General features: G+C 38.3%; 4 protein-coding genes across 5 annotated transcripts in view; 3 read left to right on the top strand and 1 right to left on the bottom strand.

Annotated features, from left to right (window-relative positions):
- LOC140761790 (DNA-directed RNA polymerases II and IV subunit 5A-like) overlaps nt 1–1,615 on the top strand; it is a 5,170-nt gene extending 3,555 nt beyond the window's left edge. The window contains exon 4 of the mRNA XM_073099287.1: nt 1,371–1,615. Within this exon, the coding sequence (XP_072955388.1) occupies nt 1,371–1,496 (126 nt within the window). The 3' untranslated portion in view covers nt 1,497–1,615. The remainder of the gene's footprint in view (nt 1–1,370) is intronic.
- A 9,434-nt stretch (nt 1,616–11,049) lies between these two features.
- Nucleotides 11,050–14,235, bottom strand: LOC140760762 (pentatricopeptide repeat-containing protein At4g39530). Its single transcript, XM_073097763.1, has one exon. It carries the CDS (start codon nt 13,962–13,964, stop codon nt 11,484–11,486), a length of 2,481 nt encoding a protein of 826 aa, XP_072953864.1. The 5' UTR covers nt 13,965–14,235; the 3' UTR covers nt 11,050–11,483.
- Nucleotides 14,236–24,260: 10,025 nt separating this feature from the next.
- LOC140761382 (endo-1,4-beta-xylanase 5-like) lies at nt 24,261–27,181 on the top strand. The gene is made up of 8 exons (XM_073098680.1): nt 24,261–24,445; nt 24,542–24,573; nt 24,718–24,868; nt 25,245–25,417; nt 25,523–25,624; nt 25,750–25,896; nt 26,034–26,672; nt 26,758–27,181. The coding sequence occupies exons 1-8, from the start codon at nt 24,361–24,363 to the stop codon at nt 27,091–27,093; spliced, it is 1,665 nt and encodes a 554-aa protein (XP_072954781.1). The 5' UTR covers nt 24,261–24,360; the 3' UTR covers nt 27,094–27,181.
- A 16,049-nt stretch (nt 27,182–43,230) lies between these two features.
- On the top strand, nt 43,231–69,863 carry LOC140760983 (calmodulin-lysine N-methyltransferase). Of its 2 annotated transcripts, none has more exons than XM_073098123.1 (7): nt 43,231–43,725; nt 46,585–46,792; nt 54,611–54,690; nt 55,867–55,927; nt 65,332–65,410; nt 66,785–66,909; nt 69,370–69,863. In XM_073098123.1, exons 1-7 carry the CDS (start codon nt 43,626–43,628, stop codon nt 69,662–69,664), a joined length of 948 nt encoding a protein of 315 aa, XP_072954224.1. In that variant the 5' UTR covers nt 43,231–43,625; the 3' UTR covers nt 69,665–69,863. The 2 variants fall into 2 exon arrangements, with proteins under 2 accessions (XP_072954224.1, XP_072954223.1); XM_073098122.1 differs by having other exon boundaries at nt 43,243–43,725; nt 65,332–65,447; nt 66,777–66,909.
- The last annotated feature ends 2,226 nt before the right edge of the window (nt 69,864–72,089 follow it).

The following is a 72,089-nucleotide window of genomic DNA, read 5'->3' as shown; positions in this document are numbered from 1 at the left end:
TTAATGGCTTGACTTGTCTTTGACAGTGACAAAATTTTGACCTGACATGCTAATGATACGGGTTGGATCAAACCAAGCTGCCTTTATTTGCTGCTTATTTCTTATTGCATTATAATCCTTTGCTTTAGTAATGTTTGCTTTTTTTGAGTGCTTGTGAGTCCAATCCGGACTAGCTAGCTAAATCGGCTCAATGTAGCCATCTATATAAGATTATGGTGCACACTGTATTGAATTTATGGAATGAATTGATCCTTTTCTACCCTTGCTCTCTCTTTTCTTCTCCTTTCTCGTTCTCTTTATCCACGACTGTAGCCACCCACAACTACGCCGCCTCTAACCTCCATTGATCGGCCAACTACCCTAGTTCTTTGGAGGTAGCCTACTCCTCCCCTTTCTTCCTTTCCTTCAACCGACGTTCTAAACCATCTCCACCTTCTCTAACATTCTATTACTACCATCTCTGTTGGTGCCACCTCATCACCGTCGGCCCATCACCTCCATTTGACACTTAGGAGTCCATGTCTCTACCCACTAAGTCTCCACAACCAGCTCAAGTCCTTCATCCTGTAGGTTCATCTTCTCCAACATTCGGCCACTTTTTGGTTGATATTTGAAGATCTAACTGGTCAAACCTTATGAACTTAGATTCGTTGGATTCTCTTTAAGAGCAATAATATATTCAAATTTTAAAAGGTTCCAATGGGTATATCTTCCCAAATCGCTCTCACAAGGTCTGCACTAAAATTTGTCAAGAGACCGATGCAGATTGGATTAAGCTGCTTCCCATCTGATAGACCGGTGCTCGTATTAGCCAAAATAACAATTTCCCATGACCTTTAAATGGATTTGGGTTATGGATTTGTTTCTTAAATGTGTTGACTGGCTTAATGAATTATTAGGTTGACTGACCTAATAAATTATTAGGTGTGTGATGTTTGTATTTGTGAACTTTGGATTTATTAAACTTAATCTGATTCTCCAAGTTGACATATTTTAGGTGTATTAGTCAGATATTTGAAGTATTCACTTAGCCAATTTAAAACTAATCATGCTATATAGGCAAGTAATGTGGCTAGGTAGGTCAGACGTATTGTATAACCTGTGTTGTTTGTAAATAAACAGATTGTGTTTGTTTTTTTCAGAGATAAGAAACTAACCTGTTCATTTGTCGGGTCTGGTTTGTATAGGTGTCTTACGGTGTTAGGTCTGATATTTTATAGTTAACCCAACGGAATTGATACCTAGCCACGTTAGTACAATATCTTATATGCTTTTGTTGTAAATTATTCAAGTTGTTTTCTCGAAGCATGTCTGAAGAAACATCATGACATTTAATCTTAGCTTTTGTTTCCTGACTGGTTGTACTCCAGCTTCCTCGAATTCAGGTGACAGACCCTGTAGCTAGATACTACGGCCTAAAGCGTGGACAGGTTGTAAAGATCATCCGACCCAGTGAGACTGCAGGCCGATATGTAACTTACAGATATGTTGTCTGATTATGCCAGTTTTGGGCCTGAGTCTTTTAGTAGCTAAAATCAAGCAGAACAATCTGTAGCTATATGTCACTGCTCTTGAAGATTAATGGGTATGCTCTACTTTCTGAGTTCTTACTGGAGACGCCTAATCACTAATCCTGTTCTTTAGTATTTTTACCCTGCTTGATGTCAATAGGTATCTAACCTGGTAGAGCAGTGGAAAATGAAAAAAAGAAGAAGAGTATGAACAAGATATTGAATTGGCCTTGTGATTCTTGTACCAAATTTGCTCATTATGGATTGAGCCTGAATACATTACAGGTTCAATAACTCTACTTGTTACAGTGCTATTATATCTGAGTTATCCTTTTGCTTTCAGAAAAGAAATGGGTTGGGATAATATGAAATAAAGATATAAAAACTATCTACCTTTTCCATCCATTGGAATTAAATTCTTCCACTTTGCTTTAGAATTTAAGAACTTGTAAATTATTAGCTGGACAATAGGATCAACTTTGCTTGCATAGAGATGGGCCAAGTTCTAGTTATTGTAAACGCTTACATGCAGGCCACCTATAGTTACTGTACACTCAAATGTAACCTCTTATTTAGCAAGAATTGTAACCCATTTATGCTACTGACTGGGCTTTCTCTCTTCCTCTTCCCTTTTGAATATGTATTTTTCTAGCTATCTGATCGGAAATAGCCCATCTTATCTTGGTAACAGTTCTCTATTTGAACCCTCTCTCAATTCTTGCCCTTGCAAATCTGCTTCTTGCTATACTTGTAGATCTGAGGTAGTGAAAAGTACTCACTTATAAGCAGCTTAAAATTTGGTCATACGAAGACAGGAGGTGGACACTGATTAAAGAGAAATTTTGTTGGTCCATTTGCAATAAAATGCTCAATACCAATAGCTCCCAATAAAGTTCAATTACACTATTTCCAACAAAGTAGCTAAATGTAAACATTTATAACAACAGTATATACTAATTAACCCTTCTTTTAAATGGAAAAAATCCCACCAGTTTAGAACTAAGATAGCTATCCAAAATGTCACCAGAATGAAATTCTAAAAAGATACCTACCAACTATCAATTCTATGTATCACAAGCATTTAAATCCTTAAGATAAGAAAGTGAATTAACATTTAGTTTACAAATAGTTTTCCCAGTGATCAAACCAATTAAATTAGTCATCCAACTAGATAACAAAAGCAGATATCCTAACCTCGTAGATCTTCTAAATTCTAAATGATCTTATCCGTCTATTCTCTAATCAACTATGGCTATGGCTAACTATCAGTGGACTAAATTTGCAATAGATTAGCACATTACATGTCCTTCCATAGCATGATAAGCATCATCTATTAAGAATACAAGACTCAAGCTAGTAAAATCACCTTATTAAAAGACTGTCAATTAAGGACAGATCTTGGAACTCCATTATTTTCAAAATCATCAATTTCTCTGTAAGCAACCCTTAAACCCTACTAGTTAACCAGGTATGCCAAAATCCAAATCAAATTCTTTCAATTTTTAGTCAGCATATTATATTCTACAAACCTACTTATCCCCACACAAATCTACCAACCATCTTCTATCTGAAATTGTAATCAACTAAGTAATTTGTTCTACCTGATCTCTAAGTCTAAAAATTTCGTCCTTGGATTTGATTTAAGCAAATTTCGGACTTATCATCTTTGGATCTGATTTGAAACACTTTTTGCTAACATGGAATTTTCATTTGACTTGGAGGATTTTATTTGGATCGACTTACTGGTAAGTTCTTAGTGATTCTAAAGCCAATAATATTTTTTTTTTGAGTTCAAATTCCAAATTTTATTCAAATAACTTCGGTATTATAGCAGTTTTGTGCACATCTTCCAGGTTGATGCAGATTTGATGGTACCTCACTCTTAAGTCAAGTTTGCTAAAGCAAGCTGACCTTGTAAGTTCGTCCAGCAACTCTTCGATCACCAGTATTAGGTACCGGTCATTTGCAATAGTAGAGCTTGGTCCCCTGCACATGGAAGTCCCAAAAGTAGTTGCAACATCAGCCCTTGTCGCGGTTGGTTTCCATCCAACAGCACTCTTCGACCAATCCTTCGAAATGTAAGTGTGAGATTTGAAAAATCAAATGTCATGGGCCCCAAGCTTTGAAGCTATTAGGTCCCCAAGACAATGTCGAAACCTCGCAAGGCCAACGGATAAAAATCTAATGTGAAAGTTTGGCTTTGCACCTTCAATTCCACACCTCCATAAATAAAATATGCCTGCAATGTGGTACCATCTCCAATCGTCACATTGAACCCATCCGTGGGTTCCAACTTGAGCCCAATCTTCCTAAGAAGCCTCTTATCAATGAAGTTGTGGGTGAACCCGGTGTCGATCAAGATTCTCACTATAGTATTCTTGGCTACACTATTCACCCGCAAAGTCTTTAAAACGGCTGTCCCTAAATATGCGTGAAGGGAGATTTCGGCTATCATGTCTTCCACAGGCTGCTCCTCAGCTACTCCTCCTTGCTATCCAACCACACCTTCATCTTCAGCGGCAATCTCATCCTCTACCTCCTCCAATCCGTCTATTAGCATCACCGATCCCATTGGTTTAGCGCAGCGATGTCCAGGTACAAACTTCTCATCACAACGAAAGCATAGTTCTTTGGCTCTTCGTTCCTCTAGTTGAGCAGGTGTGAGTGCTCGTCTCGGACCTTTAGGTGCGTACTTCACATCTTGGGAGGGCTTTAGGGGTGCTCGATGAGGCACCATTGCAATAACAGTTCTTAGTACACCGGTAATATTTCCTACCGCTATGGTTGGTTGAACTGGATTACGGCTTCCTTGGCTCATCCAGTTCTATTTGAGGTGTAACTTCATGGCTCGATGTTTGTCTTCCATGAGTACTGTATTTTCAAAAGCCTTGTTTAAGGTTCTAGGCCTTAAAGCCCTCACATCGGCTTGTATATCTCCCCGTAGCCCAGAGATGAAGGTGCTGCGAAGTTGTTTGACCTGTCCATGGAGATTGACATCGGCTATTTATCCTCTCAAATTCTTCTTGGTATGCCCCAACCTTGGTCCTTTGCACCATCTTTGAGAGGAGAGCATCGAAGTCTTCATACCCTGATGCTCCAAATCGCTGCATGATATCGGCGCAAAAGTTGACCTAAGTCTCAATCATCTCATGGGCATTGGCTGCTTGAAACCAATGAAGCGCCACATCTTCAAGGTGGAAGCTCACAAGCATCACCTTATATTCTTCCGTTGTACCCTAGTATGCGAAGAATTATTCTGCCTTATACAACCAATCGATCGGATCACCATCTTTAAACTTAAGAAATTTGAGATGTACGATTTGCCCATGGATACCGTTGTTTCGATCCGGATCATATCCCAGTCCTTGTCTAACCGAAGAAGGGTGCACCATGAATGGTTGATGATCCCTTCTTCGATTTTGGTTAACTCGACGTGGTTCTGGTTCGTATTACCCTGCCCACGGATCTAGATCTCCAAGACAATCTCCATAGTGGTTCACTCGTCGGATGAGCTCACCTACGACTGGGCCTAGTGAAACCATCCTTGCTTATCTCTGCCCATAGGGTGGTGGCAACAGAGGCTCTTGTTAGTGCAAATTCTGAACCGGTGGCGATGGGTTCATGGGGGTGGGTCGATAGTACATTTCTGTTCGCAATGGCTTCCCTTGTAGCTAGTAATTCCTACATCATCTTCATCATTATCTGGTTGTTGATGGCTATTTGTTCGGAAAGAGACCCAAACATGGTTTGAACGTTCGGCTCTTCCGTATTCAGGTTTGGTCGGGCGGTTCCGCAGGTGGAAGTCCCCACAATCGTATCCCCTTTTATTGGGAAAATATCTTCTTCCTCATCTCGCCATGCAGCCATGGCTCTGGTTATCTTCATAGGAAGCATGTGTCTAAGAAACGATGGCTCTAATACCACTCTCGGTAAGATCTCCCCTTAGGCTAAGGCTTGATCTATCCCGATTTTTAGATCTGGACAAGATTTAACACAGAACTTTGAGAATAGATCTTGAAATATGTAACCATCAGATCGATGTGAAATTTTGATATGTTGTAGCCCCAGAAAAGAGCTTTCCCATAAATCTAGTTTCAGGCAAATCGAATGATGGGATCTCAAGATATCGTCCGATTAGTAGACAAATATTAGGGAGTCCGTCTTTGGATCCATGGATGGAGGCACGAGATCCTAGGTGATGATGGATGGTGGTGGACTGGCGGCACCGGTGAATACGTGGAGGTGGAAGGGTTATGGGTGATGGTAGGGTTAGGACAAAGTGATAGATAGATTGAAAGAAGGGGGGGTGGGCCTAAGGGACTAGGGTGAGTGGCCGGTTGAGAGGGGTTAGAAGCGGCGTCGTCGAGGAACGAGAGAACGAGAGAGAAGAAGATGAAGGAGACAAAGACAAAACTCAATTTATTCAATAATGGTTCCATGGTTGCCATTCATATCTTTAGAGGCTAACCAAACAATTCAAAATAGTAATTATTAACCCTAAAACAGTAGATTTTTGTCGATCGCGTTCGAATGCACAATTCGCGTTCTCTGTATGTGTGAACGTGATGCAGACGTTCACAACCATGTTCGAACATGACGTTTGAACGCACATTTTGCACTCTCTGTATTTGTGAACCTGATGTAGACGTTCGCAAGCGCGTTTGAACGCACTCCACTCGCGTTCAAACACGACATACAGAAAATTTATTTTTCTATAAATTAAACACTAAAACAAGGATAATAGACACCCCTAAAGTGTATCCATGCTCGAGATAACATCGGTGAAGTCCGAATCGTATCAGGTTGCCCACAAAACTTTGTCATCACCATGGTAGAGATCTCCATAGACGCCACAAAATGCCCATTCGTCTTCGAGATCAAGTTCATGTATAGTCGCAATGATGTAGCTACTGTTGGTTTTGATCACCTTCACCTAGAGTGTATCGTCCTAGAGTAACTATAGACCTCTAGTGAAGCCAACAGTTCAACAATAAAACTATCCTTGAGAGGAAGAGAGAGAATGATTCTTTCGACCTTTACCTTTCCATATTTTGCTTCGGAAAGGAAGGCCAAGGATGAGCAGGCGCTGTAGAGGAGGTTTGTGAGGTTGCGAACTATCGAGACCCCTCAGCCGCCCTGATAGTTCCATGCCAATGCCCTCATTGGCGGCGTCATGACGAGTAGCTACTCATCGCGGGTTTTGAGATTGGTGCTTTATTTTGGACATTCTTTTGGCATGGCTTTAGTGATCTAATAGAGCTCTCGAGGTATGGATAAGGAGATATCTTTCTTTGCAATAGAGAAGAGGGGTTGGTGAGCTTTCTTTTTGTTTGGTGAGGCAGGATGGGTCACCACATGAGTAGAGGAGGAGTTGGGGCTGCGTCCTTTGCATGGACACTTGCATAGGGTTGAACAGGTGGCGTGTCAGCGTTTTGATGGGCTATAGGGCCAATAACAATCATCAATCCGTGTGTGCATCTTTGTCCTTGCCTTTCTTGTCATCAATAGTTGGTTTGTGTGTGCCTATCGCCTTCATTCCCCAGCTACCGTCAAAATGCACCGGGATGGAGAACAAACTACTCTCTTCATTAATGCGAACAGCTAACTTGAGTGGTGAGGTCGCCTTGTTGAGGCAAATATTGCCTTCAAGCAGGGATACCCCCACTAGGCCCTCAACAGGTGTATGTGGAGGAGTTGCAGGACTGACACCTTCCCTCACTAGTATTAGAGGGGATGACACGTCTTCTAACCTAGCAAGTCTTGTACCTTCAACACCATCGTTTCCCCTTCTAGGCTTAGGCAACTGTGACATTTGGCCGTGCAACCTCATGTTTGGCATGCCGGAGTTGGAATCTTCAAGGAAATGCCTAAGAGGAGGCTTGTTCCCTTCTCCCCCTTTGTAGGGGGATTCAGATTGAGTCGCCACCGCATTAAGACTAACAAACTTTGGTTTGAGGAGGCTAAGCAGCTGGGACCTTATATGGGGCGGGAACTCTGCTTTTGATTTCTCCTCAAGGGCTCCTTCTACATGCACTCAGTGAGCTCATGGCCGATTCATCCACAGAAGAAACAGTGTTAAGGAATCCTTTCGTATCTCAGTGTGACTTCTGCAGCGGAGCTGTTTAGAAGAGTGATGGAGATTAAGGGGGTCAGGGTCTAGTGATATCTACAAAGATTCTCATTCTAATGAAATAGGTCAATTTGCAACTATTGACTGTGTCCAAGGTGACCGGAGTCCCAACTCTTTCTACAAGGGTTATTTCAGTTCTCATCAACATGTATTCCAGAGGAAGCCCATGGAACTACACTTAGAACTCGTAGTGGGAGAAGGTCCATAGCTCGGTTGGGAGATTGGGCTGAAAAGGAGCAATAAAGAAGAGATCTCTGTTGAAAGACCAAGGTGAGCCTAAAAAAACCTTCCATGTGTCTATTTCTAGCTCAAAGGCTAGAAGGTAAACTCCTTTGTTAGCTTCTACGAAGTCAAGTTCACCTTCCAAGTTCCAAGCTCTAGTGAGGGTAGTTTTGAGGTCAATAGAGTTGAAACTTCTATTAGTGATGAGCTTGCCAGTGAGGTAAAGACTTGGTTTACGTTAGGAAACCATGCATTCTTTCACCATTGGGATCACCACCTCTATTTTCCCCTCGGAGAGAAGTTCTGAGAACTTCCAAAGAAACTCCTCGTCCAAAGAAGCCATCGTCAGTGAAGGAAAAGAAACTCTTTGATGGTTAGAGAGTAGGAGTGTAGGGCAACAAATACTAAGGTAGAGGAGAGCAGACCTGACGGCGAGAAAGCTTAAGGGAAGAATGGAGGTTGGCAACATATGAAAATTGATCAACCAACATTGTTTTTCTCTTTTCTCCCTTTCTTTTGGCATTCCATGTTTACCCTTTCTATTTTCTGAAAAAACGTCCATAGACATGGTATTATCAATAAGAAACTAGAATACATAGGAGGATCAGTCCAACTTTTACAAATATCATTTTAATTAGCTAAACTAGAAAAACCATAAGCTAAGGTGTTATTACACCTACTCATGGTACAATCTATCCCTCTATTTGGACAATGGGCCAGTCCAAATAGTCTTGTTTTAGTTTTTTTTTTCTTTAGTTTGACCTTATTAAATTGAAATTGAGACATTAAAATTTAATTTTTAGAAAATAATAATGTATTTGTTTATAATATTAGGAGGACAGGAACTATAGTAACTGTAAATAACATTGCATTTAGATTAATTATTCCTATAACTCTTGTGGGTTTATTCTTAATAGTTATTTTACTAACAAATAATTGAACATTTCTAAACTTGTGTGTTAGTTCTACAATATAATTTATTATTTAGTTTCTAAGTTATGTTTCTTTTACTTATATTGCAATTATATTCGTCATATTGATAGATCTGTTGCCATACATGGAGGATCTCGTGTTATAGGAGGAACATTTGTAGCAGTTAGATACACTTCAAATAAGTGACTGTTTTGTAATCTAAGGGTAGAGTAGCATATTGGGATGATGCATTTTGACATTGTAATAATATTATGATATTTATCTTCATGATTTTATTATTGGCATTTATATGCTATAAATTCATAATAATTAAATACATGCTTTATACATCATGCACTTTTAGTATGTTGATTATATCATATATGTTGTTAGATATTGTACCACATGCATGTATCCCCAATTAGTTAGATTCCATCTCGGTAGTACCATTTTACTCAGTTACCTAGGTTAGAGACAAAATTTATATCTATCCAAGCTTGAAATCTTTATAGATAAATCATTCAAAATGTATGTTGAGAGTAGGCATGAGTACTATCAAGTATGAAGGTCAACACTTGATGATCATAAAAATTAATGATTGTGAGGTAGTGTTCGTACTAGCAGTACTATTATGAACAAGATCTGGATCGATTTGTACGTCAAAAAATTATAAATATTTAGGTGGTGGTAGTTTCGTGAGTTAGGATACTAATAGCTTTGGTTTCACCTAAATTGGAGGTCAGAATAAATGGATATAAAAAAAAAGTGGAACAAGGTTAGAATAGAGCAGAAAGGTAAATATCCAATGTCGTGGCAATCGTCCAAGGGTGGTGGACGACCAAAGGTGGTAGTGGACATTCGTAAGGTAAAGTGGCCGCTAGAGGAAGATGGTGACTAAAATTTGAAAGATCAGAAGATTTTTACGATTATGATCTACTCCTAAAAATATAAACACGATCTAACAGTTATATGAAAAAATAAAGACGAAAAAAATAATTTAACTAAGTTCAAATTTATTTCATGATAATTATCAACACATATTCACTCCTATTTATAGGAGTAAAAATTCTAATATATCAATCCATATTCAATTTATCTACTTTATTTGAAATTTAAAGCAATAAGATAAATCTAACTTACTAATTCAATTTGACTCACCATGCTTCTAACCATCTTATCTTCAATGTATCCATGGTGGTTTTCATACCTTCCGTCACTCTTGAAATGCATGTCCTCGATTTTTATATAGATCTCGTTTGCCACGTGGAGAAGGGAATCCATAGTGGGATCTACTCTAGGGCCCACTTGTTTGAGCCATAGTTGTGCCCTAGTAATGGTTGGCTCAGACCAAATCTTAGTCATAGGTGGTTCGAGCCGAGGTCTTAGCGCATGCAATTTAGGGCATGGCATGGGTGCGAAAGGTCCAAGGAAGTGACCGGTCATGATGGTTTGGGCTGATGATACCTAGATCGCCACTAATGGAAAGCTAGGGGTTTCCACTATAGCTTCCACCACCGGTGGGGAAGACGACGTCACGACCGTTGCTGGGGGCTACTTCAGTGTTGCTACGATGGAGGGCTCAGTTTACAAGGATAGGGGGTGCTCTACTACGACCGGAGGAGGGATGGTTGTCGCTATTTGGATGATCTCCACGTTTTCACCATTATTATGCTTGAAAGTGGAGGTGGTGGTTGTTCTGTGGCGGCCAACGGCGGTGGTACTCGATGGCGGCTAGTATGACCTCTGTCAAGGCCTGAATTGAGTCCTTGAGGGAGGTTTGCATCTCCTTCAAGCTCTCGATGGACTCTATCACTACCTTCGCCCATGTGGGTGGCTTACGTTAGCAATTGCTAGTTGTGACATGGAGATGAATTCCTGATCCTCCATGATTGATCTTTCTTCGTTCGTCTTGGATCGCGTGATAACTATTGTCTAAAAAACGTCTGCTCTGATACAAATGTTATGAACTTGATCTGAACTGTTATTAAATTAAATAAATGAAATTGTCACAAAGATTTATTAAATTGGAAACGAATACAATAACACGAAACAAAAGAGCTTGTGCATTAGTGTGTTTTTCTAGAGTAAACAGACTCAGCAGCTCTAACTACGAAACAAGTATTCCAATTGTATGCTAATCAGAAAGAAGTATTCTACAACTTATTCCACTCAAACTGAATCATATAGTTAATTTGTTTTGGAATTAGAGGCAAAAATCAAACAGCTTAAATTTGCTCAAGGGTTGCATGAAATAGATTTATAACCAGGGAAAAATTTTGGACTTATCAACGGATGGTAAATATTTCTCTAACTTACATGACATTGTTTCAATGGAAGAATGCATCATATAGTCAAACCAATACAGTTCAGGAATAAGGTCCATAGTGTTGCAATTGTTGCCGCTTTCAATGGTTGTATATATTTGTTATCATCACCATACAAGAGATTAAAGAGAGTGGATTAGACATAAAACAGCTAAAGGCTCACATGATTGTCTCTGCTCAGATGGTTAGGATACTCGAATCAAGTTATGTAGAGCAGAATTACTAGCAAAGCTTCTCGAATTGCACAATCCGTTAGGGTTCCCTGTGAACTTCAAGGTCTCTGCTCTGTAATAGATTTGCATTTGCTTGAAAAATGACCCCTCTTCCAGAAAAATATGGGCACAGACATGCAATAATTTCAAATTATCGCAAATTGACTTCCTACTAACAACAATAATCATTCCCATCAAATAATGAACGTTCCAACATGTTGCCATAACCAACACCTTTTAGTAGTTCTGTCAATCCATCCAACACTGAATAGATCAACTCTGCCTGTTGATGCTCTTTTCCTCTTGCAATGAATACATGGACCTCCTTCATCACTTCAATCCAACTATAACCTGGCTCCTTAACTGCTCCAATTGAATCCATTTCCTCTCGCACCTTCTCCACATCAACCCACATCCCCTTGGAAGCAAGCATATTTGACAAGAGGACATGAGGGCCACTATCTGTGGGATCCATCAAAAGTGCCATTTTAGCTGCATATCTTCCTATTTCAATGTTGCCGAACACTCGACATGCATTGAGTAAGCTCCTCCACACAACTGCAGCTGGTTCAATTGGCATGTGTTCGATAAATTCTTTTGCCTCCTGCAGTTTCCCTGAACGACCAAAAAGACTAACTACGGAAGCATAATGTTCCATTCCTGGCTCAATGCTGTAATTTTCTTTCATCGAATTAAAATAATGTAATCCTTCATCAAGAAGCCCTACATGGGCACATGCTGATAGTACACCAACAAATGTAACATAGTTTGGTTCTACTTGCTTGTCTGTCATCATCTTGAAAACTTTGAGAGCTTCTTCTGCATAACCATGTTGCGCATACCTTGAAATCATGGAGTTCCAACACACAACGTCCTTCCCACAAGTCGACTCAAAGAGGACCCAAGCTTCTCTGATGCAACCACACTTTGCATACATGTCTATAAGAGCATTTGAAACATGAGGATCAAAGTCTACACCTGCTTTTATGATCTGGTTGTGAAACTGTAAGCCATGAAATATGCTTGCAAGATAACTAGCTACAGTAACAAGAGCAACAAATGTGAACTCATTAGGTACCATTGGAGAAACCTGCAATTGGTGGAAGAGTCTTATGGCCTCTTCACCTTGCTCATTTTGGGCGTACCCAAAAATCATTGCATTCCACACCACGAGATCTCTGTCTTCCATCTCATCAAAGACAGCTCTTGCATTTTCAGCAAGTGAACACTTTGAATAGACATCAACCAAAGCACTACCAGCATAAAGATCCAACGATATCCCTGCTCTAATGATAATACCGTGAATCTGCTTGCTCAAATCCACAGCCAATAGTGATGCTGATGCCCCAAGAAGGCTAACAAACGTCAAAAGGCTTGGACATAACGAGTGAGACCGCATTTTATTGAATAGATTGAACGCTTTTGTGAGCTCCCCGTGGCTTGCATATCCTTCAATCATGGCATTGTAAGAGATCACATTATCTTCTGACAAGACATCAAATACATCTCTTGCCTCGTCTAAAGAACTACATTTTGCATACATATCAATGAGGCCATTCTTTACATATTCATCAGACTCGATATTAGCTTTAATGGCATAACCATGTATCTGCCTCCCTTTCCACAAATCCATCAACGAGCCACACGAGCTCAGGATACTCGTACAAGCAAAACCATCGGGCTGCCACCCTGACTGACTCATTTCCAAAAATAAGACCATTGCTTCACTGTCATAGGAATTTTGCATGTAGCCTGCTATCATTGTGGTCCATGAGACAAGGTTCCTAGCAAACATCCAGTCGAATAACTTTCGTGCAGTATCCAATCTAGAGCACTTGGAGTATAAATCTATCAACACATTGTTCACAGAAATATCCATTTCTGTGGCACTTCTATATGCATAACCATGGATTTGCCTCCCTCCCTCTAGAAAATCAATTGCAGAGCAGGCACTAATGGCACTTGAAAGAACAAATCTATCAGGTCGAACCCCCTCATCCCTCATCAAGTTAAATAACTGCAATGATAGGTCGCTCTTCCCAATTTGTGAATAACCCGTAATTACTGCAGTCCAAGTCACAGAGTTCCTAATGGGGAGTGCATCAAATATCAAAGTAGCCTCGTCCATACATCCAATCTTTGCATATAAATTAATCAAAGAAGTACCAACATAGACATCGATATCAAAACCCAACTTGATGGTAAGATTATGAACTTGGATGGCAGGGCGAACAGCCTTTGACTGGACACATGCTCGCAGGACACTGGAGAGAATGAATTCATTCGGCATATCCAAAGAGACCATTCGGAAGCATGAAAAGAGGGAGAGGGCCTCTTCCTCTCGACCGTGCTGTGCATACATGGAGATCATTGACGACCAAGAGATCAAATTCCTGCGAGGCATTCTGTCGAACAGTTGGCGTGCAGAACGAAGTCTGCCGGATTTGGAATAGCCATTTAAGAAAAGGTTGCTCAAGAAGAGATCGGAGTAGAGGCCGGAAACGATGGATTGGGCGTGGATGGGTCGGAGATGGAGGTGGTGCGTTTGATCTGTGATGCATGACTGCAAGAGATGGGTTAGGGCTTGGGCTTTAAAGTGGGTGCTATGCTGAGAAGGAGATGGGAAAGCGCATGCGAAGGATTTAAATTTCATGCAGGCGGAACGGCTAGCTAGCTGAAGGATTTCCACAGCAATTGCTAGATTTGACGGGAGCTAGGGTTTCAAGATTAGGACTTGGTTTCGAAGTGAAGAGATGTAGCGGCATATCTCGTCTTCAATGTCTTTGATCTTTTACAACAAGGTCGTCATTATCGCCCCAGCTCTGGTGGTGGTCTTCGGCCCCCGCCTTCTCGATGTTCCCCTCCCGACGAAGGATAAGAGGAAATTACGAAAGTGTCACGGTGTACTGTGGGCCTTCATTAGGCTCTTTGGGCTGAAAACTGGCCACATACGTACGAAGCTTTTAGACCCCATTGTTGGATCCTATATAGTAGGGCTGTCAAATTAACAACTAACTTGGGCTCAATGTGAGCTGAGCTTGAGTTGAGTTGAGTAGATCATAAGCCGAAGTTTATTTCTCTTTTATATTTGATTTCATCTATAAAGCAAATTCAAGAATATATGCCTACTTACGAAATCATTTCCAAAAATCATTTACCTATCTACCAAATAGGAAACGATTCATACAACCCCTTTTAAATATCCATCCCCCTCACATGGTGCATTTCTATCTACCTGTGTGCAACTCAATTCAATCCATATTCTTCGACTGTGTTTTTCATGATTCGATTCCAAAAGGAGATTGCCAAGTAAGTGTATTTATGAATTCTTACAATCTAGGGTGTAGATGATCCGAGTATTGTCTTCCTAAACCTCACCAAAAACAACGATGAAGAATCTTCTCTCCTTGAGAGTGATGGGAAGAGCACCACCGGCCCCGGAAGGAGGAGAAGATGTCTCTCTTCGGAGAGCTTTATCATCTAAGTCGACTAAGGATAGACAACCAACGAGGCGATCCTAGGTAGATGTGGCAATAGGTCATCAAACACTCCCTTGGCACACAAGGGCACATACCAAAAGCAATAGACCCGAAGGTGTTGCAGGCATGTCGAGATAGGTGGAGACTTACCATGTTCAGGCGTTTTCTTGGCAAGGGCTTTCCCTTGACTAGGCTAATGTTCGTTCTAGCACAACTATAGAACGGGATTTCACGGGTTCTCCGTCTCAGACATGGAAGAAGGTTTCTACGTGTTCCAATTTGAAAGAGAGGCTGATCTTCAATACGTGTTGGCTAATGGTCCATGGACGGTCCAAGGGATGGTTCTCAATCTAATACCATGGCGAAACAACTTCCGACCAACAAAGGATGCCTTCGCTACCTCACCTGTTTGGATCTAGTTGCACAACCTACCAAAAGAGTACTAGAAGCTCGAGGCCCTCATCGCAATGGCTACTTACTTTGGAAAACCTTTGAGGGTGTGAATGAGACTACGCTAGACCATATGTGTAATAACTCAAATCTAAAAATAAAATAATAATAATAATAAATAACTATTAGTGATAATAAAATAATTACCATAATAATATATGATAATAAAATAATTACAATAATAATATGTGAAATAAATTAAAATTAAAATTTAAAAAAAATTAATTAATGAAGTGTGCATGGTCGGCCTCATGCCATGCATTGCCTGGCGTGCTGAGGGCTCCACGCGCCCCGGCCGCCCCTATCGCAACCAACCGGCTACAGCTAGCTAGCCATGGTGGGCCCTGTCGCTGCACCCCCCAACCGCCTCTCCTTCTCTCTCTCTCTCTCTAAACTCTTTCTCTCTTTCGGTCTCTCTCTCACTTTCTTCTTTCTCTCTCTCCTCATGGATGTGTCGCCACCGGAACCCATTGTCGCCACCTCCATTAAGCATCAGTGAGGTCCTCTCCCTTTCTATCTCTTTCTCGCTTTCTCTCTCTCTCTCGGGCTCACTAGAGCCGAGCCGTTGGAGAGAGGCTGGCCAGCAGCGGCCTGTACCCTCCTTGTCGGCCTGGGTTCGCACTCCCCTCCCTTCTCCTTCTTCTCTTCTCTTCTTCTTCTCCTTTCTTCTTTCTTCTTCTTCCTTCTTCTTCTTCTTCTTCTTCCTTAGTTTTCCCCCTTCTACAACAGTGCTGGGCTCGGCCTAGCACTGTAGCAAGGGGTTGCTCCTTTTTAATTTTTTTAAATTATATGATTTATTTTCTAAAATTTAGGTAAATTAGTTTATTCAGATGGTATATTATTTTGATAATTTACTCTCACTGGTATAAGTGTTAGCTAAATATTTTTAGTATAATAATTTAAATACTTGCATATAAATTTATTTATAGTTTAGCCATTAGATTAATACATGTAATCTTATTGATAACAATCTTATATTTTATATATTTAGTTTTATTAAAAATAATTAAATTAATAAGTTTCTATTAATGTTTATGTATACTTATGCATGCATATATTTAATATATATATATATAATGTATTTCTAGCACCTTATTATTATATATTATTTTATTTTCTATACAATAAAATGCTAAGTTCAGATAATTATTTTTATATTGATGGATAATAATTATTATATGTATAATAGTTATTAGTTAAGTAAAGGTAGTACTTCTAAACTAATTAAATTGTAATTAGATACAGTATATAATTTTATTTTATTTTTATTTGATACTTTTATCGTTTATATCAGAAGAGAATAATCATTAGAGTCTTTAGTAAATGAATATAATTTATAGTGATAATATGTTAAAGTTATCGTAACTATATATTAATAATATAAACTTGACTAATTAATAAAGTCTAATAAATTATTATATTTTACACGAATGAATTCTAAGTAGATAAACGATTAATTTCTTACTACTTAAATATTTTCAGATCCCAAACCACCCTATTTGAGACACTAGGAACCTTAGCGGTGAGTGATGATTAATTGATGGACGTGAGGAATATATATGTTGGGTCTTCTAATTAGATGGTGAGTAATTTTATCCCTTAAATGTATTTCTCAAATTAGGATATATTATATAATTATGTATATACATGTTGTCCCATAAGTTAAGATTCTAATGGCTTTCGTTTTACATGAATCTAGGATCAAGATGAAAAGTTATAAATAAAACAGTGGAGAAAGGTTAAAATGAGACAGAATTATAAATATCTAATATTGCGGTAGTTGTTGGAGGGTAGTGGTCGACCAAGGGTGGTGGTGGACGGCCATAAAGTAGGGTGGCTTAAGGATGAGGATTGTGGCTAAGGTTTGGAAGCTCGGAAAGGTTCCATATTTAAGATCTACTCCTATAAAGATAGAGACGATCTAAATGCTATGATACATGATAAAAACGATAAGAATAATTTGGCTGAAGTCAGATTTATTCAACAATGATAATCAACATATGTCCACTCCTATTTGTAGGACTAAAAATCCTAGCGGATTGGATCCACATATAGATTATCTACTTTATAAAATTAAAAACAATAAGATAAAACTAACTAACTCAACTTGACTTAAGTGACTCAACTGACCTAACCCACGTGGTCGGATCATATCAATTTATCATGCTTTTGACACCTTGTTCTCAAGGTGACTAATCTCTCGCGTCCTTGTACTCGTACAGCTTGTCATGCCAATAAGTAGACTTAGGTTCATCCTCTTTGAGTCTGTGTAGGAATATGGTATGGTCTGACTAGTGCTTATAGTCATCACAGTGAAAACACAAGCCTTTCCTTCTATAATCCTCCAAGTCATTGGGTACAAATGGCGTGAGATCTACTAATAGTTGGGCTAAGCCGTCTTTGTGGCCTAGGTCGGGGTAGCTGCAGTCTCTAATGGGCTATAGGCTTAGACCGTCTTTCTTTTCTCCTTTTTGCAGATCTGGTTCAACTGATCCAACTTGAACTCTAATGGCCTCATCAGAAGTAGTGAGCCTCAAAGCATTGATCTCAGCTAGGGGTGGCAATTGGGTAAGGTTAAGCAAGTTTGAGTCCGGTCATAAACTTTACTATGACACGAACACAAACACGAACCAATTAATAAATGGGTTGCATTCGATAAACATGAATACGACCCGATTAATAAATGGATAATATGATTCAACCCGTCTAACCTGTTTAATAAACCGGTCGGGTTAACATAACATGCTAACACAACCCGTCTAAATTGTATACTTAAACGGATTATGTTAACTCGACATGTTAACACGAACCATCTAACTCACTTAATATAAATCATATATAAAATTTAATATTTACTAATTTATCCTATATAAATGGTGTATTATACATACAAACTAAACTATTTTCAACTCAAAACTCATATGACATCAAAATTCCAATCCTAATACATATATGTCCATATCCTAAGACTACCTTAACTGTAATCGGTGGAAATCTCTATATTTTCATGATTAGCGTAGCTGAAATTGTAGCTAAATATTAAAGATAAACCAATTTTCCTTCTTCTTAGTGTAAATTTCACCATGCTAAGCCAAATACTCGAACAATTTTCCTAAATTAATCAAATAAATTAAGACCATTTTGATGGAACTTTCATAGGGGGCAGGAATGATGAAGGCAACGGTGAAGGCGGCAAGCAACAACGGTGGTAGTGAAGGCCACAAGTAGGCAGTGGCAGCAATGGCGATGAAGGCGACAACGACGAAGGCAGCAACCAACGATGGCACGACGAAGGCGGCAGGTAGTAGTGGCAGTGAATGTGGTAGGTAGGCAATGGCAGCAGCAGTGATAAAGGCGGCAAGCAACGGCAGTAAGGGTTAGAGTAGATAGGGAAGAGATCCGACGAGGGTGAGGGAGTTGGAGGGATTCAGAGAGAGAGAAGGTGGAAGGCACTCGGAGGGAGGTGGAGACAGAGGTAGGAGCTGGGAGGCACCGCGAACAGAGGCAGTTGGAGAGATTCGAAGAGAGCGGAGGCACTGCGGAGCAGAAGTAGAGACTAAATGAGAGGCATCGTGGAAGGTGGCAAATAACGACCGAAGAGATTGAGAGAGAGGAGGTGCGACGAAACATTTTTGCCCTTTTGGTGACCTTGATCCCTATTATGAGCCCAAGGATGACTTGTGGAACAACCTCGATCATGTAGCCTGGGCACAACATAAGCCGAACGCATGGGCTTATGGCCCACGTGACCAACCTCGATCATGTGGTCACTTGGCCCGCGATGACAGGCCACATTTTGGTATTCAAGCTCGAATCATCAAGCTTAATCTTCCAAAATTCTCTAGAGGAGTCCCGCTAGATTAGACCTATCTAGCAGAGCAATTTTTCACATATCATGGCACACCTGACCACCAAAAGGTCTAGCTAGAATCATTCCACTTGGAGGGCATTGCAATTAGGTGGTACCATTCAGTTGAGCATACTTGACCATTCGAGTCTTGGCAAGACTTCGCAGATGCAATTTATGCTCAGCTAAGTCCAACCTAACATTATGACTTCTATGCCATGTTAACTAAGTTGGCTTCAACAAAGTTCGAGCTTATGAGGATGAGTTCGAATAGATCTATAGTCCACTCACTAACTAATCCCTTGAAGAGCACGTTCATTATTGGGCTCAGGCTTGACATTCAGAATGAGATTAGGGGTGGAAAATCTTGTCCCGACAATAACCCGACATGATAACTTGGTTCTTAGCTTGCCTCAAAATTAGTGCACTTTATCGTCTCCATGCAAGTGCTTGAACCCTAACCCTATGGTTGAACTTATATTTCAGCCTAGGGGTGCCACAATAGGCTGCTATAGTCTCGGTGGCAACTAGGCAAGGTAGGAGGCTATTGACAATCGCCATCCAACGGGTCGTAATAGTAGAGAGGCGGCAAGTGGCAATCAAAATTGAGCTTGAGCTCGAGCTGGTACCTTGGTGACCAAGGGGCATCACCAATGGCTACGGAAGGAACCTATGGCCCTTTGCCATCGAGTTCGGCCACCTGACAGTTGTCGGCTACTACGACAACCACCACTAGCGGGCAGCTAGTCCAAGGAAGCCAGCTATGGCCATCGATGATCGTGGGAGCGACAGACCTACGGCCACTAACTGCTGGTTGGGTGCAGTGGTAGTGGCTATCGATAGTGATCTTTCGGACATCTCATGCAGTTGCTGTCAGACTAGCTTGATTGTAGGGGTCCCATGGAAGGGACTGGACATTGAGGTTGGGGCTGATGGAGGCTGGATCACCGCAAGTGGAAAGCAAGGATTTTTTGCCCTAGCTTCCACTGCAGGTGGAAAGACGACCCACGACCACTATTGTAGAGTGCAGGTGGCTTCGACGTGGCAACGTCATCTGGGAGGGTCTATAGGGCCAGAATGGTCTCTACCACAGCTGGAGGAGTATGGTGGCAGTTTGCCAACTCATCCCCTCTCCTATAGCTTGGATTAGCTTTGTCATGGGGGGCCATTTTGGTAATGGCCGGTGGCGCTGGCAATGTAGGGCGATAGAGGTCGCTTAGTAGGACATCTACCAAGGCCTAGATTGAGTCCTTGAGGATAGTTTGGATCTCCTTCGAGTTTTCTTTCAATTCGACTAAAAATTCTTTAAATATCAACTTAAGCCTCCTTAATGTCTCATCCCAGTCCACCAACTCTAGATCGATCTTGGTTCAGTTCATCACCGTAACCGGGTCATAGGCTTGTAGCGCCGGTGGGGTACAACCTTGAAGCAGCTCATGTCGGTGCTAGAGTGGTGAGCCATGGTGTAAGACCATTTAGCCTAAGAAACTTGACCCAATTCTTAAGTCTATCAGTGATGTGATTTGGACCACACTAAGTCATCTTGTGTATGGGTACAACCTATGGGATCTATTTCTTTTTTTGTTTTAGTTTTTTTTAAAAAAAAATAAGGATTCTAGATTTCACGTTCGAACGTGGGGAGGTCGCGTTCGAATGCCTCTTGCGAACGCCTACATACATTCACATCAACAGAAAATGCAAATTTTGCGTTTGAACGCGCTTGACCTCGTTCGAACACACACATGCAAACACTTGCATACGTTCGCATCGACAGTGAATGTGAATTGCGCGTTCGACTCTATTCAAACACAATTGGGAGAATATAATATTTCCAAGGTTATTACTTGTTAGTTTGGCTTGTTAGGTTACCCTCTTAAGATGTGGATGGCAACCTAAAGGGGGATTATAAATGAATATTGAATTTTCTTTTCTTTTTTCTCTACTCTAACTCTTCTCCCTTCTCGTTCAAGCCCTAGCCATGTGTCATATCGTCGCTGGTTACCTCTAAATCCCCCCTCGATTATCGAGCCCTCCCTCCTCCTTGGAATCTTGACCAATTTCTCCCCACTCATCCTTATCCCTTCAACTCCAAGTGCCACCAAATCCATCACTATTATCACCGCCTTTATTACCATCATCACCATCACCTGTCATCTCTACCTTCACCACAAAATTGCATATTTTTGCCTCAGGTGCAGTCAGAATCTTTGAAGGGCGTGAATATCAAAAACATGGACTAGGAAGATATGGAATGATCATTACTGGTTTCGTAATTTTCTGACTACGAAAAAATATTTTGAGATTATTCTTCTCCAACTGCGCGGATTGCTTCCCTATATCCGAGCTTGGTCAGGAACGGACGCACGATTCATAACAATCAGCCACAAGGCAACACAAGTACTGCTCGAGCTCGTGGTTCACCACTTCGATCTGGCCATCAATTTAGGGGTGGTACACTAAACTCAAATCGAGCCTCGTCCCTTCTAGCTGAAAGAACTCGAACCAGACTGCACTCATAAAGATCTAGTTCTAGTTTGATACAATGGACTGTGGCATCCCATGTAACCAAGCCACCTCCCTTACAAAGATTTCAACCACCTTCGTGGCTGAAAACGAATGGCCTAATGCAAAGAAGTGTGCGTATTCGCTGAGCCGATCCATCACCACAAAGATGACAGACAAGCTGTTAACCTCTAGCAAGCCTTCCAAGAAGTCCATAGACATATCCTCCCATATTTGCTTAGGTATAGGTAGTGGCTGCATCAATCTGCTCAACTTGAGTGTCTCCACCTTGGCTTGTTGGCACACTTGTTCCCAAGTATAATTTTGTAAAATTAATTCAACTTCACTATCAATAGCTTCTTTCCATTAAAGAGCTTCAGGAGTAAATATTGCTTCTTTAAAATTATGTGGTTCTTTTTCTAACAAATACATTAGAAAATCAGGACCAAAAGACGTAGAGCTCCTTGCCTTTTACTTTGTCTAGATTCATTATCATTTCCTTCTTACATTGACTCTTCGTTCTACTCATTTATTTCTACATTTTCATAAGTTCTTTTGAAGAAACTTATTTCTGATGTAGACTTATATGGAAATACATTCTCAAAATATGATGCATTCCTAGATTCTGTAATTATATTGTCATGTACCTTAAAATGATCCAATTTGGGAACCTAGAATCGATATGCAATACTATTATGAGCATAACCAATGAATATACAATCAAAAGTTTTATGTCTAAATTTTATCCTTTTATGAATTGAAATCGCAAACTTTGCTAGGCACCCTCACACTCTTAAGAATTTAAATCTAGTTTCTTTACCTTTTTATAACTCATAAGGTGTTTTATCCAATTTCTTATGAAGTAACCGACTAAGAATGTGATTTGCAGAAAACAAAAGGTAAATCAGAACATATTAATATAGCAATAATTATCTCTTTCAAAGTTCTATTTTTATGTTCAGCAACATCATTTTGTTATGAAGCATAAGAAGCCGTTATTTGATAAATAATTCTATTTTCTGTACATATTTGTGCAAATAGTGACATATTCACCGCATCTATCACTTCTTAGCATTTTAGTCATTTTGCTAAGTTAATTCTCTACCTCAGTTTTGAAATGTATAAACATTTCTAATACCTTATCTTTGCTTCTTAGCAAATGCACATAACAGTATCTTGTGCAATCATTAATAAAAATAATAAAATATTTTTTTCTCTAGTTTTGAACAAATTTTAAATTTCGTACATTGGTATTTATAAGTTTTAGAGGTTTTCTACTTTGTTCAATGGAATGAAACGAAGGTTTAGCCAATTTAGCTTCCACACATTTTTTCACATTTATTATTCAAATCAATATGGAAATTAGGCGGCATGTTAAGATTAATAAATATACGTAATATGCCATAATTAACATGTCTTAATCTATTATGCCAAGTTTCACAAGACTCAAGCAAGTAAGAGAAAAATGATTTATTTTAGGAGTCACAGTTATTACATTAATCTTAAAGAGGCTATTAGACAAGTAACCTCTTCCTATATACGTGCCATTTCTTATAAGTACAAATTTATCAAACTCAAATACCAACTTAAAATCTTCTTACTCATTAATGACCCTAAAACTAGATTCTTACAAATGTTGGGCACCTGCATCATATCATTGAGAGAAATCTTTTCCTAAAGACAATTTTAACATAACCTTCTCTATTCCTTTCACTTTAGAAGTTACTGAATTGCCTATGTAAAATTTTTTATTTGTCACAGTTTGATAAGATAAAAATATTGGCTTGTGGCTTCTTCTTCTCATAGTTCTTTTTACGCAAATGACAATCTTGAGCACGATGTCGTTGGTTGTCACAGATGTAGCATTTGCCCTAAAACTTCTTTATATTATCACCTTTATGTGTGCTTTCTCTTTTTGTCATTTATAAACTCCATAATATTTGCCTTTGACATGTACAGAATTTTACTTCTTCATTTTTAACAATATAATTATCTTATTTTATTCTCAATCTGATAATAAGTTCTTCAAGTAACATATCCTTATATTATTTTTAAAATCTTTTCAAGACGGTGGCAATTTTTTAATAATAACGGTCACTTAGAATAATTCATTAATCACTATTTCTTCAACGCAGATCTCATGAATTATCACTTAAAATTTTACACTTAGTTAATCGCTGCTTCAGTGAGTTTAAATCCCAAAATAATTAGACATATATAGGTTCAATTCTTTAATATATCCAACCGAATCAGATTAGATTACGCTCTTACTTTAAGGATATATGTAAAGAGTTACAATAGGGGTAACATTAAAAAAGGATGAGAGCTACATGCACCAAGGTGGTTATGCAACTGCTTAACATTTACATCATTACTTACAACAGTACATAGTTGTCTTAGGAATATAACTCTTTCTTTAAAAACCAATAACAGAAAGGTTAATTAAGAAGGAAGAACTCTTCCCCTCTCGTGAAACCACTACAAAGGGACCACCTTGACTAATTAAAAAAGATTAACCACACAATTCCGAATCCTTCCGGATCGTTCAGACAAAGGAAAGAAGATTTATCGATTGGGGAGTCGGTGAGAGTTCACATGTGACCCTCGCCGCTGCCGAACTATAAAACGTAAAGTTTCCTCGTGAACTCAACAGCTCTCTCCCCGCCCCCAAACCAAGCCAAAGATGTCTTCAAATGCCATGCAGACATTCGCAAGCTCTTAAAGCTACCCAAAGTCGGCTTTAACCTTCAATACTTTAGCCATCAACCAGCATGAGAGGGCATGCCACTGCCCTCTTTCTTTTGAAACTATTCGCATGGATGCAGTCGGGAAAGTTAATTCTAGCAGCTCTTAATGGTCAGTTGTATTGCATGCTTTCTTTCTCTTTTTCTCTCTCTGTAGAGAAGTTTTCAGACATGTAACCGTTGTTGTATTTTATTTTTTGGATGGCAGATGGGTGGTATGATTATACTGCTTCCACTGAGGTACGTACTTCTTTTGTTATGTGATTCTTTGAGCTAAGTGTAATTTTCCTGGTATATTTTCAGATATGCATCCGTTATCTTGGTGAGCATACACCAAGAACAAGAGTAACATGTGACTGCTAATTAATTTGAGTTCTTCAACAGTGCAAATCTTTACCTGAACCACCGCTTTATAATGGAGGGATCATGAAGGAGGGCAATGGCGAGATGAGATACCATACAACAGAGACAGGGGTATACTCACCCGCTTTTCTGCTGTACAATCTCAACCAGACTACAAGATACAGTTTCTCATGTGAGTTCTGTCACTAAGTTGGCTATATTCCAAACGTAATGGAAACACGATACTGTCTCCACTCTCACGTGGCATCTATCAAGATATTGTCTCTCTTTAGATACCCCTACTCTATTAAATCACACTATGGCGTTTCTGTCATTTTGAAATGATTCTTCTGTACATAACAATTTAGTTTTGCTCCATAAACATCATTTCCCAATATTAATTTATGGTTATCCTTCTACTTTCTTGTAGTTCTTTTCTTAAACAACTATATTGTTATCTCTATCAATGGTGTTCGAGTATTCTGTTCTAAAGCTCCAAACAGAGCATTACAGGCTAATGTGCAGTTCCTCAAAAGATTATTTCTGATTTAAACCATTATCTCCTAAAGGTTGGGTGAAAGTCAAGGGGGCAGACTCGGCTATTGTCACTGCTAGACTATCTACAGATAACTCAGGAACAAGATGCATAGGGACAGTATCAGCAAAAAGTGACTGCTGGTCATTCCTTAAGGGTGGATTCGTCCTCGACTCGTCCTCCCAGAACTCAGTACTCTTTTTTCAGGTGACGAAAACTATTATTGAAGATCTCAACTAAATCAAAGTTACCCATATATATTATATATATGATTCTGAAAAGAAAAATTCGTTCCTCTTTCCTCGTAATCAGAATGCAGACAGGAGTGCAATGAGGATCTCTGTGGAAAGTGCTTCACTGCAGTCATTCTCTGTCGATCAATGGTCAATGCACCAGAAAGAAAATATAAGGAAGGTATTCCTTCATTTACATGCTTGCTTAGTTTCAAACTATTTTGAATCAATTTCTTCACGTAATGTATTCACAGTTTCACTTAGTTTTGCCAAATTAGATCTCTTATAGAAGATTTTATTGAACAGAAGCGGAAGCGTGCGGCGACGATCCATGTGGCAGATTCAAGAGGTAATAGAGTGACCGGAGCATCAGTTTCTGTACAGCAGATCTCAAGAGATTTTCCATTTGGTTCTGCCATAGCTGACACCATCTTAGGAAGCTCATCTTATCAGGTACTTCGAGGGAAAAAGAAGAAAGAAAATTCTCTACAAGATATGTGATGAAAAGCTAATTAGGTCCGCCACAACTTCAACATATGAGATGCATGGATTTCTAAAACTTGTTTCCTTTCAACTGTATGTCATTGTAGGCGTGGTTCGTGGAGCGCTTCAATGCTGCAGTTTTCGAAAACGAGCTGAAGTGGTATGCAACGGAGCCAGTGGCGGGAACGTTGAACTATGATTCAGCAGACAAGATGCTAGACTTTGTCAGGGCCAACCGCATCATGGTTCGCGGCCACAACATCTTTTGGGAGAACCAGGAAGCCACCCCATCATGGGTCAGGAACCTCACAGGTGATGACCTTCGATCTGCTGTGAACTCTCGCATCCAGAGCCTGATGACCAGGTACAAGGGGGAATTCGCCCACTGGGATGTCAACAATGAGATGCTTCACTTCAACTTTTACGAGCAGCGTCTTGGACATAATGCCTCCTTAGAGTTCTTCGACACGGCTCAGCAAGCAGACCCTCTCGCGACTTTGTTCATGAATGAGTTCAATGTCATAGAGACTTGTGACGATATCTTTTCGACAGTGGATACTTATGTGTCCAGGCTGAAGGAGCTAAAGGAAGGAGGAGCTCTGTTGGAAGGGATTGGACTTGAGGGGCACTTTGGTAAGCCAAACATTCCTTTGATGAGAGCTATTCTAGACAAGTTGGCCACACTTGAACTTCCTATTTGGTTTACCGAAATCGACATAAGTAATCATTTTGATGAGCAAACTCAGGTAAGAAATCTGCTCAATTTCATTCAAAAACAAATCACTAGGTAGGTTCTCAGTCTGGTAATTCGTTTCATTTAATCTTTTGCAGGCTTTGTATCTGGAAGACGTCTTGAGAGAAGCCTTTTCCCATCCATCAGTGAATGGGATTATGCTATGGACTGCACTGCATCAAAAGGGCTGCTACGAGATGTGCCTCACGGATTGGAATCTTCGCAATCTGCTGACAGGAGATGCAGTTGATAGGCTCTTGCAAGAATGGCAAACGAAACAGGTAAATGGAGTGACAGATGAACATGGATCCTATAGTTTTGTTGGATATTTAGGGGAATACAAGATTTCTGCAAGTTATGGAAGCAAGTCAGCAGAGACAACGTTGTCCCTACCCCAAGGAGATGAGACTAGGCATTTAAACATTCAGCTTTGAGATTTCTGAGTATGTTTATGTATGTGAGCATGTAATGTTACATTAAACGAGATAAGGAAAAAAAAATAGAACACTGAGATTTATAATAATTCGGCCAATTGTCTATATCCATTCCTTAAGATTTCTTCTCTTATCGATGCATTATGCATTCAAAACATACTATACTAGTTCCCCAAAATGCTAATATTTTTACACAAGATATTTTCCCCAAAATTTCTCACTCACAAATCACCAAAGTTTTTCTATCATATCATAGATAAACAAGGCCCATGTTAAGCTACTACCTAATTACAGTTATCAAAGATATTTGGAATATCTCATGCTCTAGCGGTTACGGAAGGACGAATCCAATCTTCTAAAACAAATGATGAGATAGATTAAGTTGTGTACATTATTTTTGTCCTTTGGTTATTAACTGTTTATTGTTATTATAACTCTCTACACATTTCACATGGTTGAAGATATAACAACGAAACGCATCAATATAAATATATGTCACATGGTTAAAGATATGACAACCAAATGCATCAATATGAATATATGCAGTAAGCAACAAGCATGTTATCACTTTCTAAATAATTGTTTACTAATTTTACATGGTATCTGAGCTTCATTGCTCACAACCTGACAGCAATGGAGGTGAGTGGCACCCCCACGCACGCCGCACAACTTCATGGGCATGAGGCCAACCACATCATACCCATCTTTTTTTTTCTTTTTCTTTTTCTTTTTTTTAAAGCAAGGTTGTGTTAGTAATTTCATGTTTTTGACATGAATTTTTATTAACTTTGAGCTAAGTTTTAAGTGGAGCCCACACATTATTAATGATGGTTTAATGGTGGAATTAATTTAGCTCAAAGTGTACTTTATTGTCAAATATTCACTTAGTCAAATCCATGAAGAGAAGTGAATGAAAATTGGCTCTAAAGTGGGTATCAAGGCAATGGAAAATAAAGAAAATGAAGTTTAGTACCGTATTGGATATTTGAGAAATGTTAGTATGGTATATAAGTAACAAACTTCTTATGGGCTTTGGGCCCCAAAAGAGGTACCTATTTTGTGGGTAAAGGTTACTATGCAACTTAACTCACACACACACGCGCCGCCCGGCTCAGTTCGGTTCGCACGCATGGGTCAAGTCCAATTTTAATTTTTTGCCTGATACGGGTTCAAATCTGGTTTGGTTCGGGGTCGAAGTGGTGTGTCCCTTCGATAAACAGTTAATCAATTCAGTTAGTTGGGTTGGTTGAACTCAACCCAAATGGTGCATCCCTTCACAGTGTAACTATAAATTAGTTTCTGATCCGAATTGGTGCATCCATTCGGTGACTTTTTGCATCTTTTCGTCAAGCCTGTTTACCTCTATAAATAGGCTGTCAGTCTGCATAATTAAAAATATCATCAGAGAAGAATAGAGTCGAGTCTGCATCTGAAAGAGAGTACAGCACAGTTCTGGTTCAATCAAGGCATTAGAAAGCTGCTTCCTTTCCAGTGCAAGGCAGTCGTTGTATCCTGGGAGACCGACGTCCACTGTTCCAGAAGCAATCGGTGGAGGGCGAATTGGTCTTAAGGAGATAGTGTCCAACACTAGACTCGACTATTCAGAAATCTATATTCTGTAATCTGTAAGTTATTTATATTATTTTGATCGAATTTATTGTGACTCTTTGGAATCAGATTGTTACCGCCAACAGGTTGTTACAAAGGAAACAACCACTTTAAATAGATTTTGTTATCTGACAATAGGACCAATATTTGTTAAGCTAGCTTACTGCTACAATTACTGAAGCTACTCTCTTCTCTTCAGTTTATATGGTCTCAGTACCTCTCAGCAAGTTTGGAATCATCTTGCCTCATGATTTGCATCTCAGTCACGCGAATAGCACATTTGAAGTGCTAGCTGCAAACACAAACACTTCACCAAGGCAAAAAATCGCCAAAACTTGGTCTAATCAATTGACTATTATTGGAATATCAAGTTCACTTCGTCAAGAATATGTTAAATACAAAAATTAAATCTCTCCAATCTGATGGAGCGGGAGAATACACATCTCATCATTTTAAACAATTTCTTGAGTCTAGTGGCATTATTGAACGTCTATCATGTCTATGCACATCATAGAGAAATGGTGCAGCGGAGAGGAAACTTAAACATATAGTTGAAACAGGTTTAGCTTGCTTGCACATTCTCGTCTTCCAAAGACAAGTCACCTTTTCTGGTTTTATTGAACAGAAATCCAGATTATTCGATGATTAAAGCTTTTGGAGTACGTGTCTATTATCTTTTACTATATCCTTATAACAATCATGAGCTAATGTTCCGATAAAAAAAAAGTGCATTTTTAGGATATAATTTTGATCACAAGGGTTATAGGTAGTTAGATCCTATTGTTAACCATATCTAAATAAGTAGAAACATCATCTTTGATGAAATACAATTTCTAGGTGGTGCTAAAATTCTAGTCCTACAAGGCTCTCTCGCTTCAGAATCTGCAAAGCCGAGAGAAGGTTCTTTAACATCACCAATAGCAATCAGGGTTCCCTCCTTTCCTTTGCCTCACTCCTCTAAGTTGGTTCAATCTACTGATATTATGCCACATGGTTCAATTGCACCCACTCTGCCATGAAGTGATGTCCTTATTTCTCCTAGTCATAATGCCATTTTGCTCTTACTTCTCCACATCATTTTAGAACGTCTGATACATCTCATTCTACTTCATAATTGAATGAAACCTACAAGATCTCATTCACAACCCATTCATTCTATTGTCACTAGAAGTAAGGTAGGTCATCTTCATCTTACACATTTTCCAGACAACCATATATATTACTCCACCAAGCATCTAATGAATGGAGGAGTTTCAAGCTAGCTTTACAGGCTAATCAAATGTGGTCCTTATGTCCTTAAACACAAAATAGGAAAATCATAAACAACAAATGGGTGTATAACGTTAAGTAGAATGCAGATGCTCTATAGGAAGGTTCAAGGCATGCTTAGTGGAAAGAGATTTAACAAATGAATGGTTTGGATTACACAGAGAGTTTTTAGCCCTATAATTAAACCACGCATTGATGCGAAACGTGGTGGAGCAAGATGAAAGAAGAAAATAAGAAGGGAAGAAATGAGGTTTCACACCTCCACCCTAAGAAATGGTTTCACACCAAAATTCTTCAAAGAATAAAATCACATAAACTTTTATTAACCTCCAAAGAAAATATAACGGGTCTATATATAGACCTACAGTAGAATTAAGCAAAAACACCCTACATAAAAAATAAACAAAAGACACCATAAATAAATCAAAATCAGAACCAGATCCCTATAGGAGGGATCATCAACTGTCGGCGCCTCCTACGCTGGTACACACACCATCGCGTCCGATCAATGATGTCCGCATCATTCTCCCCTGGTAGGAGAGAAGTCGACTCCGTTGAGTGTGTTGCTCTGCTGTTCTCATACTGCTCTAAGGTATCAGGGTGATGCACCTCCAAATCATGACGATCAAGCCACGTGTCATCAGATGTAGGCCGTCCTTTCCAACGTACTAGATACCATTGGGATCCACATTTTCTAGTTAAAATAATTTTATCATCTAAAATTTAATCAATTTTGTCTGCTATGTTAGATAGAATATTAGGAAGTGAAGGTAAAAAGGGTCTCTCATAAACAGGCTCATTAGTAGGCTCAGTATCTAGTAGGTTATCTAGCGTAAAATTTGGACCTTTATAAGCTACTAGATTCTCAATATTAAAAGTAGAACTGATGCCGAAATCACTGAGGAGATCTAGAACATAAGCATTATCATTAATTTTTTGAGAACTTTAAAAGGTCTGGCACTTCATGCATGCAACTTTTTGACAGTTCCAAGTGGGAACCGTTCCGAACGTATCCAGACCATCACAAAGTCTCCAACATTAAATTCTTTAAATCTCTTTCTTAGATCAGCTCAAATTTTATAATTAGTATTATTTTGAATAATTCTATTACTGATTTCTTTATGGAAGTCATAAATATGTGATGCGAATGCAGATGCAGACTCAGACAACCTATGATAATGAGACATAGGAATGAGATCTATAGGTTGTTTAGGTTTATAACCATATACTACCTCAGTTGGACTCAGACCTATTGATCTATTAATAGAATTATTATATGCAAATTCAGCAATTGGCAATTTTTGATCCCAATCTCTTAGATTCTCGCCAACAAGAGTTCTCAGTAGATTACCTAAGCTCCTATTGACTACTTTAGTTTGCCCGTCAGTTTGTGGGTGGAAAGCAGTTGAATACTGAAGCTTGGTTCCCATCTTATGCTATAGAGTTTTCCAAAAATAACTAGTGAATTTTACATCCCTATCTGATACAATAGTTTTTAGTAGCCCATGCAACTTAATGATTTCATCAAAATAGATTTTAACAACTCGAGAGGCATCAAAAGTTTGGGAACAGGGTATAAAGTGGGCCATCTTTGAAAATCGATCTACCACCACAAAAACGGAATCATGCTTTCGGATGGTCTTTGGAAGTCCAAGTACGAAGTCCATACTAACATCTTACCAAGGATAATTAGGAACAGGTAAAGGCGTGTACAATCCTGTATTTTGCTTTCGTTGCTTAACGAGTTGACATGCATGACATCGACTAACAAGTCTCATAACATCTCTCTTTAGCTTGGCCAAAAAAATCGATGTTCTGTAGCTTCAATAGTTTTCGCATGCCCAAAATGTCTAGCTAAACCCCCAGCATACAATTCCCAAATTAAAAATTCCCTTAACAAGGTGCTGGGAATGCATAACTTTCGAGATTTAAATAGATAGCCATCCTACAAGATGAAACCATCTACTTCTTGAGTCGCTCCATCGCTTAATAAATTATAAACTTCATGAAAATCCGGACATGATTCATATTTAGTTTTGATTTTATTAAACCCTATTACTTCTACATTCATCCTTGAAAGAAGAATCATGTGACGACTCAATGCATTAGCCGCTTTGTTGTTTGCTCCAGACTTGTGTCACAAGGTGTATGTATAGTCCTGGAGAAATTCAACCCACCTGCCGTGTCTAGCATTAAGCTTCTTCTAGGAGTTAAGGTAGCGAAGAGCTTCATGGACAAAAGATTACGAATTCTTGAGGAAGCAAATAATGTCTCCAATGGCGAAGAGATTGAACCACAGCATAAAATTCCTTATCGTAAGTGGTATATCGTTATTTAGTTTCATTCAGCTTTTCACTAAAGTAGGCAATTGGATGACCTTCTTGGCTCAGGATTCCCCCTATACAAACTCTAGAAGCGTCACAAGTGACCTCAAAAACTTTATTAAAATTAGGGAGTCGTATGACAGGGGCTTCCACCATTTTCTTTTTGATTTCAGTAAAAGCTTTAGTAGCACTTGCTGACCACTTAAATTCACCTTTCTTGAGGCATTCTGTTATCGGAGCCATAATGGTACTAAACCCCTTGATGAATTGACGATAGACGGTAGCGAGCCCATAAAAACTTCTCACGTCTCTTATGGTACGGGGTTTAGGCCATTCTTTAATAGCTTTGACCTTATCAGGGTCAGTAGACACTCCTTCAAATGAAACAATGAAACCCAAGAAAACAACTTTGTTTGTCAGAAACGTATATTTTTTAGGGTTTGCATAGAGTTGCTCTCTCCTCAAGACAATGCAAACTTGACAAAGATGATCTATATGTTGCTCCCGAGATCGATTATAAATAAAGATGTCATCAAAGTATACGACTAAAAATTGTCCCATAAAAGGTCATAATATTTGAGTCATCACTCTCATGAAAGTACTCAGCATTAGTCAAGTCAAAAGGCATAACCGTCCATTCATATAACCCATCTTTTGTTTTAAACGCAGCCTTCCATTCATCGCCAGGGCGTATACGAATTTGGTGACAACCACTTTTATAATCTATCTTTGAAAAGATCGTGGCCCCTGCCATCATGTCCAACATGTCATCCAAATGAGGAATGGGAAAACGGTATTTTATCGTTATTCGATTAATAGCGCCGTTGTCGATGCACATGCGCCAAGTTCCATCTTTCTTTGGCGTTAACAATGCGGGAATTGCGCAAGGACTTAGGCTTTCTTTAAAAAAGCCTTTTCTCAATAACTCGTCAACTTGTCGTTTGAGTTAGCATGTTTAGTTGGGTTAACTCTATAATGAGGCAAGTTAGGAAGAGATGTGTTAGGTTTTTATTTGTTGGCAATTGTGTACAAAATATTCTAAGTGTATTTTTTACATGTATATGAGCTTTACACAAGTCTAGAATATCTCTCGTCTAAAGAATTGCAAGGTTATTGGAGAAAAGCTGTTGAGTTCACACCGCGTTCACAAACGCGTTCGAACGCGGTGCGTTCACAAACGAGTTCGAACGCGAAATCTGCGTTCACACAGACAGAGAGCCGCGTTCACAAACGCGTTCGAACGCGGGCACTGCGTTCACACAGACAAAGAGCTACGTTCACAAACGAGTTCGAACGCGGTGCGTTCACAAACGAGTTCGAACACGAAATCTGCGTTCACACAGACAGAGAGCCGCGTTCACAAACGCGTTCGAACGCGGGCATTGTGTTCACACAGACAGAGAGCCGTGTTCACAAACGCGTTCGAACGCAACCTGAAGAATTCAAGCTGTCGCGTTCGAACGCACTCGAGCCCGTTCGAACGCACCAACAAAGTTTAAAAATATTGGACTTTCATGAGTACGGATAAGATTCAGATTTGACTCTATCTTGAAGATCATGAGTACGGATAAGACTCGGATTTGGCTCTATCTTGAATATCATATATAAGGATTATGAAACCCTAACTCTAGGGTGGTGGAAGAAACATTATTGAGGGTGACTTCTTGAAGCTACATCGGTTCTTCTACCAACAAGGTTCCACTCATCTACAAGAATTTAATCTTTCGTCTTAAGGGTGATCTAGACGAAAGATCAATCTCGAGGGCTACTGAGATTGGACTTCAATCACAAGAAGCAGTGAATCGTGGGTTCTAGCGATCAAGACTGAGAGAAACAAAGTCGTTTGGATCGACGGGGTGTTTTGTGAGTCAGTCTTGTAACTGCTACTATTATAGTGATTGGTTTTGATCCGAGTTTGGATCCGTGGTTTTTTTCCCGTTTTGGGTTTTTCCACGTTAAAATCTTGGCGTTCATCTCTACTTTCGTTTTTAATATTTCTTCCGACTTTTACTTAAGCGAACGAGAAATATCATTGCCTAGAGGTTAAATACATACGTGTGTCTAGGTATTTATTTTTTTCAATTGGTATCAGAGCAGGTTCTCTCACTCTTTGAGAGAGATCAAATAGGCATGGATTTTCATAGAGATGGACAATTATCTATTAGACCTCCTATTCTAGATGGATCAAATTATGGATATTGGAAAGCTAGGATGAGAGCTTATTTGAAATCTATAGATGAGCGAGTATGGATGGCCATTATGAACGGTTGGAGTCCACCAATGTACATGGTGAATGAAAAACTTATTGAGAAACCGATTGACTCATGGGATAAGTCAGACTATGACAAAGTCGGCTGGAATAGCAAAGCAATAAATGCTATTTTTAGTTGTGTTTCCTCGGAAGAATTTAGAAGAATTTCTACGTGTGAGATAGCAAAAGAAGCCTGGACGATCTTAGAAACTACTCACGAAGGAACCATGGCTGTAAAACTTTCGAAACTTCAGAGGTTGACTACTAGTTTTGAAACCCTACGTATGGAGGAGAATGAGACATTTGATGAGTTCTATGCAAAGCTGAGTGATATAGTCAACTCTAGTTTGAACTTAGGAGAGAAACTTCCTGAAAATAGAATTGTCCGTAAGATCCTTAGGTCCCTTCCAGAAAGGTTTCTGGCAAAAGTTACAGCTATTGAGGAAAGTAAGGATATCGATTCAATGAAAGTTGAACAATTGGTAGAAAATTTACAAACATTTGAGTCCAGTCTTTCAAAACCGAGGAAGTCCAAAGGGATGGCCCTATCTACAGTTGAACAAAATTTAGAGGAGTCGGATGATGAAAGTGATTTAGATGTTGAGATGTTGACCATGTTTGTCAAAAAGTTCAATAAATTCTTTCGGAAGCCAAACAAGTTAAATGTTGAAAAACTTGAGAAAAGCAAAGCCTTTGTAAAAAGGAAGAATACTGTGAGTTCAAATACAGGTGGTACCAACAACAATGTCAAATAGAAAAATAAGAATTTTGAGAATAAAGTTCAATGTTTTGAATATTCTGGTTTTGGACACATCGCACAAGAATGCCCTAATCGTCTTAAGAGGAAGGGCAAAGCTATGAAAGTTACTTGGGATGACTCAGATGAATCTATTGATGATTCTGAAAAGGACGAAGAAAACTTTGTAGCTTTTACCTCTTCTCTACTTAATACTGACTCTATTGTTGATACTGATAGTATAGATGATCAGGATATGTTACCTGCTGAGGAAGATGAATCTGAAATCCAAAAGGCATATAATGACTTATACCTAGAGTCGTTTAAACTCAAGAAAAGCAATCTTAGACTACTTCAACGACTCAAGGTAATCGAACCAGAAATAATTCAATTTGAAGAGATGTACAAATTGAAGCTTGAACGTGTCAAAGACTTTTCTGAATAACTTGACAATGCAAAAAATAAAATAAAGGCTGATAAAATTGAACTAGAGCGATTGCATAAGGAAGTTACATTTCTGAAAGGGAAGAACAAACTTGACGAAATTCTAAAAGCTCAGATCTCTGGAAAAGACAGGTATGGTATTGGATACACTAGTAATTCAAATAATAATAAAACTGTATTTGTTTCTGCAGGTATACAAAAGGAAGAATACCTGAAGCCATCAACCGCATTTACAAAGTAATCGTGGATGAACCCTTCTAAACAGAACTTGAATATACAAACTGGTAAATCTTCGATGGTACCAAAGGTAAACTCTAATCACTCTCCTCGACATAAGGTGAGTAGAAAAAGGTTTGTTCCGACATGCTATCATTGCGGCATTCTAGGGCATATTCGACCACATTGCAAATTTTTGCAAAAACCTAGAAGTGCTTTTATTTATGGGATGAAAACAAAAGCCATATGGATCAAGAAATCTGATTTGAAATGTTATGTTGTGCATACTGCCTTGAAAGCCTTAAATTCTGAATTGTGGTATTTAGATAGTGGCTGTTCAAGACATATGTCGGGTGACAAGTCTTTATTTTCTAATCTCGAAAAACATGAAGGGGGAGTTGTGACATTCGGAGATGGTAACTCATCCAAGGTAATAGGTAAAGGAAAGGTAAGTACTCCAGGGATTCCTAGTCTCGAAAATGTTCTTTATGTTAATGGCTTGAAAGCAAATTTATTAAGCATCATTCAATTTTGTGATGAAGGTTATGAGGTAGAATTCTCTAAAAATGATTGTACTATTCTAGATCATGATGGTAATGTTATATGTTTTGGATCTAGAACATCTAATAATTGCTATATTGTTAGAACTTCACATAATCTGAAATGTAACAAGACAAAACAATAGCAATAGAACATGTTGAGACAGAGAAACAGTTGGGTGATTTGTTACAAAACTTTTTGATTTACAGAGATTTCAGTATATTCGCACTTCTTTAGTGATTTGTGCTTTGGATTGATTTGTGTTTTAGTTTGCGAGTTTCTTATTATTTTGTTTCATTTTTTTTAGGTTTTATTTTACTCTGAAATTTTCTTTGGTTTCAGTTTTAGATTTGTCGAGAGTTTTTGTTATAAAAAATAAATTGATGCACTCCTAGATTCAATAATATACTCTTGACATAAAAATATGATTTTTCTCTTGATTATGAGTTATTATAGTCAATTTGTCATCTTGTAGTATATTGTTTCAATTTTGATTTTGTCACTCCCTCGACTTCTATAATAATAAAATTTTAATGCACTCATAACGTATATATATTCTTGTGTGAGCATGATATCATGAATATTTTTTTAAATAGCTCACTATTAACTTTGATTTGCAAAGTTTGACCTCATACTTAGTTATCAAATATATTTTTATAAAAGATCAATGAAAAGGGCTACAATGAGTTAGTGTGAAAGCTGTCTTGTTTCGAGTCCAGTTTGACTCAATACATTATATGCAAATTCAAAAAAAATGATAGTTGTGAATTTCTTCTTGCATTTTATTTGATTTGTACTACAAGAAAAGGGCTACCTACTCATGTGTGAAAGCCATCATTACACCTATTTTTTTTAAAAAAAAATACAGGAAAAATTCCTGTTATGTTATGGAGAATAAGTCGAAAAGTGCAAAATTTCAATACTAAGTCGGTTTGACTACTGTGTTGCATCATTGTTTATATAGGAAAGTTTGTTTAAGAAGATTGGTTCATGTTATCTATGCTCATCTTGCATATGCGTATCGTTATGATCAATCAAGATTAATTTAATTTTGAGTGATGCATTAGAATTGATTATAATATGCTTTTGATGACTTGATTGATCTGTGTATGACTTATTTCATTTTATTGTCATATTCTATGTCTTGAATGTATTTTGAATTTCTAGAAGTGCATCTCCAAAGTCTATTGATCTTGATTGATTTCGTGTAGTTTCAAGTTTTGATCACGTTAAAGTTAATATTTGATGTTTTTTGTGCGATTGAACGTGATAACTTGCATTTTTAAGTGGAAGATGGATTTCACTTAGGGTCTTCATGGTTTCTAGAATTTTTGGATTTTTTTTTGTATTCTTTGGGCATATGTTGAATCTTGCGACTTTTTTCCTTCTCTAGAATGCCTAAAAAACAGCTACAGTTACCAAGAAACCAAGGCCCCATTCTTCACCTACCTCGACTCTGTGTTGACGATTCTTCATCGTCAGTTTCCTCCGAGTTCCTAATCTTTGGCATTTGTGTCAAAAAGGGGGAGAGTGTCTTAGTGTCTAGGTTAGTGTCTAGGTGTCTAGGTGTGTAGAGGGAGTATGTGCATAGGGGGAGTTTATGAGAGTCTTAAATACTTTTGAACTTTGCTTGAAGTAACTGTGAACTTTGTTTGCTTAAGTACTTTTGAATTTATGCTACATTGATAACTTGTGTTTAGATTGTTTATTCATTTCAAGTTATTTTCACTTGATCTTGGAGTGGTATATGTTTTATTTGCAGGGCTTGATGTGCAAAATATTCTAGACTTGTTGATTGCTCAATTTGAAGTCTTTGTAATATCTTGTAACCTAGGTGTTTTGTCACAAATTGCCAAAGGGGGAGATTGTTAGGTTTTTATTTGTTGGCAATTGTGTACAAAATATTCTAAGTGTATTTTTTACATGTATATGAGCTTTACACAAGTATAGAATATCTCTCGTCTAAAGAATTCGAAGGTTATTGGAGAAAAGCTGTTGAGTTCACACCGCGTTCACAAACGCGTTTGAACGCGGTGCGTTCACAAACGAGTTCAAACTCGAAATCTGCGTTCACACAGATAGAGAGCTGCGTTCACAAATGCGTTCGAACGCGGGCACTGCGTTCACACAGACAGAGAGCTGCGTTCACAAACGAGTTCGAACGCGAAATCTGCGTTCACACAGACAGAGAGCTGCGTTCACAAACGCGTTCGAACGCGGGCACTGTGTTCACACAGACAGAGAGCCGTGTTCACAAACGCGTTCGAACGCAACCTGAAGAATTCAAGCTGTCGCGTTCGAACGCACTCGAGCCCGTTCGAACACACCAACAAAGTTTAAAAATATTGGACTTTCATGAGTATGGATAAGATTCAGATTTGGCTCTATCTTGAAGATCATGAGTACGGATAAGATTCAGATTTGGCTCTATCTTGAAGATCATGAGTACGGATAAGATTCGGATTTGGCTCTATCTTGAAGAACATGAGTACGGATAAGACTCGGAGTTGGCTCTATCTTGAAGATCATGAGTACGGATAAGACTCGGATTTGGCTCTATCTTGAATATCATATATAAGGATTATGAAACCCTAACTCTAGGGTGGTGGAAGAAACATTATTGAGGGTGACTTCTTGAAGCTACATCGGTTCTTCTACCAACAAGGTTCCACTCATCTACAAGAATTTAATCTTTCGTCTTAAGGGTGATCTAGACGAAAGATCAATCTCGAGGGCTACTGAGATTGGACTTCAATCACAAGAAGCAGTGAATCGTGGGTTCTAGCGATCAAGACTGAGAGAAACAAAGTCGTTTGGATCGACGGGGTGTTTTGTGAGTCAGTCTTGTAACTGCTACTATTATAGTGATTGGTTTTAATCCGAATTTGGATCCGTGGTTTTTTTCCCGTTTTGGGTTTTTCCATGTTAAAATCTTGGCGTTCATCTCTACTTTCGTTTTTAATATTTCTTCCGACTTTTACTTAAGCGAACGAGAAATATCATTGCCTAGAGGTTAGATACATACGTGTGTCTAGGGATTTATTTTTTTTCAAGATGCACCCGGGACGAAATCAATAGCATGTTGAATATCTCTCATTGGTGGCAATTCATCCGGGAGATCCTCTGAAAAGACATCCGAGAATTCCTCAATCACAGTAGCGACTTCTAAAGGAATTGATTCACTAGGCTCATTCAGAATTTCTCGAGCAGCAAGAATTAGAATAGGAGTTCCTTTACGTATCTCGCATTCAATGCTTCTCACACTAATTAAGCTGACTTTACTGTCCGAGTGGATGGGATCAGACTTCTTTTCCATCTTACCACCTCTAGGCTGCGACGGAAGAATTTTGATTTTCTTACTCTCGTGTTCAAACATGTAGATATTTGAACGGCCATAAATATGCACATCATTATCAAATAGCCAAGGCCTCCCAAAGATAATTTGACCCACATCCATGGTCAATACATCGTACTAGATTTTATCCTTATAAGTCGTGAATTCAATTGGAACCAAACAACGCTCTTTTATTAGCATATCAAGATCATCTGTACTATCAGTATTATCATCAACAGAGTCAGTATTAAGCAGAGAAGAAGCAAAGGTTACAAAGTTTTCTTCGTCTTTTTCAGAATCATCATTAGATTCATCTGAATCATCCCAAGTAACTTTCATAGCTTTGCCCTTTCTCTTAAGACGATTAGGGCATTCTTGTGCGATGTGTCCAAAACCAGAACATTCAAAACATTGAACTTTATTCTCAGAATTCTTATTTTTCTATTTGACATTGTTGTTGCTACCACCTATATTCGAAGTCACAGTATTCTTCTTTTTCACAAAAGTTTTGCTTTTTTCAAACTTTTCAGTATTAAACTTGTTTGGCTTCCGAAAGAATTTATTGAACTTTTTGACAAACATGGTCAACATCTCAACATCTAAATCACTTTCATCATCCGACTCCTCTAAATTTTGTTCAACTGTAGATAGGGCCATCCCTTTGGACTTCCTCGGTTTTGAAAGACTGGACTCAAATGTTTGTAGATTTCCTACCAATTGTTCAACTTTCATAGAGTCAATGTCCTTACTTTCCTCAATAGCTGTAACTTTCGCCTGAAACCTTTCTAGAAGAGACCTAAGGATCTTACAGACAATTCTACTTTCAGGAATTTTCTCTCCTAGGTTGAAACTGGAGTTGACTATATCACTTAACTTTGCATAGAACTTATCAAATGTTTCATTCTCCTCCATACGTAGGGTTTCAAAATTAGTAGTCAACCTCTGAAGTTTCGAAAGTTTTACAGCCATAGTACCTTCATGAGTTGTTTCTAAGATCATCCAGGCTTGTTTTGCTATTTCACAAGTAGATATTCTTCTAAATTCTTCCGAGGAAACACAACTAAAAATTGCATTTATTGCTTTGCTATTCCAGCCAACTTTTTCATAATCTGTTTTATCCATGACTCAATCGGTTTCTCAACTAACTCATCATTCACCATGTACATTGGTGGACTCCAACCGTTCACAATGGCCATCCATACTCTCTCATTTATAGACTTCAAATAAGCTCTCATCCTAGCTTTCCAATATCTATAATTTGATCCATCTAGAATAGGAGGTCTAATAGATGAGGGTCCATCTCTATGAAAATCCATGCCTATTTGATCTCTCTCAAAGGGTGAGAGAACCTCTAGGCAATGATATTTCTTGTTCACTTAAGTAAAAGTTGGAAGAAATATTAAAAACGAAAGTAGAAATGAACGCCAAGATTTTAACGTGGAAAACCCAAACGGGAAAAAAACCACGGATCCAAACTCGGATCAAAACCAATCACTATCATAGTAGCAGTTACAATACTGACTCACAAAACAACCCGTCGATCCAAACGACTTTGTTCCTCTCAGTCTTGATCGCTAGAACCCACGATTCACTGCTTCTTGTGATTGAAGTCTAATCTCAGTAGCCCTCGAGATTGATCTTTCGTCTAGATAGCCTTTAAGACGAAAGATTAAGATTTGTAGATGCGAAGGGCCTTGTTTGTTGAAGAACCGATGTAGCCTCCAAAAAGTCTCCTTGAATAATCTTCTTCAACTACCCTAGGTTAGGGCAACACTATCCTTATATATGATCTCCAAGATAGAGCCAAATCCAAGTCATAATCGAACTCACGAAAATCCAATAAATTGCAAACTTCATAGGTGCGTTCGAACGCGGCTTGAGTGCGTTCGAACGTGGCTCGAGTGCGTTCGAACGGCCTAACTTAATCTCAGGTGCGTTCGAACGGGCCCGAGTGCGTTCGAACGCGACAGCTTGAATTCTTCAGGTTGCGTTCGAACGCGTTTATGAACGCTGCCCTCGGTCTGTGTGAACGTAGTACCCGCATTCGAACGCGTTTGTGAACGCGGCTCTCTGTCTGTGTGAACACAGTGCCCGCATTCGAACGCGCTTGTGAACGCGGCTCTCTGTCTGTGTGAACGTAGTGCCCGCGTTCGAACGCGCTTGTGAATGCAGATTTCGCGTTCGAACGCGTTTGTGAACGCGGTGTGAACGCGACGGCTTTTCTCCAATGATCTTGCAATACCTTTGGCCTCTCTAGTATGAGTGGCTGCCTTATAAGGTGGGTCACTAGTAGTAACCATCTTATCCTTGCCCTTGTCTGCCACAGAGATCTTTCGCTGATGACACTTTTCGTCCTTGGTAACCCTTGAGACAAGCTGAGCGGAGTGGTCTTCTTTGACGTGCAATGCAGGATAGCTCTTTTTTGTACCCTATTCCATGCATTTTTCCTTAGTGTGCCTATGCTTGCTGCCTCCTCATAGCTTGCGTGGTCATATCGCCATTCAGAGTCTCTCTCCTCGCCGCCATCTTTTGCACCATCCTCTTTGTCTTGCACTGCACCAAGCACCATGGGTTGTACACTGTCTGGTGTTCCTCTGGTGGAGTCCCCTCTATTGAGTCCGTCGTTGGCGTGGCACTGTTATCCTCCTCTTTCTTCGTCATTGAGTTTGCTTGAGCATGGGGACAATTCTCCACCGTGTGTCTATCAGCCTATAGTTATAGCAGAAGATTGGTATGTTTTCGTAGACTACTCTTAGGTCCACCCCTTTCTCCTTTGGTCCAATCCAAAAGATTTTCTTTAGAGGCTTTTTTAAATTGATTTCTATGCAAACTCGGTCAAATGTACTCTTGTTATGTATAAGCGTAGTCTCGTCTACACGTAGGGGTTTTCCAAAGTAAGCCGCCATGGACACCAGGCCTTGAGCTCCCAATATTCCTCGAGGAGATTGTGGAGCTAAATCTAGACGACCGCTGAAGTGAAAGCTTCAGCCATTGGCTTGAATTTATTTCTCTAAGGGATCAAACTGAGCACTCTGTTGAAGATGGTCCATGGCCCTTTGGTGAGCACATAGTTCATATCTTCTTCCTTCTCAAAATGAAAGACGTAGTATCCTTCTGTCATATTTGAGGCAGCAAAGCTGTTGATGCCACTCCAAAGCCTAACTAACATCTTCAAAGTCTCCAAGGGTAGACTTTTGCCTAAGAATCTCCCAAATAAGGTCAACCTCCATCTTTTGCAGCATGTCTCTAGCACCTCAGGGTCGAGTATGATGCAGTCATCAACTTGCTCTCGGAGCTTCGCTAGGATCTCCTTAGGGCTACGGCCACTAATCCTTGCTCCTATCGCAATCGATGTCTAGGTGCGTCTGGGGGTTCCTCCTTCTCCTTTGCATGTTTCGAAGAGGAGGCCCTTTTCAAGCTCACATCCTCCCCGCCAGCGGGGACCGGCGGTGCTTTCGCCCACGCTCTATCCTTTACGTTCCTCGCTTTGGAAAGTGGAGCCTTTGGTATAAGTTTGAGCGCAGGACTCTTTTGGTAAAACAAATTTCAAATGAGGCTATTTTGGTCAAAAACTTCTTCCTTTCCTGTCCTCTTTGCACGTGCCCAAAAGCCCTCGGCCTCTGGCGTCACCGGCGACCCCAACCTTTCCACACTTTGTCGTCGTCGGACCCAAATCCAGCGACACCGGCGATCTCAACCCTTTTATCTCTAATGAATCATATTTTTGTTACGTTTTAATATCTGTTTTCGTAAGGTATCTAACTTAGATGATTTTCATATTGGCCACTTGGACGACAAGATCCAGACAAAATGGAGAACTCCTACACTTTTCCTCTTCGCCCCTCGCATGCTTCTCTGAGGTGGAGCATTCTTCGCCGTTCGCTCCGTTCGCGCTCTCCTTCCAAAACCGGTAACCCTCTCTTTCCTTTTTTTTTTCCTAATATTTTCTTCTTTTTCAAGACTCCGATTCCTCTCTACTGTTTTCAATAATCTGAGTTATGGGACAACGATTTCTTTGGAATTCTCCACGAATAACAACTTTCTTATTCGCCACACATGATGTATCTCACAGAAAATCAATATACTTCATATCATATTTTAGTTCTGCTAAATGGATATGCTCAGAATTCTTGCTTCACGATCTTTATTATTAAAGCACTATTTTTGTTAAAAAAACTATTGGTGAGGTGATTCGATTTCTTTTTGGCAGTCTTCTTGAAGAAGTTTACATTTCCTTAATGGTGCTCACATGCTATCCTTTAGAAATGGAGTAAGAGTATAGGTGGCTATGGTGGAAATGCGTGAAGATTACATCCTCATAAGTTACTTCTTTAATGAGGCATAAGATGAATTATTTTTGGCAATCACGCATCTATCTCTGCTTGAATAAGTGGATAATAGGATTATTTGGAATGTGCGTTGGAGAGATATTGACATGACCACTAAGATTAATGACCTTTAGGCGTTAGAGATTGTATATTTGTATGTATGCGGTAGTGGTTTGATTTGTCTACCAACCCTAGCTTTTGTGTTTAGAGGTAAATCTAGGAGCTTATCACTTTACAATGTTATATGAGAAGCTTGTGGGGATGCTTCTGATGATGATATAGTTATAGCACTGTGACAATATTTATATCTTAGGGTTAAATTTGTGAGATTGGATCTCTAATATGCATAGTTAAATCCACCCATATCATCGACACACATGAACTATTGTATTGAGTAAAGTGAGAGAACTAACGGATCCATTCTATTGCATTCTTGGGACTAGACTTTTTTTTAAAAATTATATTATTTTAATAAAAAATGTATTTTTATAGTAGGTTCAAAATATTTACAAATTTAGGTTTCTCTATTATCACGTGGGGAAGATAACAATCAATGTGGTGCCGGTGTGGCGGTTTTAATTTAGGTGGTTGCTTGATCACAATGCTGAGGGATCAGTCTTATTATCTTATAAGCACAAAAGAAGAGAGTTAAGGTCCTTAAGGACACATTTTGATATTAGTGTGTTTGCTTTTGTGAGGAATCTAACATAATAAAGAAGGAGAGCATTAATTAACAATGCATGCTGTTATCAATCTAGTGTTTGAAGTGATGAATGCTCAAATAAATAAATAAATACCATTGAAATGATGGAGTATAGTAAATTTATCACAAAAGATATTGCACCAATGTAGGAAAAGGGCTAACTTCCTAACATAGATAACTGGCAAAATTATTGGATCATCTCACGTGAACATTGGGCTTGATGGATTGAGTTTATTTATTTTTAATTAATTTATATTTATCTTTTATATCAGCTTTTAAGGCAAGCCTAGTTAAGTCATATACGTCTTTAAGACAAGTCTAGTTAAATCATGTAAGCCTTTAAGATAAGTTCTAGTTAAGTCATGTAAGCCTTTAAGTCAAGTCTTAATTAAGTTATGTAAGCCTTTAAAGTAAATCCTAATTAAATTATGTAAGTTTTTAAGGTAAATTCTAGTTAAGTTATGTAAGTCTTTAAGACAAATCTTAGTTTGAATTTTAAAGCATTTAGGGCTAGTTCTAGTATGACTCATTATAATCGACTACTATATAAGAGGGGTCGATCTTTGTTATTTAATAATCTATTGAATCTAAGCATTCGGAATTATATTTTAGCCTTATGCTAAATAATATGGAGTAGCCATAGGAGTAATTTAGGAGTAGAAGTAATTTAATCCTCCTACACTATCATCGCCCTCCATATTCTTTCTCTTCATCGTGCTCTACCACCTTCCATCTTCATCGCCACCGTTGTCCACCTCTATCCGACTCCTAGACCCCCGTCGACAAGCCTAGTTAGTCCGTAAGACATATGTTGCCAGTTTTTTGCAACAGGCTTATAGCTAGGATAAAGCATTTTAGATTGTTGGAAGGATATAGAAAAATGATTCTCCCTATTAACAATTTGATTGATGGTGATAGAATAAGAAAAAAGTATTAATAAGTTCCTAGATAACAAAATTGTTTGGAAAATGATTCTATAGTGAAACCTAGTATAAGCAATTTAAATGTTGGAGTTACTACAGATCCCACACACTTTTGTTGGGTGCACCATTTATCTTTGGAAAATGTTTACGTGAGTATTGGTCAACACTTCAAAACTCAAAAATAAGGGTATTACATATAGTGTGCTAAACTGCTAATACTTCTGTAAGATTCTTCGTTATTCCCCATCTTAAACATCATATCCTTTGTCATAATTCCTGTCTTTGGAAACTCTGGACCTTGCAGGGTTGTAGCTATGCGTTTTTGCCTCGTAGCTATAGAGCATTTTGTATAATATAGTACTTTCTCATCTCTCTTATTTGCGTACTCAGTTTTAGAGAAGATAAGCCTCTTAACCTCCACTACTTAGTAAGAACAATCTTGAAAATCTAGAAATGCTTATTTATCCAAAGTACTATTTTCTATTTATACTTTATTTGGTTGTTATAGTTTTCATGTGATAGAATATAGAGATTATCACAATTTCAACCTGTCTAGCTATAGTTTTAACATGTATGTTTGTCAAGATATTTTATAATCTTTCACTAATTTGTAGTTTCCAGATTTAGAGTGGGTTTTGCAGTGAATAGCCACTAGGCACTAGCAATGTCAACCTTTTTCTCCATGCACATTGACCAATAAAATTATTTCTCTTCATTCTTTCTTGTTTGAAAACAACTTATTTACTCTTTTGTTTTCTATTTTTTGTTTATCCACTTATCAATCATGTTTTAACTTAAATTTAATAATTTGATAGGGGAATTATCTGTAGATAATCCAGAGGGCATCAAGAAAATATCTAGAAGGACATCAGGTGGCTTTAACCTGATTCCTTGTCATGCATTAGATTGTCAGTCAGCAGACTTTGTAGGGACTTCATTGCAGAGAAATGATATAGCTGGTCCAAGAGACATATATGTTTGCTACAAGTTGCCTGTTGGATGTGTTCCAGAACTTACTCTGATGTAAGTTATGTAGTTCTTTATTTTTCTCTGTTTCAATTGTTAGGTGCTTTTGATACATATTGCAGTACTGCTCTTAGATATTTAATTCCTTTTATAAAGGAAAATTACACCTCATATCTGAGTTTTGAGATTCTTTCTGAATTAATGAAGAATCATGTCCTTGAAGACTGCATAATGCTTAATGGATCTGACAACCAAAAGCATACTTCTTTGCTGTTTTTTTTAATTTTTTTTTTAATATCATCCTAGAGCATAAGTTTTGAAAAATGTATCCTCAAAATATGTAGCAAATATATTGGTTCACTTAGAAAAAGCTATACTCTGAGTCCTTAGGAAATTGATGTGATGTATTCTAGAGTAGCAAGGAGCATTTGGTAAGTATGTTGATTTTATTAAGGACACATAAGAGTAGCAGCATTGTGGTAGTAGTTCGTGTCAAGATAGTATAAACACGAGCATGACTTGTTTGTTAAACGGGTCAAATTTTTAAACACGGACACGATCCGTTTAACTTGTTTAATAAATGGGTTGTATTCTTTATACAACACAATCAAGCCGTTTACATGACACAATTAGCCCATTTACACGACACGATTCACCTACTTACACTGACTTGATTCACCCATTTACACTGACTTGATTCACCCATTTACAAGATTACTATAAAAACTTAATACAAGATTTAAAATATATACATCATCTTCTAAGCAAACTAATAAAAAACCTTAACGAGGACTCTCTTATCTGTGACATAGTTGAAGGCACGTGCAAGGATACAATGGACATCCATCCTCTTTGATCTATCTTTGAATATCAGGCATATAATACATACACAAATCTAGCAAAATTAGGCAATATTTAGCAACAATATTTAGTAACAATATTTAGTAACAAAGTCGTAGTATATTGCGACAATATTTAGTAACAAATCTAGCAGAATATAGACATTGGCTTACGACGGTGGAGGTGTCGTCGGAGTTGGTGAAGCGGCAACGGATATTGAGGTATTGATGACGATCAGGCTTCGGGAGTGGACCTCCATGGCGACAGAGTCCCAGCTTTGGCTCTCGTGGCAGCGAGGTGAGAATGTTTTGAGGCCAAGCTCCATCGGTTACTCAATGCTAGAGATGTTGTAGTACATGTGAGGGTTGCTTTTGCCGATGAGCACATAGCCGTAGCGAAGCAGCATCCGAAGAGTGGTAAAGCCGGGGAGTAGCCGCCGTGTTATTCACGTCAAATTGCACTCCTGCGCGATTTCCAATGCTGTAGACAATTAGTGTGAGGGATAGATTCTTACCAAGCTCCCACCTTACTGTTCCTATTGCCACGCCATTAATGATTAGCACTTCCTCACCATTGGGGAGCAAGATCATGTTACCTATCAGCCTTAGTGTAGGCATTGTCTCTAGTGTCCTCGAGATCGCCAAATTTGCTGAGGTCGAGGAAGACAAGGCAAAAGGGCGGGGATATTTTCCGGAAAGAAGGTTGCTCCTCTAGCGTCCCCCAAATCTCCGAATCTCCGGGTGGCAAGTGGCTGAAGAGACAATTCATGCTGAGGTGGGGAAAGACCGGTCAGCGCAACCGGAGAGTCAATCGGAGGAGAGTGAGAGGTAGCGGAGGGAAGAGGGGAGGGCGGGGGCACGGCTGGAGAGTCAGTTGCCGTTTGTGGCCTATGGGAGAGGACGAGGGTGGAGATAGTGATTTGGGAGAGGGAAAAGAATGGATTTGGGAAAGAGCCAAAGAGGAGACTGAGTGAGAAGTGAGAGAGTGAAGTAGGTTAAGTTAGGTTAAAAATTTAGTTTATATATACTAACAAGTTGGCGGGTTGACCTGACCTGACCATATATGTTTAAATGGGTTAAACGGGCTAAAACGGGTCACTGGTATAATCTGAATATGGCCCGATTATTAATCGGGTTAAACGGTTTGACCCGTTTATGATCCGAACCCGATTAGACTAATCCAAACCCAATTAAGAGCTGTGTTATTGTGTTGGGTTATCGGTTGGGTTAATATTTATCACCCCTATTTCTTAAGCAATGAATAAAGATATAAGAAAGTGATTTGCTCTTACTGTTTGTATATTACTTAAACATCCTGCAACTACCATCAAAGAGCACTTGAGAACACCAAGGAGTAAAGCTATGGAGCAGTAGTAACATACAAATAAAAACTTTGAAGCAGCAGGCAGTTCACTTATAGTTAAAGCGAGTGACTTTCCTCATGAGCATCTCTTTAGGAACAGTTACGCTGCAGCTGATACATCCAACTTGAGAATTATTAAACCTACACACATATACTCAAGAAAACATTTAATACAACTATCAAATGAAGATATCACAATGCTACAAGTCTACAATATACCATTATATCACAAATGTAAATGAGATACAAAATTTAAATGCTTTACATAACATGTATGCATAAAGAACATTAAGTCCATATTACATCATTACATGTATGCCAAAATGAAAGTCCATAGCTTTACAACTTCGTGACAATAGTGTTGCCACCATATAGATATATACTACCTCCCAGCACATAACATCGCAGCTTTAAAGTAGTAGATACAATTAACATATATATATATATATATATATATATATATATATATATATATATATATCTATGGATGGCCGTGTCGGTGGCGTACCGGTATGTGGCATGAGAGTGCCGCACGACACTCCTCATAATAGCATCACCGCTCACCATCGACCTCGTCATCGATCGCCGCCCGCCGCTCGCCGTTGTCGGGTGCCCTAGCCCGCCCGAGAGAGAAGAGAGATTGAGACAGAGAGATCGATCGATTGAGAAAGAGGGAGAGAGATCGGGAGAGAGGGGTTAAATTTAAGTTGCGGGTCTGGATCCGATCTCTCTCAGGCGAGCTAGGGCACTCGACGAAGCTATGGCAACGGCGAGCGATGGCGACGACGACGGCGACTGTAAAGGCAAATGTGAGTATCCCTTACTTCTTTTTCTTATTCTCTTACGGCACGGCTGGCCAGTGCCGCGGCACGTGCCGTGCCATACCAGCCGGTGGTCAGCACAGTTCGTGTCTGTGGCGGCCATCGTTGTATATATCCAATTGAAATTTGTTAATAATGAACTAAAAATAAGTATAGGTAGCTAAATAACATATGGTAAATCATCTTAATGAAAATCCTACCCAAATAGGATGATACTTTATAATTAGTTATGACCCCAAGAAGGATGAAACTTAGATTAAAGCCTAAATAGGCGTTAGTGGTGGAGTTACTAGTTTTGGTTTTATTTTTAGGGTATTTAAGTCTTAATTTGTTTTTCTGGTCACTGCTAGCAGTACTGCAGTTTCACTGTATCAGCCTAGCAGTGAACAATAGCCGATGCAATATCTTATTAACTTTTGGAATGTTAATCGAGAGGCTGAACATTGCAAGGAATGATGAATTTTTTTAAAAAAGTTTTTTTTGGCCAAGGGGTGGCTTGTTTTCTCTCTATTTTCTCTATTCATCTTCTAATTTTCTTTACTATCCCTAACCACCTCTCTTGTAGGTCCGTCATCACATCTTAGGACTTCCTACTTGTCCTACACCAGATTTCTTACCAAGACATAGTAGAAAATCTTGTCCTTTTTGTCTAGGATAAATTAGCGATGACTCAGGGTAATTGCTTACCACCATCATAACTCTTGTAGTTCCCTTTGCCAACGGATAAATAGTGATGAGCATAGTTCAAGGTTTCTGTTTTGGATTTGGTCCTAATTTCTGAATTTTGATCAGTTTTGGAGTTTCGGCTCTTTTTTGGTGTCATATATATAAAGATAAAAATTCAAATAGGTATATAAGATTCTAAGAATTAGCAAACAATTCTAAAAGGAGCAAGGAAAGATTAAATTTGAATAAGCTTACTGTCATTGAACAACAATTAGGAGAAACTAATATTGATGTTACCAAATTTATTGTCATTATTTAGAATAGTTACTATTGTTATCATAGTTTTAAATAAATTTGGGCTATACTGCTCATTTTACCAAATTTATCTCATGTGATGCCAGGATTAATTAATGCTATGCTACATAACATATTTATATACTGCCATTAGTAGGCAAAAGGATCAATTATATCTCTATAAAACACAATTATGTATGGTTTTGATTAATTTATGCTTAATGAGGCTCATGTTACCAAAAGAGATTTAAATGTTGCCATTATGGGGTATGAATAGATCCTGACTAGTAATGGAAAGAGACTAAAGTTAAGTAATCAATGCTGATATTAATGGAAAGCATAGGAATTAGGAGGAATAAATTTTGATTAGTATTGAAAAGAGATGAAAGTTAATGGAAAGCTTTTGATTGATTTTAAACTGAAAGCCCAATTAATCAATCATCTTAGCCTTCCATTCACTTTGAATTTATGGCTGTGATTATATCTCCTATTTGGCATGTAGAACCCGTTTTGGCTGATACCAGCTGAAATTGAGTCAATACCGCAACATTTTGGCCGAAAACCCGAAAATAACTTTAGCAAGCTGAAACTACTATATATACTGCGTATTTTTCAAATCATGGTAATAAGTGCTAGGTAGCACAATGCTGCAACAATTCCTATTTTTAATCTAGGCTGTATTATATTCTTAATTCAAGTCATTAAGAATGTGAAATTAAAAGGAATTTGCTGCAAACTCAGTTGAGATACTGTGATGCTTATATAGGTCGCACTCAAACTACTCCCTTTGAGTTGTGCCATGTTTTTGCCATTTTAATTCATAAATTTGTTCTGCATGTCCTTTTTGGGTATGTTTTCTCTTTGACATTCCAGATCTTGTTTGCACTATCTCAATCTATGGTAGTGCATGTCCTATCTCAACCAATCCAGCTTTCTTATAAATTTGTGCTGCATGTCTGTTTTCAATTTATGTTGAGAGGAATTATCTGATGTTGGTCTGCAATCTTACTGTTCATGTACCCTATCTTTCCTTCGATCTTAATATACAAGAAAGCTTATTCTGAGCTTGGAAGGTAATTGAGCCATCCAATTTAATCATTGTGATTTGGAGGGTTGAATTGTCAATAGAAGTCACATGACTCTCTAACCATCCTTCTGATACTTCTCTTATTCAATTCACCTCCACCTTGTGCTCACCATTAAAAGGTCAACCTGATAGCTCATAAGCACAAAGTATGGGCTTTACTATGCGTAAGTGGAACTAGGCCACTCAAATCATAAATAGACAAGGATCAAGTTGTTCATACTACAGTTTGACAGACGTAATGATGAAAATATATGCAGCAATGTGTGATTAAGAAGAGAATTAGTGGTGTACAACTACCAGATATGATGCCCTGCAACTCATGTGGTGCTCCCGTGAAAATTGGACTTCTTGCCAAGAAATAATCCACAAATTAGTGATTAGCTGAGATGTCTTTCTAACTCATAACAGATAAGGGATATGGAAGCCAGTGATGTAGAAGGATCTGCACTAATACCAAGACAGACACGTAAAAGAGTGCAACAGATTAGGGTTCATCTCGCCCACTAAAACAAATCTGCCAAGTGAAAGCTAGAACCCATTGGAATTGTTTTTTGAGTGAAGTCACTGAAATTTATGTTGAAAAAATTAGATTGTATAAATGAAGATTTCCATCAAGTTATAGTTTCACCAACTAAAGATAAAATTTTCTTATTTTTAGGTTGCTATGCTTGTCGACATGTTGAAGAAGCCAGCAGTATGGAATATAGATTCCTGTACCAGTAGTCATGGGTCATGCCTACAAGCACTTGCCTTGCTGGTCAAGGGGCAGCACAACAATCCTTAATATAGAAATGAATGTTAGCTAACATTTATCCTTCCTAGCATTTGGATGATGACTTGATTCAGATATACTACTACCATATAAACATATTTATATGTAAGACTATCAAGCATGGGAACAAAAATGGGGTACATAATATGCCCAAGGTTCCAAAAATCGGTATCGAGATCGAGATCGGCCGTCTGGAAAAACGATACGTATCGGCTGTCTGTATCGGATCGGACTATTTTAATTAAATAAAATTCTAAATATTATTAAAAATGTTGAAAAATTTCTAAAAATTTAGAAATAATTAAAAAAAAAAAAGAAATAATAATTACTCACATATAAAGCCTAAAAAGTTAAAATCTCTCTTCCTCCCTCTCTTCTTTTCTATCCCTCTAATTGTTAGTCAGAAATATCTATTCTCTTCTATACTTCTTTTTTTATCTTTTTCTCTCTCTCTCTCACCCTCTTTTTTTTTTAATCTCTCTTTCTCTCTCTTTGACAACTGCTGTAGCTAGCTACTGTCAGCAGCAGCTGACAGTTGCAGCCGCCTGCAGCAGCGGCTGTCTGCTGCAGCAGGTGGCTACTTGTACAGGCCGAAACCAGCCAATCCCGGCTGGTTTTGGCCCAGTATAGCCGATCCCGATCTGTTTCGGCCGATCCCACTCGGGATCGGCTGAAACTGGAAACTATGAATATGCCTATATCAATACGATGTGTATTTAGAATAGTGAATAAACTGAAGTAAACAATATGTAAATAATCATAAGTATGACTATGTTCCATTTGCTTGACACAAGATAGTACATTTATAAAGTAACGTACTCTGGAACTCATCTTAATCCTATTAAATTTACAAGATATATTCATAAATTATCAACAACATAAAATTTTAAGAAAGCTGGGATGCAAGGGAATAAATGAAAGTTATATTCGTTTCTCCAAATTTATTGACCACATAGTTCATATAAAACGCACAATCAACATCTTCTTTTAAAGGAATCCTTACCAAGCCTACATTAAAAAATAAAAAAATTTGTGCATTTCACCCTTTTCATAGGATTCATTATCATTTAGTGAATGTCGTAGTTTCCGTTATATCCAAGTGGGCAATACATCTCAAAGCTGAATCTAGAGGTTGACCATTTTGGAAGTAATTGGATGATTGAGAAATGCAATCCAACAAGTATTTGAGAAATATCACTTGTTGTTATTGATGTAAGGGAGTGGCTATGCTTCACAAATTTGTAGATTAACACCCTCTATATGTAGATATAGGGAACTCAATGCATCAAACTCTTTGTTTTGAGATTAATTTTCAATCATTGCCTAATGTCTAATGTCTATATAGTCAATCTTTTAGCTATCTTTTCGTTCATGCATAAAGTTTTTTAAGAATAATTTTATATACATATTTTAAATGTTAATTAGGTACATCTATAACTTTACTTACATTTTGTTGTTTGGTCATAAATTATAATGATTATCTTGAATAAGTTTATGTAAGAATTTACGTTTAGTTACCAACTGCAAATAAGTATGTTAATTGTAATAGAAATCTTACTTAGAAAATGTGCATAACTTAATCACATCTTCCTACCTATGATAGAATTTTGTGTATAATTTGTTATATGGTCAATGTTATACAAAATTTGACTAAAATATATATAAGCATATGTTTGGTTGTAAAATATATTTAAAGGAGTTCTAATTCATAAATAAATATCTCTTATATATGAACCAAATGCTACCTTAATGAATACCTTTATTCAATTAGTATGATAATTTAGTAGTCTTAACTTTTTAATCATATTGAATTATTTTACATAGGCTGAATGGAGATTATCTATCTAGCCTACTCGAATTATTTTTCACAAGGTCGAAGTTGTTATTGCATCTGTTCACTAGGAACTATTGTCTCTGGCTGTGCTTTTCTGAAGCAACAAGTATGTTTATATGATAAGGATGCCTACTTGTCAAACCTAGTAATCCCTTGCTCATTGCTAGTTGCTGAAGCTTTTTATCAAATTGTAATGCAGCCAAAGAAGGGAGGATTCTATTGAGTTAAATGACTTTGAAGTTTCTACAAGATTTGACATTGACACGACAGGGCTAGTATGTAAGTTTCCTATAGCCTCATGGGCTGTTGGAGAAGTAATGATTGAACAACTTTATGTCAGAATTCTATCGGTTGTATTCATTCCTCACATTTTCACATGTATTCCCAAAAATGAGACCTCATCTTTTGATTATCTTAGAATTTGTTTGAAATTTTTTTTTTTGTACTTGGGTTAATTTGGGTATTGCTTCCTGCTATCTGCATTGAATTTATGGATATGGAATCTTATTGCTTCAATCCTAGGAAAAACTTGATGATTTTAGACATACCAAAAGAGTTGATAAAACATTGTTTGTACATGACAACTTAGTAGGATGGGGAGGTGCATGCAATAATAGGAGGGAGGGAGACGAAAACGATATATTCCAAGATCAATAAAAAGGTCTTCTGAATGATAGAGATCCTGTGCGTTGCCTTACTACCACTTATGATTAGGATGTTCCTATTGCCTGAGCATATCTCATGCACATGGTGGTAACGGGTAAGGCCTACCATATACTGAATAACACCACCTCATTTATTAAGAGGACAATCATGGATACAATGATATATTGCAATGATGAAAAGCATGGTTAGTGACTTAGTTCTTAATATACTATTTTGTACTTCTTTGAGTATCAACTATTGAGAGTTTGTGAAAGATGAGAGTGAGGAAGTGCAAAAGAAATCAAAAGTAGCAGTATATCTACCTCTTGATTGGCAATTTACTTTTACCTGCCGAACCCTTTATCTCATATTGATGGAATCATACTGGTTCTTCTTTTCCCTTTGAGTAGTTTAAAGAGCTCCATATTTTCGTGGGTAAAGTATCACACAAACTTATCATCTTGTTCTTTGTCGTTGTTCAGACATTTCCTTTTTGGATATATTACATGATTGTCAAAATATTCAAGCTTTTCTGAAGATCATACTTGCCATTTCATGTGCATTTTTCTTGTCTTGTATAGCTGACTTTAGTGATAATTATATGCACATATATTTTCTGGTCTGCTAGTCATTTTTAGTGATAAATATTTGTTGATACACGTAAGAGTTCTAAGCTAATTGGTAACATGCTATTTCTCCGGTCTTTCATAGTTGTCTCTGAACATAAGGTATTTGGAATGGCATTGTATTTCAGAACTTTCAAACAGCTTGCACTCTGTTGGAATCTTACTATATTGTTTCTTTCCTAAGGTTGTTGGCCATCAGAAGATGTGCTTGCCTACTTTTGCTTTAACCATTCAGATATATTCAGGTATGTTGTATAGGATATCCTCCATCTTCAAATAAAAGTACTTGTAGTCACTTTAAGATTAAATCTCTTTCCATAGATTGTTTCTAATCAGGATAACATGCAATATATTTTATTTTTTTATTCATCTATTAAGAAAGAAAAGAATTTCCACAAGAGCCGTGCACGAATACATCCATAATGTATTTTGATCTATAGGATTGCCTATTTATGGCACTATGACTGGGTTCTAATTGTCTGACCAGTGATGTCAATGAGCATTTTGATACACTTAGTTAGAGTCTTTTCTTATTGCATTAGTTATTTATTCTTATTAAAATAAATTTTCTGTAGGTTGCGTTCGAACGTAGAAGGGGTTGCGTTCGAACGGCTTTGCGAACGCCTGCATCAAATTCGCAAAAATAGAGAATGCAAAATGCATGTCCGAACGTGGTTGGGCGCGTTCGAATGCCTACATCGCGTTTGCATCGATAAAGAACACCTTTTGTGCGTTCGAACGCGATTGAGCGCGTTTGAACACGATCGACGGAAGTTCACTAGAATTAGGGTTAATAAATATTATTTTGGCTTGTTGGTTAGCCTCTATAAAGGTGTGAATGGCAGCCAAAATCATAATACTATTAGATTATTGATTTTTTGTCTCTCTATCTTCTCTTTACCCTAATCTCCATCTCTTTACCAATCTACCACCTCTACTGTTGGCAAGGTCTCTCCTAATTTCTAATCTTCCTTGTCTGTCGAGTGCTCCTTCCTTGGGATCTCGACCACTTCTTCCCTTTCGTCTTTATCCCTTAAACAACATCAATCATCCACCTTCATCTCCATTATCATCTTTAACCCTAACATCCATTTCACCCTCACCACCAGCATTATCCGTATTTTATTGTGTTTTCGTCCCAGTTGCAGTTCAAATCTACGAAGGGTGTAAATAGGAAAAACGTAGATCAGGGAGTTACAGATCGATTCCACTTGGTCTTGTAATTTTCTAAACATAGGAGAATATTTGATGAATATTTTTTCTCGGTTGTGCGGATTGCTTTTTACAATCAATCTAGATCTTAAAGGAATCGTTCCGTAGCCTATTATTGGTATCAGAGCTTATCTTTTGGTACTGTAGAACCTATTATTGGTATCAGAGCTTATCTTTTGGTACCGTAGAACCTATTATTGGTATCAGAGCTAGGTGAACCTCAGACCTCCATTAATGGTGGAAACAAGGAAGATGACATCAACAAGGAGACCAATGGAAAACACATTGACAAGGGAAGACTCAATCCACGATAACCCTAACCGTGAGGTCGATTCCTTTAGGGCGACCATGGCAGGACTGAGTCAACCAACGTCCATGGGTGTGAACATAGACTTGACGGATGAACTTAGGAGCATGTTCCAAACATTGCTGCATAGAGTTGATGCAATGCAGAATGATCATAATGCTTTAAAGAAATATGTTATGAACTGATCGGCTTCGTTATCTCTCGACGAAGATTGGTGCCTCAAGAAGGACCAGCGGTGGGACCACACTGATCCGATACCCCATAGGTCCAGGTGCAACATGCTAATATCAATGATCCTCTTTTACCTATTCCTACACATCATCGCTCACCTCCGATACACAACCCAAGACCGGCAGTGGTGGAACCCGAGAGGCATGTACGAAAAAAGGCTAAAGATGGTGGCCGTGGTAGATTCTAGGATCTTACGCGGCTCCGCGAACTCTTCTATCGTCTTGCATTTCCTCTGGCGACGTAGCTGCACCCCCTCGATCCATCGTACTAGAGCGATCCGAGAAGAACGATTAGGGTCATATTCGATCCTTTCTACAATGCCAATAGACGAAGTGCTTCGTTTCAGGTCAATTTTTCGCTGCAATCGCTTCGATCCACCCCCTCGGTGAATGGTGCGCTTCATCGATAAAGAGGATTGGCACTTAGAGAATGATGTTGATCCCTTCGGAGATGGTGATAGACGTGCTCGATGATTTAGAGAAGGTGATCAACAAGTACAAAGGTTTAGACCTAAACCAATGATCTTTCGCGAACCTGACAATGCTATCCGAGGGAGAATCGCACGCTTAGGCTTCCCAAAATTCTAAGGTGGTGATTCGACAGATTGGGTGTTTCAAGTGGAACAATACTTTGATTGTCAAGGGACAATGGAGGACGCAAATGTCTAGATGGCAAGCTTTCACCTCCAAGGAATAGTATTACGTTGGTATAGATCGACTATTCGTGGTAGAGGATTTACCGGTTGGGCTAACTTTTGTAGGGAGATTACACGCAGATTTGAGATAGCAGCATATGAAGATTTTGCTGCCACATTAAGCAAGATGGTCCAGAGGATGACCGTTTTAGAGTATCAAGCTAAATTTGAAAGAGTTAGTAGTCATTGTGAGCCATCTTGGCCTAAACCGATATTGATGAGCTCATTCATTTTAGGGCTGTGGAATGAGATACGGGCGGATATTTGTGCTCTGTTTTACCACTCTTGAGGAGGCCTTTAAGAAGGCCGTGAGGATAGAGCAAAAGTATAAGACTCAAAATAGCAGCGAAAATAAGTTGGGGCTACCGAGATGGGTGGTTTGCACCTAAAATGTTGACTGAAAATATTGTGAGTTCGAAGACAGCGGCTGCTTATATTAGACCACGACTACCTTTGAGATATTCTTCCGATGTTAGAGGAGGCACAAGACCCTCCGTTCGAACTCACACCTGCCCAAGTGGAGGAGCGAAAAGCAAAGGGTTTTTGCTTTCGATGGGATGAATGTTTTACCCCTAGTCATCGGTGTTTCAAACCGATTGGGAGTGTGATGCTTATTGATGGTCTCGAGGAGAACGATGAGGTTGTTGGTGATGGAGAGTGTTTAGAGGAGGTCCATGAGGCTGTGGAGGAGGGCGTGAAGGAAGTTATTCAGGCTGAAATATCGATGCATACATATTCGGGTATTTTCGCACCGAAGACATTGCGGGTAGGTAGACTCGTTAGAAAGCATTGTGTGCACATCCTCATTGATTCCGGGAGTACTCAACTTTCTAGATGAGAGATTAGTGAGGAGATTGGGCTTGGAGGTTGAACCGACGACGGGGTTCGACGTTGCTATTGGAGACGACACGAAGCTTAGGACGTAGAGCTTGTGTCGTTGGGTCGGTATATGGGTGTAAGGACACGACATCATTGTGGACTTGTATCTGTTGGTGCTAGGAGGAGCGGACATTGTCTTAGACACTCAGTGGTTACAAAGCTTGGGACCCGTCATTTTTGATTTTCGGAGTATGTGGATGAAATTTAAATAAAGAAATAAAGATGTGCGGCTTGATGGCGTTTGATATTCGTCGATTCCTACGATGCAGCCGATGGTGGGGCTATCATGTGCGAGTGATTTGGCCTATATTCTTCAGTTAGGATCAGCAGGAGACGAGCCTCAAATGAGTCTAGATACTACTATCGCGTTGTCTAATTTATTAGATAAATTTGCTAGACGGTTTGAGGAACCAAAAGAGTTGCCACCAAGGCGAACGATGGATCATCGCATAGAGATTGTACCCAGAGCTGCACCGGCGAACGTGAGGCCATATCGATATCTACATGTGCAGAAGGAAGTTATCTCCAAGATGAGTATCCTATTTCGGTCATAAAGGAGCTGCTGGACAAGCTTGCATGGGCGACCATATTCAGCAAGCTTGACTTGAGGGCTAGGTATCATCAAATTAGAGTTTACCCGGCGAATGTACATAAAACTGCATTTCGGACTCCGGACGGACACTACAAGTTCCAAGTGATGCCCTTTAGTCTCACCAATGCTCTAGCTACTTTTCAAGGTCTCATAAATGATATTTTTCAGCCTCTACGTATTCTTTGACGATATTTTGGTGTATAGCAGGACTAAAATGGAGCATTGGCGGCATCTAGAGGATGTATTGAATTTGTTGAAGCAAAACCTGCTGAAGATTAAGAAGTCCAAGTGCCTATAGGGAGTACAATAAGTGGAGTATTTAGGCCACATCATTTTAACGGAAGGTGTAGCGGCGGATCCTCAAAAGATAGTATGCATGACTGCTTGGTCGATCCCTACTACCATCACAGGATTGCGAGGATTCTTGGGGCTGACCGAATATTATTGTCGCTTCATTGCCGGATATAGTAAGATCACTGCTCCTCTCACTTCTTTGTTGAAGGATTCTTTTAGATGGAAGGATGAAGCTACTATAGTTTTTGAAAAATTGAAAATAGCAATGACAACGACACTCTTTCTAGCTCTATCGGACTTTACCAAAGAGTTTATTATGGAATGTGATGCGTTAGGATTTTGCATAGGAGCTGTACTAATGCAAGGAGAACGTCCCGTAGCCTTTCTTAGCAAGGTTTTATCACAAAAAACTTAGCAATTATCGACCTATGAGAGAGAGATATTGGTAATTCTGCATGCGGTGACAAAGTGGATGCCTTATTTGATTGGTAGGCGATTCATTATCCGAACCGATCAAAAAAGCTTTCTATACTTTATGGGACAGCATATTCACATTCCGGGACAGCAAAGATGGGTCACAAAATTACTAAGGTATGATTATAAAATTCAATACAAGAAAGGAACGAAAAATAGAGCAGCGAATGCACTATCACGCCAACCCGCTACCGTCGAGCTTGCAGCCTATTCTTCTCCTACTTTTTCTTTTTTTGATGAGCTGGGGTATGCATGTACATCTGACCTAGATGTTTTGAGATTGTTACAGGAGGTGTTGGATGATCCAGAGCGCCATCTAAAGTTAGAGAATCAAGGCAGTTTGCTGCTGGATTGCGGATGCATTCGGGTGCCCGCAAATAATGGATTGCGGCAGAAATTGTTAGAGCACTTTTACCAAACTCCAAAGGCTGGTCATAAGGGTGTCTTGAGAACTTATAGGAGGATATCACAAAGTTGTACGTGACCAGGATTGAAACGAGATGTGAGGAGTTTTGTCCGTACTTGTGAAGTCTATCAAAAGGCTAAAGCAACCACATTGAAACCGGCCGGATTACTATAGCCTTTATTGATACCAGACCGTGTTTGGGAAGACATTTCTATAGATTTCATAGAAGGTCTTCCGCTAGTACGTGGTTATTTAGTTATTTTTGTGGTAGTTAACAAATTGAGCAAGTATGCGCACTTTTTTGCATTGTCACATCCATTTTCAGCCAAGGCAGTGGCTGAAATTTTTATTAGAGATGTTGCTCGATTACATGACATGTCATGAACAATTGTCTCGGATCTTGATCGTGTATTTATGAGCGACTTTTGGGCGGAGTTTTTCAGGCATGATATGCCACGCACGATTGTCTTCGTTACATGATATGCCACGCACGATTGCTTGGTTATATGTATTTACTCACCGGTGCCAACCCATTACCGCCGGCCTCCCACCTCCATAATTCACTTAGGATCCCGTGCCTCCATCCACGGATCCATAGAACGGACTCTCTGATGTTCGTCTACTTATCTGACAATATCTCCAAAGCCTATCGTCCGATTTTTCTGAAATTAGATTCGTTGGAAAGCTCTTTTCTAGGGTTACAACGTATCAAAATTTCATGTTGATCCGACGGCTATAACTTTCGGAATCCTCTTCTAAAGTTCTGTGCAAGATTCTATCCAAATATGAAAACGGGATAAATCAAACCTTAACCCAAGAGGAGACGTATCAAATAATAATAGAGTAAATCATATCTCATAACATGATTCGTGTCAATATGTTAAATTTTTTTCAATATTTATAATAATGTCATATGTCTTAACTTGGGACTTTGCTTGAGGATCCATATTAACTATAAGTCACCTCGATATGCAGTCAAGTCTTTTCCTTATAGTTAATCTAGTTAGGGTTATCAAGAGGTGTCTGATGGGTTATTGTACCAATTGATAGGCTTTGATACTAAATTGATGGGTTCTTTTACCAACTGATAGGCTCTGATACCAAATTGATGGTTTCTCGTACCAAAGATAAGCTACGCAACAATTCCTTCAAGATCTGAATGTATTACAAGAATCAGTTCGCGCAACCGTGGGAAAATATTCGTCAAATATTTTCTGATGGTCAGAAAATTACGAAATCAAGTGGATTAGATTCATAACTTCTTGATCTACAACTTTCGTATTTACGCCCTTCGCAGATTCAAACTACAACTGGGACGAAAACATAAAATAGTGCTGAGTGATGGTGGTGGTGACGGGTGGAGTGGATGTTAGGGTTATGGATGGGTGAAGGTAGATGGTGGATGTGATTAAGGGATATAGACGAAGAGGAAAAAATGGCCAAGATTCCAAAAAAGAGGAGTGGCTCGACAGACGAGGGAGATTAGAAGTTAGAAGAAATCTTGCCAACGGTAGAGGTGGAAGGATAGTAAAGAGGGAGGAGGGAGAGAGTCTAGAGAGAAGATAGGAGGCAAGAAATCAATAATCCAATTGCATAATTAATTTGGCTGCCATCCACATACTTATAGATGCTAGTCAACAAGTCCTAATGACAATAAGTAACCCTAATTCTAGAGGATTCTCGTCAATTGTGTTCGAACGCACAAAAGATATTCTCTGCATGTGTGAACGCGATGCAGACGTTCGAACGCGGGCGTTCAAACTCGCCCGACTGTGTTCGAATGCACAATATGCGTTATCTGTATTTACGAACCTGATACAAGCGTTCGTAAAGGCATTCGAACGTGACCTACAGGAATTTTATTTTCATGAAAATAAATAACTAATGCAATAAGAAAAGATCCTAACTAAGTGTATCAGTGTCACTATCTGATAAATTTACCTTATCTTTTCTATTAACCATAGAGAAGGATTAGAGTCACCTCAGAGAGATTTCTAATCTATCATGACTGTTTTTTAAGTACGCCAGAGTCACCAAAACGAATCATATGCTGATCAGGTATAGGTCTGTTCCCTAGATTGATCTCTAATAGTACCTGGGTCACCTGAATGGATTATATGCTGATCAAGAATAGGTTTGTCTCCTAAACTTCAAAGTAGTCTTGAGTCACCATAGGGACATGCACGAAAAATATCTAGCTAGTGCCTGTTCTCAAAGTCCTACCACGTATCAATTATATTTTTCTACTAATATTATCGATCATATAAATGACTATATGCACTAAGTATAGCAATGTAGTGAGTCTTATATTTTGCACATAGAACATAATAATGCATAAAAAAATATATTAATGTATTTGCATGCTGAATTATATGTGATCTGATAAAAAGCACAAAATACAAAATGAATAAATAAAATAAATACGTAAGTGAACCCACTCATGTATGTCTAGGTAAAACAACTGAAATTTCTAGTCCATGGGTTAAGAAAAATTACCACATTTAATAATAAATAAATAACGTATTTTAATTTAATTAATATTATAATTTTTAAAATTTAAAACTAATTAAATTATTTAAATGGGCTTGTTTAAGCCCAAATGGTTGGTTGGGCTGTGGTTGGCCTGCAGCACACCAAAATCCACTAAATAGTTTGGGCTTAAGGATCAAACCCATTATTATTCATGGGCTGGGCTGTAATCGGCTCAAAAATTCATTTAAATGGATTGGCTTAAGGCCCAATCCCACCAATTTAAATGGGTTGGGTTTGGTCTTTTGGATCTACAATCCAAATTCAAACCCAATTAACATAAATGAGTTGGCACGGGTCGAGCCCGACCTTATCTTGCTTCCTTCCTCGAGGGGATCGACAACTAGAAAAAAAAAATATTGGGGGGAGAGAGAGAGAGAGAGAGAGAGAGAGAGAGAGAGAGATAGACACCGGCAATCACCACCGTTAGAGGTCCATTGATGGTACCCGAGAAAGCCTCATGCTCGAAAAAGGAGGTTGGATCGATCATCGACGATCTGAGTGAACTTCATGGATAACGGCGATCCGAGCCACGAGGGCTCCAAAGGAAGTACCCACGGCTCGAGGCTGACGAGGTGAAGCTTTAGGAATAGGAGCGGTAGCAGCCCGAAGCCATCGGTTGGCGGGCTTCGCCGATCCGCAAACACCAAAATAATTAGGTAAATCTCTTCTAGCCTATTTAATTTTTAATTAACTTTGAGGGGTGGGAGAGCACTCATAGACGAGTTGAGTTGCAATGTCTGATTGCTTTGGCATGCCGATCCAAGGACACGACTCCAACGAGAAATAGAAGAAGAAGATGATGAGAGAAAGGGGAGGAGGAGGGTTTGGCGTGAGTCCCTCCCCAATTTAGGGTTAAGGTTTGATTTATAGGGCAAATTCCGATTTCAATTAGGATTTGGCCGAGGATTTCATGGCCTCCTCTTCCTCTTCTCCACATGGGTGAGAGAAGGAGAAGGGATCACACGTGTAGTGCACGTGAGCCCTTCCTTTTTTTTTTTCTTTTTCTTTTCTTTATTATACCTTCCACCGTATCCACATTATGCATGCATAATTTTGAAGGGTGGTTCTTCACGATATATTAGGGTTCATGGCCAGCCCTTGTCAATGATATGCCATTCCATACTTGTCATTGCCATATGAAAGAAAGCCATTCTTTCTATTGCCAGTTAGGAAGTTGGAAATTGTTTAGCTAGTATTAGTCTACATGCCATGTCCTGAACCAGCCCTTGTTTGCTGGCGACGTATACCTTAGTGATAGCTTATTGGTAGAGTGACATTGTGACAATATATTGCTTGTTTGATTTTAGTGCAAGTGCTTAATTAGAGGGACAACAGTGTTAGCAGAATTAACTACCATAGCCGCAAAACATGAACTTAGAATCAGCCTGCATTTGCAGTAATTTAGTCCAAGTCTTCTGTTTGAAACCTCCTTGTTGATACACTGAATTATGATATAAGTGATGAAATGAGTTCCTGTTTCCACATGAGGTACACTACAAAAAATTATACCATATACTAACCATGTATATAATTATTAAAGCTAGGTTGACCTATTAGTGAATAATGACTTATTACAACAATCTCTGAACAATGTAAAGCTGGCTGTGTAGTACTTGTCCTTGCTTGAATTCTCCAGCTGCTCAACTATACTTATATAAATGTAATGTCCAATCTTCTTATGGAGAATCTCTTTGGCTCTTTCTTTACTATCCAATGATTTTAGTATTTAGCCAACTTACCGTGCATATGGTCAAATGAGATCACATAATTAAAGTCGTAAGTATGGTTGACATCACTTCAAATCAAATAATGGCAGGTTTCTCTTTGGAGTTATCACTTCATAAAATCCTAAGCAGTAATTTCCAATATTGCATATTTAATGTAATCCATATCATATTTTTATTGACTGTCCAGCTATCCGCTCCCTATGAGTTGACCTCAACTGTTGCTTTGGTGGTCCTTCCTTTATGAACTAGTAAAGTCATTTTAAAGGTGGATAATTGACTGATTCAAACTTTTGTTATTAAGGTCCAAAAGAGTGCTCGAACTTGGATCAGGTTATGGATTAGCAGGATTTTCTATTGCGGTATGCTCAGATGCTTGTGAGGTAGTAATTTCTGACGGAAATCCACAAGTTGTTGATTGTATCCTTTTAACTAAACATTCCTTTTGGAGGGAAAGGAATAAAGAGTATCGGCAAGACCAGTTGTCGTAATATTTACTTGCTTCTGTGATTGTATATGCTTTTATTTTTCTTCATCTAGAAATTGTTGAGAGCACTTAATATAACATCACGTCTGCCATGGTAACATTCATTATAGTTATCTTCTTCTTCCTGATTAGTATTGTTTGCATAGAACTTTGGGAATGGCTTTTGACATCTAACTAATGTGAACCATGTGTGATTTTTCGTCTTACATCACACATGTGGATATACTAAGTCACCATATTAGGAAAAATAGTTTGATATCTACGGGAAATAAATTGTTCCTCTGCTAAACTTGTCTATGAATCCTGCTTTGCAGTTATTATCCCACATTTGTAAGTAAAACTGTCTTTATCAGTTTTATTCTAAGCCACCAAGAAAGAGATCTGCATGAAGTAAGAGTATTTGTCTGGATAACTGTAATGGTGCAGATTACAGAATTGATGCTCTTATCTGGATTTATAAGGCAATGCTCTTTTGTTAAATTGATACCCAGAATTACAGTAAGATCTTAGGGAAATTATTAAGAGGACCCTACTTTTGCCTTCATTAGTTATTATCATTCACATCCAACCATATGGATATTTATCATTTGACCCCTACAATTTTCTTTTAATACCTAAAAAATATCCTGAACTAATTTCAACCTAACAAATTTAATAAAAAAAAAAAACCTTCAACCTAACAACAATTGACAAAATAGAGAATATCTATTACTTTTGAAAATAAATAACTAAAATAAGATGGTTCCCTTTTTTACCTTAAATCTTAAAAATATTTACTCAAGGGTATTAAGGTCATTTTGCATTTATAGTTATGGTATTTTTTCAGTTAAAGAACTAACATCAGGGTGCTTTTGAGGCATTAAAAGAAACATGCGGGAGTCGAATGATACATATTCATATAGGAGGGTCTTAATGATAATAAAGGCAAAATTTAAGGCGATTTTGATAAATTTCTATAGATATAATTGTCTTAATAAGCTCTTATAAAGTATAGCTTTAGAAGATGGAAAACATTTTGGCAATAAAATTGCCGGTACTTATGTTAATTTACTAGCAATTGCTTGGATTGTAATGGAGAAGAGTTTCATGTGAGATATTGATATAGGAATATTGGTATAACCTTAATGATAATATAATTGACAATGAAATGCTATCTAAAACTGAAAGTACATTAGGACATTACCAGATAGTGCATAAGTCCTACAAAGCTTTTATCCTTCATGCAATAATATGATGCAAAGGTAATATTCATTAACTTTCAGACATTCAGCATAACATAGGAATCAATGCTGAAGCTTTTGGGGAAACAAAGGTGAAGTCAATGCTGCTGCATTGGAATCAAGAACAAGCTTCAGAGATGCTAAATGCCTTTGACATCATTGTTGCAAGTGACTGGTATGGCTTTATTATTTTGTCAATGCCATATTAAGCATTCATTATTTTGTTTTCTATTTGAAAAATAATGATTCACCGTTAGCGATCTACCAAAACATCAGTTTTTTTATTAAGGCCTTATCAAGACTTCAATATAGTACTTGTACAGACTGTTACTAAACTTATCAAGAGTCTTTTGACCAAAATGGCCTCCTTACCAAAATTATTTACCATACTGGTCCCCCTTTCAAATTTATTAACAACGGGGGTCTGTTTTGCCAGCTCAGCTGAAATCTCCCAATAGTTTAGCACTTTCCATTATAATTCAGCAGTTCATTTCTAGTCTTCACCGTGTAAGGAAAGATCTCACTTTTCTACTTTCGTTATTCAAGAGTTAAGCATTTTTTGTTATGGACCAAGCCTTCGGTGCGCGATCTAGATTGAATGCAGGAAAACAGCCTGCGTAGTCGGAGGAAAATAATCACCAAATATTTTACCATAGACAAAATTACGAAACCAGGGGTGGTCGATTTGTAACTTTCTGGTCTATGTTTTTGGTATTTACGCCCCTTGTAGATTCTGACTGCAACTGAGACGAAAATACATAAAAGTAGAGGTGATGGTGGGAGTGACGGGTAATGTTGATGATGAGGTGAGAAATGATAATGGTGATGGGATGGATGGATCGTGGTGTTAAGGGGATAAGAATTGTTAGGTTTTTAGTGTTGGCAATTGTGTACAAAATATGCTTAAGTGTTTTTATACATGTACATGAGTATTTATACAAGTCTTGAAAGTATTTGGATTGAAGAATTGCAAGATCAAAGTAGAAAGGTTTCTGCGTTTACACTGCGTTCGCATCGCTGCGGTTGCGGACAATCACAACTTAATATACAAAAAATAAAAAATAATTATATATAATATAAAATATATACTAATATAGCATTTATAAAATTTTAATAGTGCAATTCACAACCATAAAAATAATAGATTACAAATTTACAATTACAAATATGAATACATATTTTATTAACATCTTAATAATAAATTACCACGATCGAAAATAATGTTGAAATGCATTAAAAGCTTATTGATGGCAGTCTAACCTCTCTTTAATGGAGCACGTGGCACATGACAGAGTATGTTGCCTCTTTCCCACTAGCCAAAGCACAGAGAAAGTAGACAAAAGGAAAGACTTGGTGATTTCCAATATCAGAGAAAAAGAAAAGAATGAGAAAAGAAGAAAATTGGATAACAAAGATGTCTACCTTTTTATTTTGGAAAAATAAGAAAATTGGATGTTGTCCAAATATAGATGTCCGCAACTTGTGGTTTACTGACATCCAACTCTTCTATTGATTTTCCTCCCCTTTAGTAAAGTTGCGCATCATCTCTACTTCTCTATTGGATCCACGAGTGCTCGAGTATCATGCGCTTCAAGGAAAGGAGAGATAATGATGGTGGTGGCTCAATGAGATATATTAGTATTAGAACAGTATTTCAACTATTTATGATTTCTCTAATAAGTAGAGGTTTTGCATTATAAAGAAGCTGTCTTAAGGCTACCTAAAATCTTCCTAGTTAGGTGCATACCCTGTTTTCTCTAGGAGTAGGAGATCTCAAATAATTGTCCAAGAACCTAGGATATCAACATAAAGAAAAGAAAAAAAAGAAATGGAATTTTACCACTTTTGATAGATTTTCCTGAAAATTGATCCAGCATGTGTTGCACAAACTACTAATAAGATCTGTTGTAGATAATAGAGATACATTCAATCTAAAACTGCAAACTGAACCTGTATCTTGAGTTACTAAGTTAAACATTACAAACTTGCTAAACCCATGGCTGATACTTTTCCTTGGTCAAGTAAGATCATGTTTTCTTGTTATAGATACATATCTTACCAAAATTAATTCTAGTATTTAAACTTTAACATATCAGGTTCCTAGTTGTTTAAATTTCACAAAGTTGCATCTATTCAGCATGCTGGTGCTACTTCTGTTTCATGAAGACATATGTATAAGTCTCACATATGTATAAGTCAAACAGGCCAGCTGCACATTTATCTAACTTTATATGTTCTTATTTTCTCTAGTTGATGTATCTTTCCAAACTGGGACGCCTAATTTAGGAAGCTTCAATGGTGATTTAATATTAGTGAAATTTGAAACACTTGCATGAGGTGGCCCTCCATGCATTTATGTCAGCCAGCCATTTGACTATCTTATTTATTAATTAAGAAGTAACTTGTATACGTATCACATAGTCATCTCAAAAGCTGAGTCACTATATTACTTGAAATCTTTCACTGCATATATTTTAGTTTTTCACAAGGTTCAGATATTAAGGAGTTACTTATTTACTCTTGTTTTATCCTTTTAGTCTTATAACTTATTAATTAATGCAAGTCATCATGAAAAAGTGTGGTAAATTATGCATCATAATTTATTACATCATCTCTTACATTTCTTGTGTTTTAGCACTTTCTTTAAGGAATTCCACAAAAGTCTTGCCAATATGGTCAAATCCTTGTTGAAACGTTCTGAAGATTCGGAAGCCTTTTTCTTCAGCCCTAAGAGAGGTGATTCACTAGACAAGTTTCTACAAGAAATCACGGAGGCAGGCTTGCAGTACAATTTGATTGAAAATTACGACAGCACAGTCTGGAATCTTCATCACAAGTTTCTGAAAGGTGATGACACCTCTTGGCCTAACTATGATAAGGATCACTCCTATCCTCTACTGCTGAGGATTAATTTTCCGATGGAAGAATGATGTCCTGGTACCAAACATTCTAATTCCGTTGCAGCTGCATGCGCATGAAATGAATTTGAAGAGTTCTACTCATTTCTTCTACCTTTTTCCATTGAAGTTACTTTTTTTTAACTTATCTAAGCATTGGTTTATGTAATGATCCTTTGTACTTTTGACATGATTCCTTTTAGGAAAAATATCAATGTGCAAACTTGATGAACTCGTAACTGTGCTATTCTCTTGGTTAAATAAATTTTGATAACATATCAATTTTCCGATAGGGAAATCTTGGTTCTCCTGCAGACAATTCGGATGGGTCTATTTCTCCGTACTCTGGTAACTTTCTGCCAGAGCACTGAGACTGTCCCTCTCTCACTATCCCATTTCGCGTTCAAGATCTCGTGCTGGCAGACCACTGGCATAAGATCTGCCACTCTGTATAAGGACAACATCTAATGGAACTTAAATCCTTGTTGTCATACTGAACTTTCTTACTACCCTGCATCTCTTTGTTGATATTTGCGAGTACGTCAATCAGATTGGCCAATAAATAGATTGCTGTAAACCGTTACATCTGAGACAAACTTCCTGTAACTCTTTACTTTCTGTAAGAATCTCCATTTGCCTCTTCAAGAAGTCAAGTGTTGAGCCCTTCGAGGGTATCACTGGATTGTTTATAAACTAAATAGCATTACATTTTTAGAGTTGAGTTGTTACCAGCTTAAGCATTTCATTGCATCCTTTTGTGCTTATCATCTGATACTTTATCTCCTAGTCCTGGTCATTGCTCTCAACTTTTGACTCATAAGATTCCTTCTCTTCCTTTGTGCAATAACAGTCACATTTAAAACCAAATTGGTTTCTGTTCCATTAACAGCTGCACTCCATAAAAGGAACTGGTGCACGGTGATGCTCCTGGTTGGCCAAGGACAATTTTTTTTTAACAATGTACGGTTATTTGACATGCAAAGGAAATTATTGATCGGTGTTTAACAATAATATAAGTTCAAATTGATGTTGCATGATATCTTGTGGAGTTTGAATGACCAAGGATATGTTGCTTTCCATGGCATTTTGTTGGTTGTAGTTTATTATTGTTTGCCAGTGTATTTGGAATCTATTAAGTAGGTAGTACAGACTACTTGGCTAGTTTTGCTGGGGTTCAACATAGTTGCTGCTCATTCTTGTCTTATTTCTTGCCTTCTCTTATTCTGAAACTAACTGGATTTCTAGTCATGGATTGCAACTACTGCCAAGCAGTTCATGCGAATTGAATGTTTTTGGTAACTATGGATGGATGTCGAGTTGAAGATGACATTGTAAAAGGTGGATAATAAAAAATAAAAAAAAGTGAAGTTGCAACATCATTACTAATCTCTTTTGTTTTGCCTTGATTTGAGGTGGGTAAACCTTTTCCTAATCTTAAGTTTTCTTTTCTTTCAATATTAAGAGATGAAAGAACTTGGAACTTCCTTTTTCTGACACACACTAGTTAATAATATCCTGTCATGGGTAATGAATACCGTTAACTCCTAGTCATCTTTTAGCAGCTAAAATTGTCTGCTAGTATTAAGTTTATCCTCTTCCATAGCAGAGAGGACTTCTTTTTCCGGGATTTGGAAAATGTTCTAGAGAACTTTCAACTTTCAAGGACAAATGAATTATGGCCAATTATTACCATTACTTTTTTGAGAGAAGTGAGAATTTAATAGTGGCCCAATTAAATCGGTGTCGTTGGGATTTGAATCTGTGTACATTCATTCAATATGAGCCTCTTTAAATACCATCCCATTAGCACAGTCACCAAGAATTACTGGAAACTTAACCCCTCACTAGTTGGTTAAACATAAGCACAAGAAGGGCCATATCATATAACTTTCAGCCAATTGATTTGGACACCCAATTCATTCTAATGGTTGTCATTTCCCCATCACGAGTCCACTTTATAGTGTGAGGGTTATGTTATTCCCCACTCTACAAAAGCATAAGGCAACATTATCATACCCAAAAGGTTGTCTTCTCCTTTCTAGCCCTTTACCCCAGCACTATCCACAAGTTGGGCCAGAAGAGCTAACCACCACTAAAATCTTCTATAGCAAAGGGGGGAAAGAATCCAATCCTAACTATAATTCTTTTGGCTTGGCTTCTCTCTCTTTATCACACAAGCAAGTAACTTTCATCTTGTTGACACATTTGTTGGCACTTTGGGGAAGGGGGAAGGAATTAACTTTCGGACACAGGAGCTATTAGGTTATTTCAACTATCTCTTTTTAGGTGTTTGGGAGAATGACATTGTAGACGCATGTGGGATGCACGTGTTGACCAAAGGGATGGTACTCTTGAGGCTTTAAATAATGCAAAACTTTGTATGTGAATTTACAATTGGAACACCAATTCCACTCTTTTTATGATCATATCTTAAATAGATTTCTTTGTTTTTGAACAA

This window comes from Typha angustifolia, chromosome 6, assembly GCF_048772165.1.
Source record: "Typha angustifolia cultivar Huaian chromosome 6, ASM4877216v1, whole genome shotgun sequence".
Taxonomy (NCBI): Eukaryota; Viridiplantae; Streptophyta; class Magnoliopsida; order Poales; family Typhaceae; genus Typha; species Typha angustifolia.
The sequence above is the reverse complement of the archived record's forward strand: the minus strand, read 5'-3'. Positions and strand labels throughout refer to the sequence as shown.

Bases quoted from the DNA above. Each gene is read 5' to 3' on its own strand.
- LOC140760762 (XM_073097763.1), bottom strand. From the start codon at position 13,964: ATGAAATTTAAATCCTTCGCATGCGCTTTCCCATCTCCTTCTCAGCAT.
- LOC140761382 (XM_073098680.1), top strand. From the start codon at position 24,361: ATGAGAGGGCATGCCACTGCCCTCTTTCTTTTGAAACTATTCGCATGG. The intron at 24,446-24,541 runs GTCAGTTGTATT...TTTGGATGGCAG, and splicing joins AATTCTAGCAGCTCTTAATG to ATGGGTGGTATGATTATACT. The intron at 24,574-24,717 runs GTACGTACTTCT...GTTCTTCAACAG, and splicing joins ATTATACTGCTTCCACTGAG to TGCAAATCTTTACCTGAACC.
- LOC140760983 (XM_073098122.1), top strand. From the start codon at position 43,626: ATGGAGAACTCCTACACTTTTCCTCTTCGCCCCTCGCATGCTTCTCTG. The intron at 43,726-46,584 runs GTAACCCTCTCT...ATAATTTGATAG, and splicing joins GCGCTCTCCTTCCAAAACCG to GGGAATTATCTGTAGATAAT. The intron at 54,691-55,866 runs GTAAGTTTCCTA...TTCTTTCCTAAG, and splicing joins TGACACGACAGGGCTAGTAT to GTTGTTGGCCATCAGAAGAT.